At 39.5% G+C, this 72,089-nt stretch overlaps 1 pseudogene; it reads left to right on the top strand.

Annotated features, from left to right (window-relative positions):
- Positions 1–25,032: 25,032 nt before the first annotated feature.
- LOC118551523 (cytokine receptor-like factor 3 pseudogene) lies at positions 25,033–42,329 on the top strand (annotated as a pseudogene).
- The last annotated feature ends 29,760 nt before the right edge of the window (positions 42,330–72,089 follow it).

The raw sequence follows: 72,089 nt of genomic DNA, 5'->3' as shown, positions 1-72,089 counted from the left end.
TATTTGTTAATCTCTACCAAGTAGATTAGGTTTTTTTTATGTGATATACAACTTTCCTTTTAATGAACAATAGTAAAGTATTGCCCACCTGGTCTAAAGCAATATATAATCTTTATTACCATTCATTATGGTGTATGGAGAAAAAAGTGGATATTGACGTAGGAAAGACATTAAGGTTCGAAGACAATGGCCAAGAATGAATTCTTGAGACATCTTTGGTGCAAAAAGGTGGTTTTATTAAAGCACAGGGACAGGACCCATGGGCAGAAATAGCTGCACCGGGGTCACGAGGAGTGGCCCATTATATACTTTCAAGTTGGGAAGGGGTTAGGGATAGCATTAAGTCTCTAAGGAATTTTGGAAGCAAGGTTTCCAGGACCCTGAGGAGGCTAGCTATTGTTGGGAAAAGGTCACTTATGACTGTCTAATAAAACCTGAGTCATGAGACCCTTCAGATGTATATGGGTGGGTCATATGTTTGGGGGGTGATTGCCAACACGTATCTTGGGGGGTTTAGAGATAAAGGAAGTGTCTAAAGGAATGTTTATATGTTGAAGTAGACTTACAGGATCCTGGGGGTTGGGCTAAGATTGCCTTTTGCCCTGAGCAAAGCATTAACATCAAGGCAGTTGAGTCCCTAGAGGAATGTCACTGTTCTGTTTCAAGGACGGGTCAGTGGGCTGTAGGCAGTAAGGACATTTAATAATTTCTCTTCGGCCTTTGTTTCCCACGTCAGATACGACCCAAACCTTATCTTTCTGGGTCTCTTTGTAGCATTGCAAACTGCTCACTCCTTTGTTGAAGGGCTCCTCTGCTCCCTTGCTTTCAGCAACGTATTTCCTTCTGTTTCTGCTCCAGGCAGAGGCAACAACTGGAAAATATTTACAATAAACATAGCAAAAGTTTGAATTCCCTGATAAGGAATACAAACAAAGAAGTAAAATCTCACTGCAGCAAAAAATAGGAACTGAAAATTGTCAAATAAGGATGTTCAGTGGCTGGTAAATATTGGAAAAATATTTTACTTTACAATTAATCAAATAGAAATTATAATAATGTGATGGAGTTTTTCACCCATAAAATTAGCAAAGGTTTCTCTTATTTTAATTCTATACCTAATACGAGGGTACGGTGAGGCTGGTGGGGGCGGTATAAATTGGAACAGGACTTTTAGAAGGCAATTTGGCAATGTGCATCAAGAGACTTAAAATATCCAAGCCCCCAAATTCACTTCTAGGTACCTTCCATATGCATTATGCATAAATCAGGGTATGGGGGGGAGCTCTGTGTAAAGAGATGCTTATTACAGCATTATGCAAAATAACAGAAAAAGGAAATAATAGTCAATAATAAGGAAATGGATAATTAAATTACAGTACAATCACCTGATTTTAAAAATCAAGCAACCATTGAAAATTATGTTTATTAAGAGTCTTTAATAACATTGGGAAACATTTACATTATAATGTTAAGTGAAAAATAAAACAGGATACAAAGCTATGTTTAAAATAATTCTCCCGGGGCGCCTGGGTGGCTCAGTCGTTAAGTGTCTGCCTTCGGCTCGGGTCATGATCCCAGGGTCCTGGGATCGAGCCCCACATCGGGCTCCCTGCTCAGCGGGAAGCCTGCTTCTCCCTCTCCCACTCCCCCTGCTTGTGTTCCCTCTCTCGCTGTCTCTCTCTGTCAAATAAATAAATAAAATCTTTAAAAAAAAATAAAAAATAAAAAAATAAAAAAATAAAATAATTCTCCCTAGAAGACATTTGCTGCACTGTCCTAGAGGCCCAGAGACCACAGATCTGATGAAAACTCCCTGGCTCTTTCCTTAACCAGAAAAGAATGTGAGTTCAAAGGAGATTGCTGGCAAGGAGAGGGTGACTTTGGCCCGTGTGGTTGACTCACTGGGGAGCTACGCAGTGGTCTTGAAGCATCGTGCCACCTGGGCTAAGCATTCAGTCCTGATTGCAAAGCCCAGCTCCATTATTATTTTTCTGATCTTAGGTTTGTCACTTCAGCATTTTTAGCTTCAGCTTTCTCTTCCACTAAAGGGGGATATTAATAATATATCTCCCACATAAGGCAATTATTAGAAGTAAATGAAATAATTATGTAAATCACATCATAGTGCCTGGCACGGTATAAATGCTTAATAATTGCTGGCTAATTTTATGCTGTGAAGGTTTGCCTGATGAAATAAAACATATGTTCCCATGTATTCCATTAATTAATTAAGACTAAATTAATTAATACTTAATGGATTTAATACTCAGTGTGGAAACTTAACTACTTCTTAACATATTCCAATGTGCGCCATTTCTGGTCAATTATCTATAGAAATGGTCACCACCTCATGGAACTGTTGAGCAGGGAAAGAACTGAGTGAAATAATGCATTTCATGTACTTACCAGAGTCCTTGGCACACAGTAAAAAATCAATAAAATGTTAGCTTTTAAAAATTAAGAGCATAATCTTCATCTATAATTCCAGTTAAATGAAGGGTTTCTTCATCAATCAGTTGACGAATCAACTTATATTGATTGATTACTATGATCCAGAAATGGTGTCGGTGCAACATGGATTCACGCATTCACATCTACAAGAGCCGACAAAGCAGAAGTATGTGCCAACTGCTAAGGGAAGTAGCTCTCTTTGTGCCTCATGGAATTTTTTTTTCTCTAAATATATCATACTTCAGTTTTCTCCCCACTGTTGCTCCGAAAGGGGCATAATTTCTATCTAAGGGGCTAGAAAGAGAGAGTTTGGCAGAATAATGACAACAACTGATGCCGTTTAAAAAGGATAAATATGACTCGGGTAATTTGACAGTGATTTCTTTTCAAATTTGGGAGAAAAGAGTAACTAAGAACAGCAGAGTTTTCTCATTTGTATTTCATCTAAAATGCCACTGCGTGTTTCCTGAAATGTTAATGACAAAATTAGCTCCATGCCGTGTGAGAAAGAAACCATCCAAAGGCTTGAACAGGGAGGCACCACCAATGAAATAGTCCCCAGTGTGCGTTCCAGATGGAAGCAGAGACACGGCGATCTGGAAGCAAGAATAAAATGCAAAGGATTATAACTGCAAACAGTAGTGTTTGGGAAACATTATCAAGCACGTGGTAGAATGGAAATGCTTAACATGAAGACCGAGGAAGTGGGGTGGGAATAAACGCTAGCATGCTGCTACTACTAACCTATAATACCACTGTGAGCTCCAGAGTCTTACTTTGCTCCTGTGAACATGCACACGCAATGCACATAGACGCGGCTGTGGAAAGAGCTCTTTAGGAAGGGAAGGCCCTGAGTGTCAACTCATCTCCAATCATTAGGATGGAAGAACAGGAAATGGTCTCTGGTTTTAAAAATAATTAGCAACAGTTACAGTTTTCAAAGAATTTTCATAAACATTATTACATTGATACTTGTTACAGCCATGCCTGTTAGAAAGAGGAAACATGAGTATTCCGTACAGAAGCACAAGGTAGGGCAGGAAGAGAAAGAGCTGACAAATAGCTTAGCCTTTAAGGTGCCAAGTTCAGGATTCCATCTCCTAGTACCATAAAAATGAGAGATTTAGGGCCAAAAAGTAAAAAGGTGAATAACACTAACCACTGACTTAACTAAGTATGTTTAGATAACATGAAACAAGGTTGTGTTGTTAGAATATGATCTCGGCAAATTCTTTCTACCCAGTCACTGATCTCTGGCCATGTGAATCCTCCAGAAAATACCCACCTGGGGCCTGAAACCTTTGTCAGAGCCATGGAACATTTGGTCCTTCTTAGGGGATCTTGGGGTCCTCTCCACTCCCCCACAGACTTCTTGAAGCACGAGCTAACTTAGCTGTACATCATCTAGTGCTTTCTTGAATGTGCGCGGGAATAACCCTGGGGACCTTGTTAAAAGGCAGATCCTGACTCAGGAGTTCTGGAGCAGGGATCTGGGGTTCTGCATTTCTCACACACTCCTCGGTGCTCCTGCTGGTGCTCTGCAGACCACACCTTTAGGAGCAAGGATGTAGACCATCCAGGTTTACTCTCTTCACATACTCTCTCTCCCGTGGATACGCGAGTTGTTCATGGCAGCCGGTTTTCTATTTAGAGCAACAATAGAGTTAAAATTCATTTTATAGGGCATGACTATCACAAAGAATAAGAACTGTAATTTGATTTATGTCTGCAATTTTACCTTTTCTGTTCTGTATATCATGAGTTTCTTGATCCTATTTCGCCTCTATTGCTTTTGTTTACCCTAAGTGAATATTTTCTAATGTAACATTGTTAATTTCTTTAATTTTTTTTCGCTGTATTTTTTTAGTTATTTTTATAGGGATTACTCTAAGGTTTACCATATACATCTTAACTGATCCGAATCAGCTTAGGATTTATACTCAGAAGGGCACACTCACCTTTTAATCAAGTTCACCTGGAAATTAGCCTCAGCTTGGGAAGGCTAAGAAATGCTAAGATCCAAGAAGAAAGTGCTTTTTCTGTGTGCTAGGGGAGTGGGAGCCCTGTGTTCTTGGTTGTAGTAATCCGGAGTAGAGTATTATTTGCCTTGCTGAGCTGGGAGGAATTTGTGGATTCAAAGACTACGGACTGTTACCTCTCTTCCTGACTTTTCACAGATTCTTTTGAATTGATGTTTATTTGCTTTCTGCCCTTAGGACCATTTTACAGAGGCTTTTAAATAGTTGGCTTTTTATAGTTTTTCACTGGGGAGTTGACTGGGGAGCAGGACAGTAGAGCTCCCCACACTGTCATGCTGGAAGTCAATTTGCCTTTTTTATTTTCCTGTATTATTTATAGAAAGGATAATAATATAACAATAACAGTGGCTAATATTTATTGAGTACCTACTGTAGTACATTTACTAGTCCAGTTCATTTATTCACATTGTTATCATCAAAATAACGCTACAAAATATTATACTTATGTACAAACATACATGTACATATATTTGCATGTATGCGTATGTTTATATATTATTATTATCACCATGATCTAATGGTAATAGAAATGCAAATTTACTGAGATATACTTGACAAATAACAGAATGCAGATTTTTAAAGAAGAAAAACAAAATAAAAATAGGGGTGGACATACAAGGAGACAGATTTCTTCTCTATTTTGCCAGAGAAGTCCTAAGTTACTGTGTTCAGTTACTTGAAATATGGCCTTTTTCTTCCATTATTAATCTTCATGAAATCCTTATGGAAGTGACAGTTGGCAGCCAAGCATTTAGAAATCCTGAAAATGCCAGCCCAAGTTGTGCTTAACATCCCTTCTCTGCCATTAGGATTGTTTTGCCAGCTGCTTGTTGCAATCTTTTTTGACTTCTAAGTGAACTGCTAAGTTTTAGGATCAGAGAACAGTTGGGAATGATTCAAATACAGCTCAATTTTTCTCCGGGGGCCAAGCAGTGGTATTCTCATCATAGATTCATAGGTGGACTTGGCGAGCACAAATATGCAAACTATTTTTATAAAACAAGTGCTTATTTTTAAGCAGTGAGGACTTGCAAATCTCAGCTTGGAGGAAACATTTATCCTGAATATGTTATGTGATCAGATAGAGGCACTCATCTGGCTTAGTCGCTCCAAGCACTTTCCACCTGGGATCCACTAAACCCTACGGAGTTTAAAGGGTAGATGACGATTTGCAAGTATTGGCTCAGGGAGGAAGCAGGAGCAAGGAAAGCTGGGAATAGCAACCTAGTCAACCTTGGAAGGCGTGACTAGTCAGAGGCTGAAATCAGATAGGAGGGATCATTGTAGAGCTGAAGATATATTGCAGAAGAGGCATAGGGGAAAGATGGGAAGCCAAACCCTAATCAAAGTGAGGTCTCTGGCTTTAGCTAACCCAAAGGGATAAGCAGAGGAGGTGCAAGTCCTGAAGGCCAACACTAAGGGAGCCAGAGTTTGCCAAGGCTTGGAGGTAGCACTCAGGTATTGGAGGGAACGGTCTAAAATAAAAGGAGATGGGCTGTATTTCAGCCCTGGCTTGCACAGGCCCATTTATTTATTCACTGAATAATCTGTGAGCACCTACTGGGTGCTAGCACTCTTCTAAGCACAGGGAGATAACTGATGGCCAAAACAGAAAGGCCCTTTTTTCATTCTAGGTTAGGGGACAACATAAGTAAGAGGGGAAAGTATATAGATGGTACTAAGTGCTATTTTTAAAAGAAGAACAGAATAAAAGGATGCAGAATTAGAGTGGAGTTGTAATCAGAGGAATGACATGATCTGATTTGCAGTATTAAAAATCCAGTCTCATTGCTGTGTGGAGCATGGCTTATAAAGATACCAAAGGAGACCAGTTAAGAGTTTATGGCAGAGACCAGGTGAGAAGCAGTGCTGATGAGCTTTAGTGGGTAGGTGTAGTGTATGGAATGTGAGTACAGTGTGTATTGTGTAGGTGTAACTGTGAATGGGGAGCAGAAGTCCTTTGGGGTATATTTGGAGATAGAAATCACAGGACTTAGTTGTCTGATTGGATGTGGGGGTAAAGGAAAAGGAGCAAATAAGGGGAGTGCCCAGGTTTTTAACTCTTCAGTGGAGAAGATAGTGGTGTCCTTGACTGGGATAGAAATTACTGGTTCAGTTTATTTCTAGGGCAGTGGTACTTGCTTAAAGTGGTAGTATTCCATAGCTCCAATGTCACAGATGTAAGGACAATTAAATAATCTCAAGCAAGTCCTTTTATTTTTATCCTCCAGAAATCAGTTAATAATGCTGCTAGACTACCTCAGGTGGTACGCACTACATCTGAAAATGTATATTTTAGCTTGGGCTCTCCAGGAAGCAGAGCCTGAGTCAGAGTTGTCATCAGAAGACAGAGACACCAACTGCACAATTTTACTTGGGCTAGACAGCCCACAGTGCTAAGAGCTCAGCCTGTGGAGGATGCAGAGGTAACGCTGATGTGGAGGCTTCATGCCACTATCAACCTTGCCATATTAAGATAGTCATTATAACCCTGTTACATTATACTCTCCATTTCCTTTCCCCTGACTAATATAATTGCAAATGAAGCTACATTTTCATAGAAATGCTTTGGATTTCTTTTTGGTCAAATAAGGCAAGTCTCAGCAGCTTAAGTTAGTTTAACTTCCCTTCACAAGTTAGATGAGCACTTAATGAAAAAAAAAAAAAAAACAACATGGCTATTTCTTTCCAATTACTGGAACATCCTTAATGATCTGGAGATTAGCTATAGATCAGAATTATAATCGAGGGAGGAAAAAATGAGATTGCATTAGAATTCTCTCAAAATTAACCTGAGATTACTTTAAAAAAAATGCAAGCTCAGGGTAAATCACTTAGGGTAGAAAAATAAGCTTCAATTATTAGATAAGAAAGGACTAGGCAATTATGGGTAAATGACCTGAGGAGCAAATGGAACTCTAGACTAAATATGAGTCAGCAATACACAGTGTCAAGTGGAAGCATGATGCTGAGAGAGTGAACTAAAAGGAGAACTGCAGGAACCTGGAAAATTAGTAAGATTAGAGTATCCAACTCGAACCCTGGAAATTTGGAATATAGCGCTATTCCAGGAGAAGGGCAAGATGGCCTAACAAAGGATACCCAATCAGGAGACCTAGTTCTGTCCTAGCTTTCTTACTAATAAGCTATAAAAACTTGGCAATTCACTTAATTTCTTTAAGCCCTAGGTTGTTCATCTATAACATGAGTGTGATTATAATATTGAACCTATCTTCATTGCTCTAAGGAAAGCTTTTTGAAATAAGTAAAAAGGACCATAAAATATAATACACTCTTAATGGCACTTATAGGAAGCATTATTAAAGAAGAAAAATCAAAGTATGTAGGACATTAGCAAATGCAATACAACCAGAAAGGCAGAACTGGCTGTTTAATGTGTGAGACCCATTGCAAGATGAAATGCCGGGCCCTTTTTCTAAAATATACTAAGAATTTTAAGATAGCAATAGCAGAACACCAAACCAAGCATGGGGACCATCTAGGCATGAGACCAGGGATACTGCATAGGTTGCATGTCCACAAAGCTAGTCCTGAAGCAAGGGAAGAGATATGTGCTGTTCTGTATGTCCCAGTAGGGCAGAACCTATACATTATTGCTTCAACCGTTGTGTTACAGCGTAAAGTGTAATTTCTCTCCTGGTAGGTTACTGTGACTTTTAACTGCATAGTAACCTTCAGCCTCATTGGTTTTTGAAAGCCATGGCAGGATCCAGTAAGGTGTTGGGAATCCTGATTCCAGCTATCAGAGAAGAAAAATCTTAGGGCGTATATGGCAACTGCCTTAGATATTTGAAAGGCTGCCATAGGAAAAAAAGAACAAATAATGTTCATTATTCTAAAGGGTGTCACTATGATCAAATATATCAAGCTCAACATATGAATGCCTCTTATAGCAAAGAAAAATAACCAATAATGTGATCTAATCATGTCTCAGGCACTAGAAGCTTTCAAGCGAAGTGAAAAACTATTTGCCAGGGATGTTGCAGAAGGAGTTGCTGTAAGAGGTGGGGTTTGGAACACCTGACCTCTAACTTTAATATTCTATATTTCTAGCCTAGCTTGGGAAGGAACCACTAGAAAGCTGAAGAATAAGAAAGAATATTAAGGTTTGGGGAGGTGGAGAATCAAAGGAGAGGAAGTTCCTCTGTTTCCTACAGAGTGGAGGGCAGCGGGTGCAGAAACATTTCTAAATATCTAAATTAGAGATACCAATGTGAACTTACTCAAATTACTTCTCCATCTGAATTAGAAGCTTAGAATGAGATAAAACCAGATCTAAAAGGAACATCAAAAATCATCTAATGTAGATTGTTAAAATGGAGTCATGACAGAAGTAAGAACAGTGGCTGTCTCTAAGGAGAGACTGGGAAGTTGTGGGAAGAAATGTCTGGGTGCTTAGAAATACTGTATATCTTGACTTGGACGGTGTTCATACAAGAGTATGCACATAAAAAAGTCAAGATGTGCACCTATTAGTGTACTTTGTACAATTACTGTATGTTATACCTTAACTTTAAAAAATTTTTTTAAATTATTAGAATCGCTGGGATAAGGGCTCAGAATCTCCATGTTTCACAAGTTCACCAGGTGATTCTTTATGCACACTGAAGTTTGAGAACCATTTCAATTTACAGATAGCAAAATTAAGCACAGGGAAGTTCACTGATTTTCCCAAAGTCACTCTGCTGGTTAATGGAGCTCTCAAAACCAGAACTTCTAGAAATTAAACTAAATAATCCTCAAAATAAACCTTGGGAGTAGGCATCCTCACTGCCAAGTCTAGTGACTGATTCAAGACAATACAACAGGTTAAGAGCAAGTTGAGCCCAAAGAGAATTGAAAAGTGACATTCATCTAACACTTTAAAGGCCTAGAAAGCCAGCTCAAGTCAATTCAACCTCATTTTCTGGATAATTTGAAGTCATTAAAGGTTTATAAAAAGAAAAGGATAAAATAAGGAATAAAAGTGGGTGAAAAGAGTAGTTGCATTAGATTTCCAAGAGCCCAGGGCAGCAAGAAGACCAGTCCTAAATCAGGACAGGAACAGTATGAATACAGAGAAATGTGTAACTATTAGAGAAAAATTAGAGATAGAATAAGGGGTACTTAGCGATAATAGCAATGATTAGTAATATTTACTGTACATCCATTTTATCATTTGACTCTATCAATAATTCCATGAAATGAGGACTGTTATTGTCCCATATGTTGCAGATGTGGAAACTGAAGTAAAGCAAGAGGATAAATAACATGTCAAGGTCACAGAGAGTAAGTGGCGAACCTAGATTTTGAATGCAGATCTGTTTGGCTCCAACTGTTACATTAGAATAAGAAGAAAGTCAGAGGTGGCACACTCTGGGTGACAGTTAACTGGTATTATCATTAAAAGACACAGGTCATACTAAGAAAGAACAGATTTGATGGTAAATAGGATGAGTTCAAATCTATTCACTTTGACTACGTGGGTCATTAATTTCTAATATCCTCCTCCATTAGCATATGTTCCAATATTACTGAACAAAGGAGAAAGGGGCAAAGCAGTGCTTTAGTAACACTGATATTTTAAAACCAGCTTTTATAATACTTCTGCAAATACATAGGCTTATTAAAATATATCTAACTACAAAATTCTGCTAAAATGTTAATATCCCTTCCACAAAGAAGTTATAGGTATTATCATACGCTTCCATTTCTTTTTTATATTTCACACCCATGATTACCTCAGAAAGACCTGCTGAACTCTTTCCATTTGGAGCATGGACTTGAGAATGTGATGCTATTACATATAATATGCTGGTTGCAAGTCAATGTACCTGACCAGGATTAGGAAACTGCTACAGTGTTATGGGTTGAATTGCATCATCCCAAAATTCTTATGTTGAAGTCCTAACCCCCAGTGCCTCAGAACGTGGCTGTATTTGGAGATGGGGTTTTTAAAGAGGTACAGTTAAAATAAGGTCATGAGCATGGGCCCTAATCCAGTATGCCTGGTGTCCTTACAGGACACAGACAGACAAAGGTGAAGACACAGAGAGAAGGTGGGCATCTGCAAGACAAAGAGAGAGGCCCCAGAAGACACCAACCCTACCGACACCTTGATCTCGGACTTCTAACCTCCTGAGCTATAAGAAAATAAATTTCTGTTGTTTAACCCACCAAGTCTGTAGTACTCTGTCATGACAGCCCTAGCAAACTAAAACGCTGCACATTCACATTATATTCACATTACTGGATACTCATATTACCATCCAGGACCCATAATTACAGTTGGCTAACGTTGCAAGTGATTTTTTGGTGCTGCTAGGAAGTGGCTGGTTTGTACAGAATTGGCCAAATTACCCTGGGGTTTCTTACCTATTGAAATAACCAACTGCTAAACTCACTATCAGTATATTCCCACTGTTGCCATCAAAGCAGCTGCTTGTACAGAATGAGCACAGCTCTGAGTCTGGGAAGGATGCTGCCCGAGGTAGAGTTCTGCTGTTGCATGACCTCCACTCACCTGTCCTCCATATCACAGTGGCAAAAATCTGTATTCCCCCATCCTGGCTTCCTTTGATCTCCTTTTTGTAAATTATCAGGGTAGAAGAAAGCATTAGTGGCCGATGAAGCCTCATCCTAAAAAAGTAGGGTTAAGCAACATAAAATGTGGAACTGGGAAAATCAGTGGGAACCTTGGAAAGCACCTGATACCATGGGTTGGCTGAGGAAATATCAGAATGCTTCTGGATTTATCATACTATTGACAGAAAACAGAAATGTTTTCTAAAATGTCAAGGGTGATACCAAAAGGACAAAATTTAATGAATTTAGCATTAATTTGTACTATTTGTACTTCGGAGTTCTTCTCCATACATTCAGAGTCTCAGACATTAATGCCAAAAAAAAAAAAAACAGCATACGTGAATGAATAAATAATGATTTATAAGCCATATTTTGGAAAATAAAGAGTCATTTCTGTATCATAATGTTCACAAAATTATAGAGGGATGAAACAGTGAAGAAACAGCCAGGTTAATAATGTAAAATCATCAGATCAGAGCTTTCCTCTAGTTTATATCAGCACCTACAGTGAGATTTTTATTGCTGAAATCAGAAATGCTATATCACAAGTTCTCCACTGAAAAGTAACTGCTGTAAAAAGCATTTACTGTTCATTTACTTGAAGCTTAATATATGCTTTTATATATTTTTATTATGTTCCATTAAAAGTAGATTTATTATTTAATCCAAAGATAGGGAAGCATTAATATTAGAACCAAAATACAATCTCTCACAATGGCAACCTTAATTTTTTATTCAATGGTATATGACTGAGGTTTTTTTATTAAAATATAGATACAAAAATGCACAAATCACAAATGCACAGTTTGATGAGTAGCTCACAGTAAACCCACCTCCCAAGTAAAAAAATGTAATATATACACCACCCAAGAAGTCCCTCTCAACATCTAAACTTCCATGCACTTCAAAAGTAACTTTCCATGGCTAGAATTTCTAGTACAATGTTAAATAGCAGTGGTTAATAACAGAGGGCATCCTTGTCTATGCAGGAAGCTTTCCATCTTTCACCATTAAATATATTAGCTCTGGATTTTTCACAGATGCCCGGTCAAAGTCCATTTGATTAGTGACTTTTCCAGTCTCCTTTTGCAAAGGTTAAATTTCTTTCCATGCATGATCACTAAAAGCTCTGTTCCCTTAGCTTCTTTTCAGCTAGTATTTTGAAAGAGATTTCCTTGAATACTAGAAGCTTAAAAAAAAATCTCTCCCACTTTTTGCAGATTGTCTTTGCCCTGAGGCAGTACTACGTAGGCAGACCATTTACAACTCTGCCTTAGCCTTAATTTCCTGCTTGCACTGAGCCTCAGGATAAGCCAAAGATGGCAGCTTAGGGTTTGCACAGGTCTTTCCTGAGCATGCATCAAGTCGTAGGCATGTGTGTGGCTTTATAAATTGTCAAGTATACATGGGAGCATTTAAATGCCCTGATTTCTCAGAAAAAACTCTCCCCTCATGTTTGATCCCCAGATTTTAGGCTGTTTATTGTATGTGTCAACCCTAATCTATTGTCCCAGGTGGCTATAGGTTTTCCGTTTGCCTTTAATATTGTTGGGCAATGCTGCTTTTCCACCCTGAGTGAATTCTGAGTTAGGCAAAACAGAAACAAATCTTTTGTGCCAGATCCTTCAGGTGGGCCCCAGACAGCTTAGAACAAACAATCATTTGCATCACTCTCTTCTAAGTTATTTTACAGAAGCCATAAAAACATCCTCTTCAAGAATCTCAGTCAATACCAATACCTGCTTCTTCTTCCCTAATGTGATATCTAAATCCATTCATCGTACAGCAAAAAATATGACTTTAATGGGCTTTAATGGTTTTATATTCAAAAAGCCTTCTCTACTTCCTTTGCATCATATGTCCCCAGTGATGTCCCCCTAAACTATATTCTCTTTGTACTTATTTTGTGCTCATGTTCTTATTCCTTTTCTCACAATGATAGCTTGAGAATCCAGTGCATCTTATCCTTATTAAAATACAAGTATGACTTTATTTTCAACTTATCCCATCCCATTTCCACAAGGTCTTTACAGAGGAGGCAATTCTTATTTTCAAGACTAATGAATAGGGATAGTTCCTGAAAGAAAACCAAGTTTCTATCTATGCAGCTCTGTCTCCAAGCATTTTTTTTTTTCCCTGTAATTTGGAGAAATATATCCACAGAGCAAGGTGGATCCAGATTTCTCATCTTGGTCCCCAACCTCCCTTTGTGATTCTGTATGTTGGCACCTTTCCAAGGATCACACTGAGACCTTTTACCTGGTTTACGATGTGCTTATGGCTGTATTTTTTAATGAGCTTAGCCATGGGGGCCTCCCAGAGAATGAAGATCTCATTTAGTGGATAAATTGCTCCCTGCTTTAAGGACTCAAGAAAAAATTTCCCTTCTGCCAGTTTTCTTCTCACTTCACTTCACCTAATATGTTCTGCAAAAGTTTATGTGCAAATAGTATGTCCAAATCACCATAGGAGAGGGGCAGTACACAGTCTTGGAATAATAGAGAATTAATCTAATTGTTGAACTATTAAAGTGGCCATGACCACCTACGGCAAGAGGATTGGCTTTAGTAACCACTGGGACTAGAGATCAAGTGACAAATAACCTCATGAAAGAGAAAAAAATAACATCGATTTATTTCTGCTGCATCAGTACAGAAAAAAGAAATACCACAGAGTGGGATTAGTACTTAAACTGGGTAGTTGGGTCTGCCAAGATGAGCGTATGTGCCTACCTGAGAACCCTAACAAAAGACATTTTTAGGGACTGGAGCTTCCATATTTCTAGTGAATCCTGGAGTCAAAGATTAATGTCATTATAAAATTTTTATGGGGCTCCTGGGTGGCTCAGTCAGTTAAGTGTCTGACTCTTGATTTCAGCTCAGGTCATGATCTCAGGGTTGTGAGATTGAGCCCCAGGTGGGGCTCTGCACTGGGTGTGGAGCCTGCTTAAGATTCTCTCTTTCCCTCTCCCCCCGCCGCCCCTCCCCTCCCCGTTCTCTCTCTCTCTCTTAAAAAAAAAAAGTATACACTGCTCCTATCTCTTTGATTATCCCTATCCATGCAGGTGTGACCTAGTAGATTGGTTAGCTAAAACTGAAAACAGCCTCAGTTACAACTTCCACCCATTGGTTTCAATACCACTTTTAGAGCTTCCACATTGAAAAATATAAATCCCTAGATACCAAACATCAGCTCCTAAAATGTTGGAACGTCTGCATATCTCAGCACTATTTTTCCTCTTGTCAAAATAATGGAAGTCCTGTGTGTTGTGAGAGAAGTGATCTGGAGGCATGGAGGACAAAGGCAGCCTGAATTCCTGGCTGTGGAGTACATCAAATATGTAGATGCAAAGCACCAGGGTGCTGACATCCTGACCCCACAAATGGGCCACTGAACTTGCCTCTGGGAAGGGTGAATTGCCCCAAAAGGCGGGCTCACTTCTAACCTTCAGGGGAAAGCATAGAAGGCAAAGAAGAGAAACTGCTTTCCAGTTAGACTAGCAGCCTGAACTTCCTCCTCACCCCTCCCTCTTCCCTGCCTTGGTGACCCTGTAATGGATGTAGTTTATAATAGGCATAATGCCTTAGGTAATTGTCATTTTGATTAAGCTATAAACCTACCCACTTGTGAGAAGGAAATAGTCAGCCTTTCAAATCCTGTGGAGAGAACAGACCACAGGGCAGGCCAATTTAGGTTAAATAATTTAGAAATACCCAGTGAGAAGATTACCCCCCTAAATACTTAAGACCCTGAAGGGACAAGTCATTCCAGTTGTTCAGTGTTTTCTCTCTGGGAGAATTGCCATCAGGATAATTGCTGACTCATCTGTGTTCTGTTTCAAGCCCTTGAGTCTCAGAACTTAGACTCTGGGCACAATGACAGGAGTGGAAAGCAAGGTAGCCAGGATCCTTCTTCTCTGTTGTCTCTTTAGAGGTGGATCCCTTGTCTGAGATAACTCTGCGTCCTATGAAACGTGGATTTCTAATATGTGAAGTGTGTAAACATCTAGCTCTCTGAATGAGAGCTTTTAAAACATAAAATGCCGGGCAATTATTAATTGGTTAATTAAATTTTATTTAAGGAAGGTTATATTATGCCAAATGAGATACAAAGAATTTCAAGATACTATCACCACTTTCAAAAGCATGCTATCAGGTCGATGAACCAGACTGGTGAATAACTTGAAATATAGGCTAAAAAAGGTGATGTGTAGCTGACAAATAAATTGGGATTTAAGCTGATCTGTGATTAAATGTAAAAATTGGAACGAATAAATGAAGGAAGACTTCCCATAGTGGGAAGTGTTAGGGCTAAGAAGTGTCACATACCCCTCCTCCGTTCCAGGGCCCTGACACATGGAGTGTAGCCACAGATCAACAACCTAAAAGGAAACAAAAATAATATATTTGAGCAAGTATCTGTTCCCCCAAATGCAGTTTGAGGTCAAATACGCTCAGTACTGGTGCCAAGGTGGGCTTCCTGCCTCTCATTAGCGATAACCAGGTCTTCAGTTCAAACCTGGCCTCACTTCCTGTTCAGTCAAAACAGAGAGGATGGGATTCTTATGGCAACCACCACCTGAGGGCGTTTCCTGCAAGAAAAAGAAGACGCACCACCCCTGAGTACAAGAAATAAAAGAGAAAGCACTAAATCAGTTCCCAACTGTGGGCAGAGTAGCTACACCCAGTAATAAAATATCAGCTCCCCCTTTGGAGAGAGGATAGCAAAGATGTATTAGGAACAGAACTCAATAAACACTGTGAGTCAACATAGTATTCAAAAATATTTAAGTAATGGTAGGAGATTTTTCCCCCTTGTTCTTCTGCCCACTCTCACCATTAAGGTTAAATCATGAAGCTCCTTATGCCAGAGAAAGTATTTACGAGAGGTCAGCAGACAGATTGGAATCTCAAAGCTGACATCTTTGCAACTATAATTTTAAAAACCAGAAATCTTAAAAATCTGAAAATTAAACCTTAAAACCTGATAACTCAACCTCATGAAAAAGAAAAGCAGAGCATCAGTGCCATAGAAAATAAACATGGTGGGATTGGTGCCCCTGAGACCGCATGCCCTGGTCCACTTAAGATGAGATTATATGCCAACCTGAGAACAATTAATGGAAGAAACTTGGAGGGACTGGAGGCTCCATCATTTTTTCTGGCATGTTCTGGAGTCAAAGCTTAATAAGTTTTATTTGCTGCTCATATCCCTTTATTTGTACCTGTGGAGGGAATGAATTTGTGTATTGACTCAATATATGAGAGAGTGTATTTGTTTGTTTGTTTACTTATTCTTCCTATAGTCATTTATAGGGAGAACCCAGTATATAAGAAAAGTGACTTTTCAAAAAGGAAATGGAAATAGGAGCCCTTTGGCAAGGAAAAGAAAAGTCAGGGGAGACAGAATAGGGAAGGACAGAGAGGAGAATCGCTATACCCTGCTAACCACTCTAGGCTGAAACCCAGGGTAAAGAATGCTCTGGTGGTTTTAGAAACAAGCAAACAGGTCAGGGAACCCCAGGGCCCTGGAACTCACTCCTCGATCTTCCTAATGAAGACTGGGGACCTTTGCAGTTCTCTTAGACAATCTCCGTGACTAGCATGACTCTATCTAGATGGCAGAAAAGAAAGAAAGGATGAGACTACACAGAGAGAAGGTCATTGATAACGCCCCAGGGTTTCCTCAGCAGCCTGGACTGGGGATCCGGAAGTCTCTGCTTGCACCCAGTCAGTACTTGGAAGACAGTTGAGGTGGGAACCACAGGCTGGCAGTGGGGAAGCAATTATGGGAGCCCAGCATGAGCCAAGAGCCAAGTAGACCATGACACAGAGCCTGTAGCCCCAGCAAGAGCTGAGGGAAAGCAAGTTAGCTGACGGGGAAGGGGCGCAGGGCCTTGAAAGTACCAAGAGTGTAGACTGTGCAAAATTCACCAACTAGATTTCAGCAGCAGGACACTGAGTACTGCCCAGGACAGAGGCTGTCAGGTCAGAAACCAGCCAAGACTGGCGCAGAACTAATTTTGCACGTAGACTAGTCAGCCCTCCAACCATTGTGAAAGAGATGTGTAGTTTCCCCTACAGTCAGACATGACTGGGATATGTGGAATGAGAAGGGAGTAACCTCTAGTCCCACGGGTAGGCTCTGGTTCGCTTAAACAGGCCTAACACAGGGGGCCAACTGTGCACAGTGCTTCCAGGCCTTACTTGCCGTGCTATCACATTGGTAGCTTGAAATCAGCCCCAATGGGATTATTTACACCATGGAAATTGAAATGCTAAAAATCAGGACCTTTTTTCCCCAAAGGGAGCTGATTGTTAACCTTTTCCCAGCCTCCCACTGCCTAGTCCTCACACCTCCCCCTCCCTACCTCCAGGTAGAAGGAATGAGGAGTTTTGTTTCTCATAGAGTATTAGCAAGCACATGGAAGAATGGCTGCTCAGAGTAAACTTGGTAAAGAAGAAGAAACAAGCTTATTCTATGCAGGATGTAGGAGATTATCCTGGAAGTTAAGGAGGGGCTAGATTATAGAGAACTTTAAATGTCACAGCAAGGAGACTGGCCTTTATTGCTTAATTATTAAGAAAACTTGAAGTTTTGTGGAAAAGAACAGCATCATAAAATGGGTATGGAAAAATTACCTTTTAGGATGTATCAGATTAGATGAAGTAGTGGGTAAAAAGAAGAATATTTTTAGGAACTTCAATAAAACAGTCTATTAAATTGTCTAAGAGTGAGGGGACGATGATGTGGAAACTAAGCAGATAGAAAAATAGATGAAAAAAAGTACAGAGTTGTATTAATCAATCCTAAATGACTTGTTTCATGTACATATCTGCCATATATCCTTGTTTTCCTACTTAGATCACTTCCTAGGTCAGATTTCAAGTCAAACTGTTTCAAAGCCCGTACTTAAAGCAGATGATCAATCTCCATCAAAGTCACCTGAGTGCTTGTTATAATGCAGATTCCTGGGTTCCAGTCCAGACCTATTAAATCTGGTGGGGCCTAGTAGTCTGTGTTTTAACTGTTGCTCCTGGGTGATTTTCATGCACAGTAAATTTGGGATCAGTTTTCTCAATGTAGTCATTTTGTGGTCTGGTACTTTAAATGCATTCTGATATTCAACTGAGATTTATTGGAGTGGGAGGGGGCAGTGGGGTCTAACTGCATTATACATATGGTTAATGTAAGTTTTAAAATACGGGCTTTCACCTTACTCACTCATTGGCCACAGATGGCAAGCTTAAAACCATCTCTTTCAGGGAGTTCCTCAATTTTTCCTCTTTCCAGTTCATAGAACTCTTCCTTCAGGCTTTGGGTATATGAATCAGTTTTTCTTAATTGTCTGAATTATTGCCCCTCCAACCCTATGTCCACAATGTGGCAGGGAAGTGACCTTCTCTGGGCCTTAGGAGGAGGATGCTTGGGACAGCTGGCTCCAGATTTGGGTTGAGTCTAGCTCTGATACTTAACTAGTTTTGTGACCTCCTGCTAGTCAATTTCCAGCCTCACTTTCCTCAAGTATAAAATGAAAGGGAAAAAAAAATATTTAAGAGGATAAAAATGAGACTACTCTGTTTAAGAAACTCTAGCTCCCCCTTTTCTCATTTTCTTTGCATCCAGATCAAAACTTCTGTCCTGGCAGTCACCCTTATTGACAAGGCAGAGAGTCCACCCACCATCTCCCAGGGTCTTTATTTAGTACACCAAGCTCAGTCACTACCTCGAATCACACCTCTCTGTGTGCCCCTGGTACTTGAGAGAAGGCTCTTCTCACAGCCCTCAACATCTTATGCCTTACGTCCCCACATTCTCACTCCTGTTTGAGGCCACAGGCACTTTCCAGGGCAGGAATTTTGTTTTGTTTTGTTTTTCTCTGTAGCAGTCTTCTTGTTAGCATTCTCCCTTTCCCCACCAGCTCTCCCAGGTTCCTCACCCTACTGCAATGATTCGCAAGGGTTCTCATCCAAGACAGTGACCCATATCATGTTCCTCCATTTCTCTGATTAGAAGAAATTAGTGCCTCAGGTCTCTGCTTTTTGTTCTATTCATGTCTCTCAGGTGTGAACACTCATATCAGCTTCACATCATCCCCCATCTGGAGTACCCATAATACCCTTGGAAATACCTGAAAGAAATCAGTGGAGAAACATGGCACATTTTCTGGAACACTTATTTTATCTCAAGATTCAGGAAATAGGGGAATATATGAGAAAGAAGTAACACAATGTAATAAGAGAATAATTTAAATAACATTTTAATTTAAATAGACCTGATTATATGTTGATTTATACATCACTCAAGATCCAAGTAGGAAATAAATGGCGTGATCAAATGGTGAAGATGAGCAGAGTCTAATAAAGGACTAGTTACAGATGAATGGGTAAAATGAAGGGGAACCAACAAGGGGCAGTGAAGCACCCTAACAGGAGGGGTCCATTCTCACCCTTGGACCAGAGGGAGCCTGGGATAATCTGCAGCCGTAAGAAAGAACCCCCAGCTGGAGGTGGGACAGTTGGTAGCAAGGATGCACTGAAGATGTAGTCCAGCAGGCAGATAGCTATGTAAATAAGTAACCTGACCTCTCTATCCCTCTGCACTCTGACATATCATTACCCCTTGGCTGAATCCAACCATAAGCCGGAGGGCAAGGGCAGCCTAGTAGTGCCATCCGTAGAGGGTGGCTAGGGGGGCTCAGAGAAAGGAGGAGGAGATTAGCAAGTGAATCTGGAAGAGCAAACAGAATAGACAGCCCAGAGCAGAAAGCAAAAGTTATACCAATTTTGAAGCTTAAAGAATGAAACTTGAAATAAAATTTGAGCTTGAGAAAAGCCCATTTTGGCTCATCACTATGTTCAGAAAAAAAATCTAAGGTCTGCTGCTTACTGGAGACTTGACAAAGAGGTGAAGATGAAGGCTTAACATAAAACATTCTTCAGTGGTTACACAAAATGAATGTAGTAGCAACAGCTTCATACTAATCACAGAGCTGCCAGAGAATTTTAGGCCTTTCAGTGCCTCAGAGTTACATGCAAAGTGCCCAGTGGTCTGCCCCACCATGTTCCCTATGTCTATCATCATCTGTAAAGCTATGACCAGAGGAGACGGCTCCCAGATGTTCTGTAGAGTCTATTCTGGAGACTTGTTCCATCACTTCAGAAGGGGTTCTGTGTCCAATTCACTTGAGAAACCTTAACTATTGTATTTCTGGTTTGAAGATTCCTAAAGCAGATCAGAATTCTAAAGTTTCTAAGAACTTCCAGTGTGGTCAAAATACTGCTTTAGGTTTTGGAGCCAGATGACCTGGGTTTCAACCGAATCTCTAATTCACTCCCTGTGTGGTCTTAATATCACAAAGTTAGGTTTCTCCACACATGAAGCAGAGACACTTAACTGTACTTACCTCATACAGTCATGGTGAAAATTAAATAAGAAAACTTCTCAAGTGTATCTTGATACGGTAAGTACTCAAACATGGCAGCTGGTGGCAGTACTAGTAATGTTAGTATTTTTATGATTATCACTACCTGTTTAATTTAACCCAGAGATTTCCCAAAGGAACCTGAGCAAATCGAGCTCACACTCTAGTATGTGTTAAGATCATATGGGGTTAGTATACTTTGCTGGGACATGATACTTAGGAAATCCCAACCTGCATTTTCTCTCCATGGAAGGCAGTGGGTTTCCAGAGCAGAACTTTCCCCAGCCTTTATCACCTGAGAATCTTGTTAAAAGGCAGATTCTGATTCAGTCAGTTCAAATGGAGCCCAGATTTCTGCATTTCTTACAAATACCCAGGCAGTGCTTATGCTGTTGGTCCCTGGCCCCTGCTTTAAGTGTCAAAGTCTGAGATATGCTTGCTCCACTTGAGACGAGAGAAAAGGACTTTTTTTTTTTTTACTACTCTTGTTCCTACAAAACTGAACCTCTAGCTCTGGGAATTGGTGTCAGAGGACAGTGTTTGATGTATGGATTAAATCCAAGAGAGTAAGCTTCTGGAGCAATTTCATGAAGGAATAGGATTCCAGGAGGTAGGAGAGAGAGGCTCACAAAAAGGAGAGAAAGAGATGCCCCAAAGACAAACTTACATGTATCCAAAGTATCACTTTGCCTGGACCAGCTTTGAATTAAAGGAAGAACCCCCACATGCCCACACCATTCACCATGCAGAACCCAAACACCACGCTTCCCTACGTGCACTTTGATCACAATATTTTTTAAATAGTATCCGTCTTGCAAAAGTTTAAAAAGCAGTAAAAATCATGCATTCTCTGCATTATGCTGAAAATGACACTGAAGATATAATGGATGGTTTCACAGAAACTGAGCTCATTCTCTTCAAAAGACAAAGTCTATTAGCATTTTTTTTACCTCACATCATGATGGCCTTTCCACAAACAAATGGAAAGCGTTGGTCTCCATGTACATGTGGGCAGGAATATTAACCCACACTGCTGTGATTGCAGAGTTTTTAATAAGAGTTAGAAAAAGGAAGCTGATGGCGGGGTCATTTTTGTCTGCTCAACACAAGAAACAAAGGCAAGTTCACTATTTCAGAACCAAGCACTCAGGCTGTGCTCTTTAAAACCTGTGCTTTGCTCTTGTAAATCTGGAATCAGTAACATCCCCAAAGTGCTCCAGGAGCTACCTTAGTTAGCCCGTGCCTCTGCTCTAAATGTGCCAAGTTGTCTGATGTCTCTTCCTTCAGAGCCTCCTAAGGCTTTTATCGTGTCATTTCTAGAAACCAACAGAATGCCCTTCACACATGCTCTCTGCCAAACAACCTACTCTCCTAGTCTCTTCAAGACCTGGAGAGGCTGTGACACATGGTGACAAGGACTAGTCTCTAGGATTGGATAGAGCAGAGTCTGAGGGCTCCCTCCCTAGTTATATGACTTTGGGTATGTTACTCTACCTCAGTGAGCCTTAATTCCCTCATCTGTAAAGTGACAATAATAAATGTGGCCCCATCTTGGTGTTTCTCTAAGTATGACAAGTTTGCTAGTGAAATAGTATTCACTGCCTGAGGACAAAGCCATTCATTCATCAAGTCAAAAATATATTGACTGAAATGTCACTGTAACGAGGTGATATAAGAGAAAGGGGACTCTCTCAGTGGAAGCTTCCCAGTGATATTTATAAGGATTTTTATAGCTTTTACGTATAGTTCCTGACCATTGCTCCACAATCCAATCTAATTTATGTGAAGTATGTTTTGTCTTATCTAAGTGGTAGTTGTTTTTAATGATAAGAACCATACCCTTATGGCTTTTGTAATCTCTACCTATCATATCTAAATAGATTAGTTACTTGACAAATGCTTTTAAACTCCAAAATTGAGTCAGAAGAGGAGGTAAGAATAGAGGGAACAAAAGTGACTACTCTAATTCTCTTCCAAATTACCTCATTTTTGTTTATTCTCACAACATCTTGGTAGAAAAGATATAATAAAAAAAAATACATATATAAATCTTCCTCATTCCTTCCTTCCCTTCATTCATTCATTCCTTCTTCCCTCCCTCCCTATTCTCCTTCCTCTCTTTCTTTCCTTCTTTTCTCCCTCCCACTCCCCCTCTCTTCCTTTCTTTCATCTTTTTTTATCAAAGAGAACTCAGAGACTAAGAGAGCAAATGAACAGGTACATGCAAGTACGTAAAACTGCAAAGCCCATGTTCTACTTATCTCCTCATATTGCATACTGAATAAAGACCCAATTATGTAATTTCTGTGAAAGATACAATGGTACTTAAGGGGAAATAATTTCTACTCCATCTCTAAGTAAACTAAACTACCAGGCTCTTGGTGATCAGTTTCCTCTAGTAGGAAGTATCTAGGTACCCAAAGGATTTCCCTGGATGATCTTCCAGTCTATGTGCAAAGAAGATGCAGTCACCACACACACACACACACACACACACACACACACACACACACACACATTCTGCATAACAACCAAAGAATCCAGAATAGTAATCACAATAGCACAGTTCAATAGAGAAATCTTTTGAAAGGAAGTGAATAGAGAATGTGTTAATTGCCCTTGGAGTGTGACTGACCAATAACTGTACTTGACTAGGAAAGACCAGAGGGGCTCAACCTTCAGCCCTACAAGAGCCTTAACATGTATCTTCTTGACAGAATGACACAGCCAATTAGCTTTCCACTCTGTTCCATGGAATGCGGTTGTACAACCTAAAATGAAAGGAAGGAAACTAGTCTTTAATTATCTACTTTATGTAGGGTAAGATATGTCACTTACATTGTTTTAGTTAATCCTTACAACCATGCTATTAAAATAAGTCCTAGTATTTCCATTTCACACATAAAATACAGACTCAGAGATACTGTGATGTGCCCAAAGTTTAACAAATCACACAGCAAATATTCAAATCCAAATTCCTTGACCTAACAACCCTTATTTTTTTTTCACTATATCACTGAATCAAACATGAGATATGGTCTTTTATACAGAAGTGAGCCACTTTTGATTTGCCATTTTAAGCCATGTGCCCCCTGGTTTGAGAACAGGTGACCTCAAGCCATATGCCCCCACACACCTAATCCTCCCTTTAGATAACCAAAAGCTCACTAATGCTGAAGAAGTTTAGAGAATAATCTGAGCGTTGGGAGAAGTTTAGATTAGAGTTTCCCAAAAGTGAACTGTTCATGAACCATCTTCGTAATATTATACCATATCCTCATTCCAACTGTACCATTTTTTCTATATTTTTGTTTCTTTAGATTAATTTATTTTATCTAAAATTAATATGTTTCCAAAGAAAACTTTATATTACCACCACAAATGGAATATCAGCATCAACAAATTAATCTCATGGTAATTAAAATCTGGGGACTCCTTAATATCATCATGCTTGCCATCAAGAGAAGGCTTACCACACTTTAGAAAATACTGCTTCAGGCAAATCTGACTCACTTCAGGAATAAATCACAACCTTAACTCATTTGCATCTCACTTTAATGGAATTACTCAGCTGACATATTTCAGTATTATAGAATGGGCCCTTTTGAAATTCAATCCTGGTTTCCTTGGTCAAGATGAAGAGCTGTCTCCTTCTTTTTCCTTTGTCTTTCTCAGTCTCTCTCATAATGGCTTTCTTGAGGTGTAGTTCACATACCATAAAATTGACCCATTTCAAGAGTATAACTCAATGGTATATGTTGGTTTGCAGTCCTCTCGGGAGCTTCCAAGGTGTGATCTGAAACTGGCCCCCAAAAATGGAAGACAGGAAGAAACTAAAGAAAGAGGCAGGCCCCTCCAGATTGATAGGTAGCAGTTTTAATAAGCAAAGGGAACTTACATGCAAGGCTTATTTGGGGCTATAGCAAGACGAATGGATCCCTGTACCCCCTCCAAATCTTAAAAATTTGTAAAGAAGCCCTAACTAGGCTCAGTCACATATACCATGTAGGTGTTTTCAACACAACATCACCATCTCAAGGCTATGTCTTTGGAGCAGCCCCTGGAAGCAGGAAAGGCAAGCAGAACCCACATTCCAGGACAGGGGTGGGGGTGAGAGCCTCTAAGTGCCCAGATCCAGCTCATGGGTCAGTCAGCAGTCATGTCTTTTTGATGACATTTCCCAACAGTATACTCACACAGTTGCACATTCATCACCGCAATCCATTTTATAACATTTTCATCACTGTAAAAGGAAACCCCATATCCTTTATTAGCCATTCTTATTCTCCCACTACACCCCAGCCCTAAGCAACCACTAATCTACTTTCTGACTGTACGGATTTGTATGGAATCATACAATATGTGACCTTCTTAACATTTAATGTAATGTTTTCAAAACTAGCCCATGTTGTAGAATATATTGCTATTTTATTACTTTTTATTGCTGACTAATATTCCATTGCATGGAAATACCAGTTTGTTTATCCATTCATCAGTGGTGGACATTTGGGTTGTTTTTACTTTTTGGCTATCATGAATGGTGCCATCGACATGTATGTACAAATTTTTATGTGGAGGTATGTTTTCATTATTTTTGCATTATATGCCCAGGAGTAGAATTGCAGAGATGATAAAGGGCCTTAGCAGTGCCTGGGGTTATGTTTTAAATTACCTTTTTGACCTCAATTAAATCACTCATACATAATTATATTCTGCCTTAATTCACACATTGTAAAACTAGACAAACAAATGCTGCTGTATTTACTACAGAGGGGTCTCCCAAGACAGAATGATCTAATGGTGAGTGGACAGAGACTGAAGAATCTGGATTCTGCCACCAACCAGCTAAATGTCCATGAGCAAAGCACTTTACCTACTAGCCTCCATTATCTTTATTTGGAAAATCTATCTATCTCTCTATCTGTATATAGCACTACCCCTCAATTTGAAACAAGGTATTATTGTCTCTCATGGTTCTGTAGGTTGACTGGACTCCGTTGAGTGGTCCCAACTGGTGTCCCCCATAAGGTTGCACTCAGACAGCTGGGGTTGGAGTCATCAGAATATCAGACATCAAAGATGGCTTGAGAAGTGGCCACCTAGTCTCTGTTTTTATACTTTAGTTCAGGGTAATTTATTTCAGATTCATTTGTACATCAGTACTTTCACATGGTGCATCTTTATGGCCAGGACTGTTAAATAGATGAAAGATGAAAAAACAGAGATTCAAATATGATAACATGCCTGAAAAAAACATGGCTATGAGTATTTAAAAAATCCCAGGAATTTAATCCTGACCCAGTATTCTTTTCATTACAACAACATACTACTTCTCGAATTCTAAGGGATCATGGTCCATTACTGAAAAATTTGATAAAAATGCTTTCCCTTTTTGTACCAGAACTTGCTTCCCAGTGATATGCAACAACTGACCTTTACACAGCCCTCTATGATCTAGGTTAAGATTAGATTAAATCTATCTTCTACCTGAGAGCTCAAATACTTGAAAACCCAGTTATCTTCTAAAATACCATCTTCTCCCAGTTCTCAATCGTATGCATGTTTTTTTTTTTCTCTTAATGGCCTGTAACTATTAGTCAATGAATGTTTTTAAGAGGTATATTTAGTTAGGGGCGCCTGGGTGGCTCAGTCGTTAAGCATCTGCCTTCGGCTCAGGTCATGGTCCCAGGGTCCTGGGATTGAGCCCCGCATCGGGCTCCTTGCTCTGCGGGAAGCCTGCTCTCCCTCTCCCGCTCCCCCTGCTTGTGTTCCTCCTCTCGCTGTCTCTCTCTCTGTCAAATAAATAAAAAATCTTTAAAAAAAAAAAAAAAAGAGGTATATTTAGTTATTTTTTCCTGAAATCAAACATTAGGTTTTTGGATCAAAGGCATGGTATTATTATGTTACAGCAACAAATGTGCTGGTTCCCCACACCCCAGTATCTCTCTTCAAGGTGATACAATGGGAGCCAGATGTAACCCTGCATGCACACGTAATTTTTTTCTTTGGCACTATAGAGAAGAATCCCAAAATTTTGAATCTGGGAGCTCATATAAGAACTACCACTAAGCTACCACTCTCCTTCCAGAAAGACTAAGACATATCTTTGCTCCCTACTGTTTTACAATCCTTTTAATTATAAACAGATGGCCCCAGGGATTTTATACCCTTTTGAAATATAAAAACAATACTCCTGAAGATAAATCTCTATCTATGGAGATCTCTATTCAATCACTGTGTCACATCCATGTTTGTCCTTTTTACTTAGTGTTCTTTGCTTAGAAGGCCATAATTATGTAAAAAATATTTTTCTTTAAGTTCCGCATTAGTGTGCCAAGGATTCAGTCTTCAGTACACTGATTATTTCATGCTATAAAATCTGCCTAGTGTTTTTCCTGCACCAGATACTACGTAGATGCTGTTGAATCTTCAGTCTCTCCTTCAGCACAAAAGTGTCCCTTTAGCTTCAGCTTTTCAGTCTACATTTGCAGTTGACATCTCCATGAACATGTTTTTTGGGCACCTGAAACCCAATATGTTCTATAATAAACCATCTACCTTCCCTTCCTAAACCATTCATCCCCAACTTTAGACACTTATATATTGGAAATATAGAGTCAAGGAAGTAAAGAGAGACTGATAATCACCTTTGTCTTCTCCAATTTATGGTTATGTCCTTACTTCCTTTTGACAAACATCTACTGGCTACCTTCTGTGTGCCAGGCACTAAGAATCCAGCAGTGACCGGGGCACCTGGGTGGCTCAGTCGTTAAGCGTCTGCCTTCGGCTCAGGTCATGATCCCAGGGTCCTGGGATCGAGCCCCGCATCAGGCTCCCTGCTCCGCGGGAAGCCTGCTTCTCCCTCTCCCACTCCCCCTGCTTGTGTTCCCTCTCTCACTGTGTCTCTCTCTGTCAAATAAATAAAATCTTAAAAAAAAAAAAAAAAAAAAGAATCCAGCAGTGACCAAAGCTATCAAATTCCCTGCTCACAGGGAGTTTATTAAAATAGAGAAAGACAATAGGCAGAGAAGCAAATGATAACCTAGTATTACAGATGGAAATAAATGTTTTGAAGAAAAAGAGATCTGGGTATTTCTATTAACTCTATCACCATTTCTGTTAACTATGTCTATTAACTATATCGCCATTGTATTGGGAAACATCAGCTTTGGCTTCTGACACAGGCTTGGACGCCTGAAACTGAACAGCTGAGTCATACAGGAAAATGATAGACCACTTCAACCTAACAGCATTCCTTAAAAATATGGTTCTGGCCCCAAATATAAACAAGACCCAAATGCGTATGCTTTGAGGCATCCAGAGACAGATACTGCCCCTTTCCATCCCCTTCTACTGCACATCTCAAGAGGAGGGTGGCCCCCTGCACACTTGCGTGTCAAGGTGATAGGAGCCGAAGAGACAGGGAAGGGCAGTGAGAACAAAGTAGTTTGGGGCTTAGAGTTTTCATTAACCATCTGCTTCATAATGCACAGAAAGAAATTCACCATATTCAAGTCAGAGAAGCTCTCACCTCACTTAAGCGAGGTCTGATCACATGTTTCCACTACAAAACAAATTTGGCTGGGGCTATTCATAATAGCCCCATCCTGTGCTCACTCATCTTAATATGTAAACGAAGAACTTATGGAACTCTCTAAGAATCATGTAAAAACCATGCAAACAGTGAGATAGATAATAAACATGATAGACAGACAGTGGAGATTAAGCCTATGGATAACTGGCAGTACTATAGGGAAATCTAGAAAATGGGACAGAAGCAATAATCCACAGTAAAATGGAAACAGAAATTCTAGAAGCAAAGAATGAGTGTTAAAACCACAACTGAAGGTTTATTCAGTGTCAAGTAAAATTCACAAAAAGATACCAACATCTAAAGCTACTCTTAAAATAGTTAGATTTCAAGCACAAAGACAAAAAAGTGAACATTTTTAGCTCCTTATGAACATAGACCCTGAATATTAAAATTCTTCATCAGCATTCTGATCCTAAGTATGTGCTACTCATGTACAACCCCAGGGAGAACCATTTGATTTTTTTTTTTTTTTTAAAGATTTTATTTATTTGTTTGAGACAGAGAGAATGAGAGAGAGAGAGCACATGAAAGGGGGGAGGGTCAGAGGGAGAAGCAGGCTCCCTGCCGAGCAGGGAGCCCGATGCGGGACTCGATCCCGGGACTCCAGGATCATGACCTGAGCCGAAGGCAGTCGCTCAACCAACTGAGCCACCCAGGCGCCCGAACCATTTGATTTTGAAGTGATCCAGGCAGGGGTGTATATGCAGGGTATTTGGGAATGGAAGAGCAGGGAAAAGCAGGGGACAGTTAATACAATGTATTAATACAGCAGAAGAGTTTAAATATTTAGGAGGGAAATTGCTTCCAGAGGAACATGGCATGAACCAAAGTTGGGAAGGCCGAGAATCTTCAGTAATGGTCTCTTCTCCCTTCTTTTTCACACAACCAGCAACCTCTTCGAAATAGAACGAAAAGGGGTGGGGGGAGAAGATGGCTGGAGAGATAAAGGAGCATAATAAGAAAATACTAGTAAAAAGACAAAGCTGAATTTTAACAGGAGAACGTGGAGCTTTTTTCTAAATTTCTCTTCACTTCTCGATGACAGGTCTTCAGAAGCTGCTGTTCTCCATTTCTCTCCCTTTGCTTTTCACAAGCTAAATCCTAGCTAAATCCAGATGACATGGCAGAAATTGATATTATCTGTAATATTCAGATAAATACTGCTTCTAGAATAGGGAGATGCAATACTGACCACAATTAAGTCTTACCAAGGTTCGGAAAGAATATTAGTGCCTCAAGTGGACAATAGTCTCACACTTTGTCATATCTCCTCAGCAAAATAACCTTTTTTTTTTTTTCATATACTTGCATTTGTAGCTTTTTCAAATCCTTCATGCTTGGATCTATTTTCTGGATTGAGTTGGGTTTTTTTGTTTTGTTTTGTTTTGTTTTGTTTTGTCCTAGAATCTGAATATCAATAGTTTCTGACATTTCCCTTAAAACATTGATGCATCTTAGAGTCTAAGCTCCTTTGCTGCCTCTTGAATCTGATTCTGCACTGTGAGAACTGCCCATGAGATAAGGGGAAGCTTTGGTCAGAAATCCTCTCCATCCAGAGCCCAGATGTGTAATTTTTGTAAACAGTATCAATCAATAAACTTAATTGACATTAAGCAGAAGGAAAATAAAGTAAGTTGATAATTTTTAAAAATTTTTGACATGTTGACAATATGTGGTCAAGACCTGAACTTTCTTATAAAAATTATTATTTTCTTTAAGAATAATGTACCACGAGCTTTCTGCAACTGAGATTTCTGGCCTGGGGAAATTGGCAGAAGAGAATTTTTCCAGAGATGTACTCACCCATATAAAGTTGTATCTTAACTGGAATGCAGGGAGAGAACAGCGTGCAGATAGAGCATTGCAAAAGCAATTTCTTTCAGAGAGATCAAAATGTTTCTGTGAAGCTGCTACAACTTCCACTCTAAGGATACAATTGCTTAGTCTTCAATGCAGAAGCACCCACATAAACAAAGCATGTAATAGAGGAGACAGGGGAATGCAAAATAAACACATTAAGGAAGGATTGGCAGAAAAGGCAAAGTTTCCAGAACAAAATCATAAGGAATATTTCCCCTTGCATTTTCCACTAGATTTGATTTCTCAAAGATTTCAGATGTCTCCTCTCATTTGGAGAATTCAACTTTCCTATTTAGAATCAGTTTTATTGTAGTGAACTTGTTAGGAGTCTGGAAGCAACAATCACCAGTGTTTATCCACAGTGGAGACCAAGCAGGAAACCTACACTTCCACCCTCCCACCTCCTCCCACACACACAGTAATGAGGTGCCCCTCCCCCCTCCCTGCTTAGGTGGAGTCAGAAGAGGCCAGTGGAGAGACAAGACTTTCATAATCACCCAGTAGTAATGAGACTACCAGCAGTGCACTGTCAGTAGAAACCATATGGGGTATTGGAACTCCCACCCTGCCAAGCAGTAATTAAGACTCCTATCCAAATGTCAACAAAGACTAGGGAACTGGGTTTCTATAGCCACCTGACAATAACGAGGCATCACCCTCCCTTCTGCTGAAGTGGTGTCAGAGATCTTCAGCTAAAAGAAAAGGTTTAAATAGGATCTAGAGTTAGAACATAATACAAAAAGCTACAGTTTAAGAAAAAAAAAGATTCATCATACTGAGAATCAGGAGGATTTCAGACAAAATGAAGAGACAGTAGGTGCCAATATCAAGATGGCAGGGTTATTAGGATTGTAAGTGTGCTCCCTACCAGGTGGCACGTTATAATGTTATAATGTAAGAAGTCTTGGACATACAAACTTATAAACTCTGTTGTGGGTGGTCATTGAGAGCATGTGACCACCAGTTGTCCTTTGAGCTGTCTGTCCCTGGCAATCAGAGGCTCCACCCTCCCCTGTCCTTGGAATGTGCCTTCTGCTTGGGGGGAGGGGGGGCTAATTCTGTTGGCATTTCTCACTCTCAGAAGCTGCCCCAAGGGTAGCCTTCAGGTGGGGAGGTGGTGTTGAGACCATCTGGGCGTGATTAAACCCAATTAAGGCCTCTATAATAAAGCTTTAAGATTTGGCCAGTGAGTGCAGAGATCTACTTGTCTTGCGGCTGCCTAAAACGGGCTGCATAGTTCCCTTGATTTTTAAATCTGCCACCTACCTCATCTGGAGTGGCCTGCCTCTTTGTCCCTCCCTGCCCTGTGCTTTTAAGGGCCGGTTTCAGATAATATCCAGCAAACTCCCAGGAGGTTTCCAAACCAACAAATACATACAAACAAGCAAGTACAAAAGCAATCACATGACATCCTCATTCTCTGTCCTGGTAGACAATGACAAGCACCTTTTGTGAAAGTTTTATTCCCAAGTAAATGTGACAATATTTTGACAACAGGGCCAGCTAAACTCACAGAGCAGATGCCAGAGTTTTCTGTTAAGTGGGGAGACACAAGACCAAATGAGTCCTAGATTCATTTTGGAGTGCCACCCAAAAAACTACTGGGCTGCCCAGATTCCGGCAAGAGCAGAGGTACCCTGTACAGTATTTCTAACGACCCACATGTTTGGTCATTACTCATTTCACCAGTGCAAAAATTATTTCTAACATTTCATACGCTAATTAACAAATTGCCTAGTGCAGTGATTCTCACATTAAATGCTCACAGAATCCACTGGGAGTCGGGCTAAAATGCAGACTCTGATTCATTATGTCTGGGTTGAGGGCCTGAGATTCTACATTCTAACAAGCTCGTAGATAATGCCTGTTAGTGGTCTCTGAACTACACTAAATAGCAAGAGGCTAGTGCAGATTTAGATGGTGATATTGAAGTGCCAGTTTGAGCCTCCTTTGAAATGTAGACTCCTGATTAGGATCTTTAAAATGCTCAGGAACTACCTTTGGAATGTGGACTTGAATGAGATCTATCAAGTGTTAAACAGTTACTTTGGTGCAAAGTTAATTCTCTCACCCACATATGTACCACACAGCTTATACTGATGTGTTTTAAAGTAAAGTACACACAGTATAATGGCCCATTCAGATACTGTGGGCACAAACAAACTGTCCATTTGGGAGAGAGAGGGAGAGAGAAGGAGAGAGACAGAGACAGAGAGGGAGAGGATGGAGGAATGCCACTACCTGGTACAAAATTTTGTGCAAGCTGGGCCCTCCTGGCTCCACTTTCTCATAGCAACCCGAGAATTTCCAATGCAGAGCACAGTAATTATGCATCTGTCTCCTAGCTCAGTTCCTTCAGACATGTCACATATAAGCATTAAGCTGTATTTTTTTTTCCCAGTGGGGAAAAGATAGGCTCACTGGATGACATTTTATAATGAGCTTTATTTATTAATAGGTTTGCACCTAAAAGCAATGTTCCTAATTACTGCTATTGGAACCATATATGAATTGCTGTTGTTAGGATCCATCAACATTAAATACAATAGGCTCCCTTGATATCAATATGTATTGTTTACACCACTGCCATCTAATCCAATTAGAGGAGTTCTTACCCCAGCCAACTGAAAATTAATATGTATACTTGTACAATATAATCTCATAAAATATTATTGCTTTGGTTAGTAACAAAATATATTAAGATATATTTTCTGCCGTTAGGTGTACGAAGATATATCCACACATATCTATTGATAGTTATGTTGTGCACTGATACCATCCTGAACGCAGCTCAAAGTCTCTATTTTACTAATGGTCTCAGAGTAGTAATTTTCAACATAATTCAAGGCTTTGACTCTGATTCCAAATAATTCAGAAGCTTTGCATTTGGAATTTTTGGTTACTTCATTCTCATCTCTGATTTAACCAGGTCACTTATGATAGAGACAATTACTTAGATTAAATTCTGAATTAAAAAAAAAAATTAAACTCATGTTTAGAAAACTCATCTTATGTTTGCCAAGCACTTATACTAAAACCTAGGATATAAAGATTAATAAGATGAGGACATGAACCCTTGAGAATGCATTATATGGAAAGGGAGACAGATAGAAACAAATGATAGTTGATCATTGTAATGGGGTAAAGTAAGTGTTGTTGTGAGGTAGTACCAAGTGATGGGTAAAGAATAATGCAGAGTACCAAGTGATGTGTAAAGAATAACGCAGTGGAGGGGTGCTTGGGTAGCACAGTCGGTTGAGCGTCTGACTCTTAGTTGTGGCTCATATCGTGATCTCAGGGTTGTGAGATTGAGCCCCGAGTGGGCCTCCACACTCAGCGTGGAGTCTGCATAAGACTCTCTCTCCCTCTCCCTCTACCCCTCCCTACCACATTCTCTCTCTATCTAAAATAAATAAGTAAATCTTTTAAAAAAAAGAAGAAGAATGCAGGGGAAGGGATAACCAACTGTTTGCATAAATCAGGAAAATTTTCAGAGACACTTCTATTTGCTAAGCCTTGACAGAAGAGCAAGGGGATCGCAGAAAGTTGAGAGGAAGAGGAACATTCTTACAGAAAGAAAACCCATGAACAAGAGAGGCACAAAATTATAAATGGCACCATGTATTCAGAAATTGTCAAGATGTAGTGAGTGGCAGGAATTGAAGCTGGAAAGTCAAACGCTGCCATAACATAAGGAATCCAGCGTGCCAAGTTAAGGCATCTGGGCTTTATTCAGAAGGCAGCATTTATCTGAAGAAAGTTCTAAAGAAAGAAAGTGATAGGAAATGCGATTTTGAGGAAGGCAAGTCTGTGGTAATATGGAGACTTACTCAGAGGAAACATAAGTGAAGACAAGGAGATGAAGGGCAAGGCAAATGCAATGGCTTGAGCAAGACAGATGAGGCTGAATCTATCCAGTGACAATGGACACAGATTCTAGATTCCAGAGGATTATCTTGACAGATGTCTTGACAGGTGAGCGCCTGGATATGGGGTTGAGGAACAGCCACCCCTTGAACCTGTGTCATGTAAGATAGAGTTCTGATTGTTTGACTTAAAGTCTAATGCTTTCAACCTCCTCCTTTCTTTAATTCTCCTCTCTGAACAAGTTGGGTTCTTAGAAGGTGTTGGGTTGGCAAGAAAATTAACTTGACAGATGAATCATCCTGACCATGACTATTACAGCCCACTTTGCATAACTGCCATGTAAGATACTAGAATTGTCCTAGGACTCAACTTGAGTTATGTGCCTCTGTATCTTCAGAGAAAAGTTTAGAAGAGGAAATGCAGCTACTGTTAATCCTCTAGTGAATCAGGGTTAAAGGTTGTGTTTGGCTGCATGTAATACTACTGTGAATAAACCACAGGATTATTACACACACACACACACACACACAGAGTTCCGCAGTATTACACAATTCCCAGGAATCTCATACTTATTGCAGCCTTTAGAATTGGGGTCCAGTGTGCCCCACATGCAGAGGGCGCAATGTGGATGGAGCCCCCCAGGGGTCATGTGATGCATTGGTGCTGAGTCAAGCAGGTAGTCCAGGCTGATACAGCTGCTTGAGTTCCATTTTCCTGCTATGCGATCTCTGACATGACCTTGCCTCCTGATTGCAAGGTGACTGCAACTCCAGAAATCGTGTCCACATCCTTGGCAGGAATAAAGCCGAAGGAAAATAGAGAGTCTTCTCTAAAGTCTCTGAGACAACCAGCTCAGGAACATTTGCTTGATCTCATCAGTAGAACTGAGTTACATTGCCTTCTATAGCTGCAAATGAGTCTAGGAAAATTAGTATGAGGTTGCCCAGAGAAAATCAGAATTCTGTTGGTAAAGAACAAGGGAGTAAGGATATTATATAGGCAGTAAAGTCAGTGTCCATTATACCCAGTAATTGGAATTCAGACACTGTCTGAAGAGACTGAGGATGAGGAGGGGCTGAAGAACATGGTACCCCACACACAATCCAGAATGTTCTCCCTGATTTATCATCTATTATCTTACATATTTTATATATGTGTTTTATTGTCTGTCTTTCCTACTTGAGAATAAGTTTGATGTAGGCAGGAATTTTTCTCTTTCCTTATATCCTGTATTCCTCAATGCTTGGAACTGTGACTGGTACAAAGTAAATACTTAGTGTTTGTTACATGAGTAAATGAATATTCAACCCAGCCAGGGAATCAGTGGATCTCAGCTCTCCCTTGCAACATGGTGGAAAGGGCATAAGGGAGGAACTACATATGTGCTACTGAGATGTCTTTGTTTACTTTTTGGTGAAATTCTTTAGAACTTTTTTTAAAAAGAAACTTTCAAAAAACGGATCCACAAATTAGTTGCATGGTCTCACAGATACCACTAATTGGATCTGTAGTAAGAAAAAAAAAATCAGAAGGTAGAACTAAAAATAATACAACTTTTCTCAAAACCCATGCAGTTTGGAACAATTCCTTAAGGCAGAAGGGCTCCAGCAGAAAATACAGGGCTAGAAATTGCCACTAGGAGGAGCAGCTAAGAGATCCTTCTTTTCCAAAGATGCCATTATGAAGAGCAGATGTACTGCAGCCAGGAAGACATCTTAATTTGGAGATTTCTGGGGTTCTGTGCCATCCCAAGTGATTACTTTCACAGGAGGAGAATATTGTCTCTGATTTTCTACTTTGCATGAGTGAGGAGACTCTAGGAATTGATATCCATTATGTACTTGACTGAAAAGAGAAAATGTCACTGTTCCCCCTCTAACAAAAGGGTCAGTGAGGCCCGGGAGGGGAGCCCTCAGAGAGGAAAGAATTAGAAATACGGATGAGAATTCCTTGAATAGAAAGATGCAAAACAGAAACTTGACAGTTTCATAGCACAGAAAGCCCAGACTAGGAATTGTAGGAAAAGTGAACAACCAGTGTGTTAACCTACTTCCCTACAGAGTGTGAGGTCTGGCATCCTAAAGATCTACCAGGTGAAAACACTGGAAATCAAAATCTTCAGTAATTTGAATGAATGATCTATTAATTACCTCTCATGATGGATAGCAATTGCCTCAGTTTTGGTCTGAGACTTGCCTTGAATTAAACTAACCAACTGCAGAGACATGGGTTATAAGGGCAAAACAAAAATTAAAATACCTACCTTCTTATTATAGATGAGTCAACTGAAAGTGTTATGCAGTTACTCTGGGATTTCACCTGTGTTGATATTTTAGAGATTAAAAAAAAAAATGTATTAGAATAAACTCTGTGCTTGTTAAATTCCATTTAAAATGGCTTTACTGTGTAATTTTATTGATCTAATAAGAAATTATCAGATAATATTTTATAAAATCAAGATCTATCCCTTAAATGCACTTAACATGGTTTCAATAAACAAGAGACATATTTTCTGCTTCTAGGTTCTCAAAAGTTGAAAATAAAAAGTGCAGTTTTAAACATAAACAGGTAAGGACATCAACATTGTAGATATAAAAATGAGTTTATAATGCAGATATAATATTAAAGAGATGGCATTTTGCCATCTGAAGAATTCTAGGCTCAGGGAAAACCATGTTCAAGTCCCTGAGATGCCATTTCCTCACTGTGTGACCTTGGGTGATGCACTGCATATTTCTGAAATCCAGTCTCCTAATCTTTGAAATGAAGATCTGAATGTCTTTTTCTTAGTGTTAAGTGATTTAGTGCGAAAACTAGGCAAATATGCTTAGCACTCTGCCAGGCAAATAGCCGTTTCATGATCATTGTTTGTCAAATATGAAACCAAGTAAGTATTAAAAAGGTTGAGGCAAGAGAGTAAAACAAAACCATCCTGGCCAGCCTTTTCTATTTTAAAATAAGACACCTACGTATGAGATTTGATGGACCATGAAAAAACCTCCCACCTGGAATTATTTCCCCTCTTGTCACTGCTTTTCAAGTAGAGGCTAAGAAATCTCTCCTGGGTGCAATTACTGGTGAATAAGCCTGAGTCCCAACATAGCAAAAGTAACAGTGTGACCTCTTTCTAGGGATTCATTTTTTTAAAGAAGATTTGGTAGTAGATAAGGGGTTTGCTTTTTGATGTTTGACCTCTCCTATTATACTCAGCTCGATTTATTATGCAACCATGATAAGCCCCAGGATGCTATTCTTTGGGACCTGTGACAGCCTTGAATAAAGTCCAGTATGAATCATGCAAAATGGCTTCTCTGAGTTGCTGTGGATTTTGACCCTCTAAAGAGTTACGTTTCCATCTTATTAATCTATGTGAAAATATTTCAAACAATCACACATGAAAATGTTTCTCCAAAATTCCTTATTGGCTGAGTTGAATATTCATGCAGTGCAAAGAGCAAAAGGTAAACCTCATACATATTGGGAACAAGTTGTTTTCTAGTAATCAGTCAAGGAGGAAGGATTTCTGGGTTCACTGAGGATTGGCCCACTTCTAACCAGGTCTAGCATTCTAGATATGGCAACCTTGTTTCATTGGCCTCTACTACCATCTCTTATCCATGCCACCTCCTGATAAATTCAGAGCTCAGAGAATCTTGATTCCAGCCCTTGAGTGGAAGATTCTGCCATGTCACTGCCAAGTTTTGTTTATGCCCCTACCTCTAAAATGATTGACATCTGCATCATAAGATCAGGCATCAACTGAAATCAGGATAAATATAATGCTGGACATTACCTGACTCATACTAGATAAATTCAGAGATAACAACTTAATACAACCACACTCCAAACAACCCCAAAAGAAGAAAAAGGAGATGTCTTAGGATTGGTGAAATTAACACTTTGGGTTTTAGGCAGTCACAACAGTCTCTTTTATGAAGTTTCATTGGTAGGAACCAATGGAGACTATACCTCGTATATCATTTAACACTGTGGCTTTCATCTGAATAAGAGGAGTGATAGTTGGGCAAGCAGCAGACTCTGAGCATATCAATTGGCATGTGACAAAGTCACGTGAAGGAAGCAGCATTTGGTATTCCAGTTTGCAGTCATGAATAGGGCAGTGGATTGAATGTCTAGGTCATTCAACCTCAGACTGAGTCCAGGCATGCTTTGGGAACAACTCTGTGACTTTGGAATTGCCATCCATTATCACATGGCTGTGCCAAAAATTGTTGTCAAGGAAGGAGAGATAGGTCTAAGCCATCCAGCTCTGTCTCATTATCTCACTCTTTTGGGTTCAAGGGAAGGGAAATACTACAAGAATTTCAAGGGCAATTGGCCCCTTCAGGCCAGCACTAATAAAAAAGTATTAAATCTCAGTCAGTGGAGATCCCCATGTATCCATCACACTAGGTCCTATTCTTCCTTTTGGAGGGAGGAGGTGAAATCATTTGCCAAAACTAGGTTCAACATGTCTGCAAGTCTCCTAAGACTACTAGTGAAGCAAGATAATCTCCATACCTTTTTTAAGGCTATTGACATTTCCATTAAAAGGTTCTCACAGAAAAAAGCCAGAGTCCCAAAGTCCCCCAGAGATATTCAAGGGATCTTGTCCCTACAGATGCTCCCCTATTTCAACTGCAGGATCCCACAAAAACTGGGCCTGAGCTGGGATGGCTTGTATGTGGCCCATTTCCATTATCCCCTTCTATATCCACAACCAGCATTGCTGCTCAGTAGATCATGCCTATTCTCAAAGCCCTTTTCTCTGTTGAGTACTTCATCTTTTTCCCTTCCTGAGATCCCAGAACAAAACAGAGGCCTAGGTGAACAATTAACTCAGCTTATCATTGTTTGAGCTGCGGCTCTCTGGCCTACTTTGGGAGTTTCCCTGACTCTTTTTAAGAACTGTGGCTCTAAGAATTAATGCAATTTCTAAACAGAGCCTCACAAATTTTACGTAAGTGCTTTATGCACTTGTGAATCACGTATCATGTTTTGTAGGTACCAAGAGGGGTTTGATCACATGCCATCTCAGTCAAGACCCGCTTCATTCTCCCTCTGCCGAGGGTCACAGAAGGCAGAGTAGTAGAGGTGGAGGCCTTGCCCTTGATGTTTGTTGGGTGAGGTGTGCTAAGAAATCAGGTGAAGAGAAAAGATACTTACGCATGGGCAGGGGCCTGGGCACTCTGACTCCCACCAGCTCCAACAACTCACTCTTCCTCACTTCTCATATCCAACTCAATAGGACTTTTGTACCTACTCCTCAGATGGCTCTCAAGTTCACTCCCCCGCCCCTTGCCCACTGCCTTCTGGCCCTTCCAACTAAGAGACTGCCTTACCTCCTATCTGGTTGCTCCTGGCTCCGACTGATATCTTGCTCCACTGCCCAGTCAGTCCTCCTGAAGCATGCTCAAGACCTCTGACGTGTGTCGCCTTTCAGTTTTTATACAAACTCTTTAACCTGGCATATGAGGTTTTCTAAATTCTAGCCTTGCCCTCCAGCTCTATGTTCTGCTCCTATTCTAGTTCTTATCCAGAGTTACGTACTGCCCCTGTACACAGTGTGCCCTGGACACTCTCTGTTAGTCCCTATCCTAGAACTGCTGCCTTCTTTCTTCCCTTCTAATACCCAAATAAATGCTTAGATCCAGATCAAACTCTGGCTCATCTGTGAAGCATTCCCTGATCCTCTGTCCTGGGACTGCTCACTCTCTCTCCTGTGCTCTCTTAGTAAATCAGACTGCATTTCCCTCTAGTCATGATCAGTGTCCTTTATTTTATTGTTCACTAGATTGGGAACTCAGAGAATGTAAAATTGTTATCTAGTATAACTTAGGATCTGTCATTGCAGGCATAAGAGCCTGGCACGGAATACAAATACGATAAATATTGAATGATTCCACCTGCTGGTCTGGCTTTCCCATTTTACCACCTGGGTGTTTATTTACAGAGACCTTATGGTGTTATGGTTAAGAGTTCAGCCTTTGGGAGCCAAACTATCTGGATTTGAATCTTGGCTCTGTCCCCTCATATCTTTGTTATCTTGAGCAAATTACTGCATGGGGATAATAATATGGACCTCACATAGTCAACATGAGAATTAAATGAGTTGATATGAGTAAAGCATTTAGAACAGTGCCTGGTGCACAATAAACATTCAATAAAGGTTAGCAAGTTCATTTAGCTAAACTCTCTCTCACGCATGTGATCACTGAAGAAAAAGGACAGGGTGGTAAGTTGTACTGGGGTTTTTTTCAAAATGAGCCAGGGAGAGAACGGGTCTAGAGAAGAAAAAGCCGGGCAGATTCCACAGTCCAGGACGACAGTGAACCAGGATGAGGGAGTTTGAGAAAGGGGTGGGTGGGTCCAGAGTCCCAGATGGGCAAAAAGGTCAGAGTCTGTGGCAGCAGCACCATGAACAGCATACAAAATGCCTAGTCCCAGGGCATATGGGGCTTGCTGTCTGTTCCACGTTTGCTTTCCCTTCCAATAGGCAGTCCTGGAAACTCAAGCAATAACAGAGTCAGAGGAAACCAAAGGTCCCACCTGGGCCCAGGCCCATGGAGGAAAAAACATAGATCTAAATCATCTCACGCTGACATAACCAGAGTGTATGCAGCCCACACATCCCCTGGGCTAATACCCTCTACATTTTCATCTTCTACATCATGCCATGCCTTTTTCTTGTAACCTTCACAGTTATAGGTCACCACTCTAGGCAACATATGAGCTGTGAGGAATGCGATGCCAAATGACAACTCTTGGACTCTTCCTTCAGTACCTAACTCATTTTCTTCTCATAAAACATTCAAAGCACTTAAAATTATTACTTCATTCCTGAGTCATAATGTTGTTGAAGCTTATAAAAATCATTTCAGTGTTAATTCCCCTGGGTCAACTCTCTTATATTCTTCCTTAGAAGTTGTATATAATTTAACCAGAAAAAGTTTTTCTTTCTCAAAACGAACTGGAGTAATTAGAAAATAGATGAAGAGAGGAAAATGAAATAACTGCTAGGTGAATACAGGGTTTGGAGTTGGGAGTTAGAAATTAGGGCAATCACCTAGTCAGCCTGGTTCACTGACTTCTTTGTTATAAAATGACCATTTGACCTGGGCCTTTACCCCCCAGGCATTCGCACCATCAGCCACGGGCTGAGGTACCATATGCAGCCAAATAGAACTATTGGTCTTTTTTACTCTTTCTCGTTGACAACGCTGGTCAACAGTCCAGAAAGTGCAAAAGTCACGCTGAAGACAGCTCAGGCATGATGTATCAAACGAAGAATTTTGGCTTTCTTCAGAGTCCATTTCTCCCTCAAAAGAGCTACTTCCGGTGATGGATGGGACGTGAGGAAGCTGCAAGCACAGCTCCCAGCCATGCCTCCTGGTGAAGGGGACCATGGAGCTGCACCTGAGCTGCTTTTGCAGGAGGCACAGAGGCAGGATATGGATTATGACTTTTCTGGGAATAGAGTCTATAAATCTCTCATCAAGATTCTCAGAAAAGGATCATGACTTAGAAAGGATTAACTCATTGTCCCAGAGAACCAAGAGAGAACATCACAAAGGATGTCCTGATATAGCATTTTAGTGATTTAAAGAGAAGCTCCAGGATAAACGATTGGTGTCTCTTTTACAAGAGGTGGACACCACTGAATAGGAGACTATTAAGCCAATAGATGACTTCCAGAAGTCATAGAGCATGGGACTAACGCTGCAGAGGACTTAGTCCAAGGAGAAATCCCCAGTCTTGGTGGTATGTGAAAACAGAATGGGAAACTGGGACGCTTTACCAAAAAAGCCTCACGCATTCAGTTGGACAGGTTACCAGAAATGACCATACTGGTTGATGCGCCTTGTTTATCTGCTCAGTCAGATAACTCAGTTCTTAACATAGTAAAAGACTACATTTTTAACCATAGTACAATGGCATCTCAACCACCAGAACACATACAAGAACTAATAATGAACCCTAGAGGCCTCACAGTACAGTGGTGTAAGGTGGATGGTGACTTTGGAACCCAAGATTATAGGTACCAATTCCATAAATGTGCTTCCAGTCATTTTAAGGACATACATGTAACCCTGACATGGAACTCACAGCATTGCACAGAGACTCCGATGTTGATGATCAGTTCTGGTAGGGGAGATGACTGATAGGAGTGGAGTGCTTGGAGCATCCCCCAAATATGTCATTCCATATTGGTGCCTAATGAGTGGAAAGCTGGCTTTGAGAGTACTGTTTGAGCAATGGAAGACATAGAACACACCAGAATGATTCTGAATCCAGCTCCAGCACTCCAGTTTATTTCTGTGGGCAGGCATTAGCATTCATAGTTGAAATGCTCTGTAGAAGGATCAAACATTGTGCATTAGTACAAATGTTGCCATTTTTTAAATGGAAAAATATAATCAGCTGCCCAAAGTTACTTCTGGGCAAAGGGGTCAGTGGAACTCTCCCATTTGACATTGAATCTGTGACTCTAGGAACCATCAATAAATGACAAAGGCAGAAACTTCAAACTTCAAAGAACTATTAGCTTGAATAACAGAAGTGAATGTTGACTGGTTATGTGATTAATCGTGGGGTTTTCTTTACTTTGGATGCTTGTTTTTCTATCTTGGATGGAAAATGTTAGTATTTTAGATTTTTGGATGACTGGCTTTGGTTTGTGGGGTTTCAACACAGCTGTTCTGAGCCTAGTTTACTTGTCATTGGTAAAAAAGGTTGGATCCATCTCTCAGGCTATTTGGAAATAGCAAATGTTTACTGGATTCATTTTGGAATATTTTAGCAATAAGGTACTTGAATGCTGTGGACAAAATCATAATGCAGTCCATTTTATTTTTAGCATAATGTTAATTACAATATCACATCACAATAAAAATTGAATTGGCCATAGAAGTACAAGTACAGAAAGATCTATACCCTTCCACTGTACTTCTTCTTAAAGCTGGTTATTAGAACTGAAAAAAATAATATTATTTGATTAAATTTCCATCCAAGTCTAGGTAAAACTTAGAATAAAACAATAGGAATAGACCTAATGAAGCCAGAGTTCTGTAATATACCTTACTCTTATACTCCTCACATGAGTATGTTGCATATACTCTCCATATCCAGGTATTTTGTAAGGAATATTGACTTTTTTTTTTAAGATTTTATTTATTTATTTGACAGAGAGAGACACAGCGAGAGACAGAACACAAACAGGGGGAGTGGGAGAGGGAGAAGGAGGCCTCCCGCTGAGCAGGGAGCCCGATGTGGGGCTCGATCCCAGGACCCGGGGATCATGACCTGAGCCGAAGGCAGGCGCTTAACGACTGAGCCACCCAGGCACCCTAGGAATATTGACTTTTATCTGATGTTCAATCATCTTAAATCCCAAAACCATTACAAATTTTGCATTTGCATTTTCAAATTCTTTGACCAAATGTCAAAGCATTTTCCTTCACTGTTTCTTTGCCATTTGATTCAAGATAGTCTAAAGGACTTTTAGAGGGTAAAACTACTTATGGAAATAGTATGCACAGCAGTGTTAGCCATTTCCCGTGTATGTAATACGCACATGTGCATATCAGCCTCAGTGACACCTGTACCATTTGTAGGATAGGGTTTGCAGTCCAGTTTAATATCAGTTTGATAAATGGTGTTTCAGTTGACCAAACAAACATAGGGTAAACATTTGACCTATTTTTTGAAAATTTAAATTTGTACAAAACATTTGAAGGATTTATTTATTTTATAAATATGGTGGTCTTAACTTGCTATACAAGCCTACAAATTTTTCTTTGCAATGTGATTTTTTTTTTCATTTTAACCAGCTCAAAAATGTTTGAAAAGGCAAGTTTAATTTTTTTGTAGGATAATTTATTTGGGAATTCAAATTCTCTGTTAAATAATCATGACATTTTCCCCTTCCCTTTTTATATAGTAAGTAAGTAGTTATGTTAAGATGTGCTAGATGCCCCTCTGGCCTCTATCCACTGCTTACTCTCTTTTTCCACCCCATCCATCATTCTACCAGACACAGGCTGCTTTCAAGTTATGACATCCTCACCTATCCACTCTAAAGGGTATTACCATCTACATTTGTGGTGGAATATTAGAGTTATTGTCCTATGCACTAGCAGTCTGAACAACACAGGAAAATTTGTCACATAATGCTGAAGAATAGTGCTGAGCACTTTGAGAAATATAAAAATGGCATGAGTCAAGAACTGTTTCAGCCCTCATTCTGGGTTAAGAGAGAATGCTAATGTACTTGGAATAGTACTACTAATACATGATAATGTATTTAAAGGCAACTTAATGTGCTCTCTGCTATAAATGCATCAAGGATTCAAAATAAAAGTGGTCCAGTGATGACTGCACTGATCAAGAAAGGTTGCTTTGAATGAGTTGAGTGACCCTTAAGGATTGATATGATTTGGCTAAGTAGGAGGGACATAGATAATCACATGGTGGCAAGCACAGTGGAAAAGATATACAAACACAAATGAACACAGCACATTTTTGTGAAGATGAGTTTGCTTGGAGTGTGTAGTACGAGGTTTAAAGGCCAGGCAGCTCTGGGATTTTTGTTTATTTGTTTTAATTTTTGTTTTTAAAGCAGAGTGATGATATAATGAAATAGATACTTTCATAATGTTATTATGGACCAATGTGGGAACATCTGCCCAATGGATGTGGTGCTGTTTGCTGACAAAGACTTAGAGATCATTGAGTTCCAGATTGCAAACAAGTGTCTCATCAGCAGAATATAGCCCACAGACATTTTGTGTGGCCCAAATAATGATGAACAAATTTGAACCAATGTTTAAAAATTGAAAAATTTCACATGAAAATCTGGATTTCTGAATTCACCTAAAAAATCACATGAGGCACAATACATTCACATCTCTGCATGCAAATAATGTGCCATGACAGAGGACTGCCTCCTTTAGATAGTGCATGCCTGTTCCAGGTTGGGACAGTGCACAGCTAGTCTTATTATGTACCTGTAGGCTCCATCCATCTGCAACAGAGACTAGGAAATGTAGGTGGAGAAAGTGGAGAAATAGGAATAAGGCAACCATAGAAGAAAACTTGTGTTAAAGGAAACATAAATTCATTTAAAATGTAGAATAGGAGTTGATGATAGGCCAGCCATCCGAATTATCCATGTGGTAGTTGGAAATATGAAATTGCCCCTCAGGAGTGAAGCCAAAATAGAGAGATATTTGAAAGTACCTTAAAGAGAGTAAGTGAAATATGCAAATGGGTGAGAGATATAGAAAGAATAAAGCCTTAGATAAAAGTTGAATTTGACAGCTGGGAGTATATTTTGATGACTGAGATTAAAAAATTCATTGTACTTACCATCAAAACATAAATTGGGACAAACTTGGCATGAAAGAGAAATAAACTTCTCATTTGCTTAAAAAAAAAAAAAAAATTCATTGTACCTGTATCTTTTTTTTAACCCCAGCATAATGAACCTACAGTGTTATGTTAGTTTCAGATGTACAATATAATGATTCAATTCTATACATTACTCATTGCTCATCAAGATAAATATACTCTTTTTTTTTTAAAGATTTTATTTATTTATTTGAGAGAGAGAGAGAGAGAGAGAGCACATGAGAGGGGGAGGGTCAGAGGGAGAAGAAGACTCCCCGCTGAGCGGGGAGCCCGATACGGGACTCGATCCCAGGACTCTAGGATCATGACCTGAGCCGAAGGCAGTCGCTTAACCAACTGAGCCACCCAGGTGCCCCTGGATAAATGTACTCTTAATACCTTTAATGCCTCTGGTAACCATCAGTTTCTTCTCTATAGTTAAGAGTGTTTTTTGGTTTGTCCCTATTTTCTTTGTTCATTTTCTTTTTTGGTTCTTAAATTCCATATATGAGTGAAATCATATGATACTTGTCTTTCTCTGACTGACTTATTTCACTTAGCATTTACCCTCGAGATCCATCCATGTTGTTGCAGATGCAAGATTGCATTCATTTCTATAGCTAAGTAATATTCCATTGTATATGTACACTTTTTCTTTGTCCATTCATCTACCAGTGGTTACTTGGGTTGCTTCCATAATTTGGCTATTGTAAATAATGCTTCAGTAAACATAGAGATGCACATATCTTTTGAATTAGTGTTTTCATATTCTTCTGGTAAATATCCAGTAGTGAAATTACTAGATCATATGATAATTTTATTTTTAATTTTTTGAGCAGCCTCCAAACTGTTTTCCACAGTGACTGTGCCAGTTTGCATTCCCACCAACAGTATTTGAGGACTCCTTTTTCTCCACATCCTTGCCAATACTTGTTATATATCATGTTTTTTTTTATTTTAGCCATTCTGACAGTTGCGAGGCAATAGCTCATTGTGGTTTTAATTTGCATTTCCCTGATAATGAGTGGTGTTGAGCATCTTTTCATGTGTCTGTTGGCCATCTGTGTGTCTTCTTTGAAGAAATGTCTGTTCATGCCTTCTGCCCATTTTTAATTGGACTATTTGGTTTTTTGGTGTTGAGTTGTATAAGTTCTTTATATATTTTGTATACTAACCCTTTATCAGATATGTCATTTGCAAATATCTTCTCCCATTCAGTAGATTATCTTTTGGTTTTGTTGATTGTTTCCTTTGCTGTACAGAAGATTTTTCTTTTGATGTAGTCTCAGTAGTTTATTTCTGCTCTTACTTCCCCTCCCTCGGGAGACATATCTAGAAAAATGTTGCTATGGCCTACATCAGAGAAATTACTGCCTGTGCTCTATCCTAGGATATTTGTGGTTTTAGGTCTTACATTTAGGTCCTTAAACTATTTTGAGTTTTTGTGTATGGTGTAATAGCGTGGTCCAGTTTCCTTCTTTTGCATGTAGCTCTCCAGTTTTCCCAACACCATTTGTTGAGGAGACTGTCTTTTCCCCATTGAGTATTCTTGCCTCTGTTGTCAAAGATTAATTGCCCATATAATCATGGGTTTATTTCTGGACTCTCTGGTCTATTCTGTTGATCTGTGTGTTTATTTTTGTGCCAGTTCCATGCTGTTTTGATTACTATAGTTTTGTAGTATATTTTGAAATCTGGAATTCTGGTAACTCCAGTTTTGTTCTTCTTTTTCAAGATTGCTTTAGCTATTCAGGGTCTTTTGTGGTCCCATACAAATTTTAGGATTATTTGTTCTGTGAAAAATGCTGTTGGTATTTTGATAGGGATTGCATTAAATCTGTAAATTGCTTTGGGTAATATGGCCATTTTAACAATATTTATTCTCCCAGTCCATGAGCATGGAATGTCTTTCCATTTGTTTGTGTCATCTTCAGTTCTCTCATCAATGTTTTGTAGTTTTCAAGTACAGGTCTTTCACCTCCTTGGTTAAGTTTATTCCTAGGTATTTTATTATTTTTGGTGCAATTATAAAGGGGACTGTTTTCTTAATTTCTCTTTCTGTTACTTCATTATTAGTGTATAGAAATGCAATGAATTCCCCTATTGATTTTGTATCTTGTGATCTTACTGAATTCATTCATTGGTTCTAGTAGTTTTTTGGTGGAGTGTTTAGGGTTTTCTATATACAGTATCATGTCATCTGCAAATAGTGATAGTTTTACTTATTCCTTACCAATTTGGATGCCTTTTATTTCTTTTTGTTATCTGATTGCTATGGCTAGGACTTCTGGTAATATGTTGAATAAAAGTGGTGAGAGTGGATATCCTTTCCTTGTTCCTGATCTTAGGGGGAAAGCTCTCAGTTTTTCACCATTGAGTATAGTGTTAGCTGTGGGATTTTCATATAGGCCTTTATTCTCTTGAGGTATGTTCCCTCTAAACCTATTTTGTTGAGGGTTTTATCATAAATGGATGCTGTACTTTGTCATAGCTTTTTCTACATCTATTGAAATGATCATTTTTTTTGTCCTTTCTCTTATTGAATTGTGATCATATTGTGTTCATTGATTTGCAAATATTGAACCACCCCTTGTATCCCAGGAATAAATCCCACTTGATCGTGGTGAATGATTTTTCTTTTTTTAATGTATTGTTGGATTTGGTTTGCTAGTATTTTGTTGAGGACTTTTACATCTATGTTCATCAGAGATATGGGCCTGTAGTTCTCCTTTTTTGTGGTGTCTTTCTCTGGTTTTGGTATCAGGGTAATGACTGCCTCATAGAAAGAATTTGGAAGTCCTCCTTCCCCTTCTGTTTTTTGGAATAGTTTGAGAAGAATAGGTATTAACTCTTTTTTTTTTTTTTTTTTAAAGATTTTATCTATTTGACAGAGAGAGACATAGTGAGAGCAGGATCACAAGCAGGGGGAGAGGGAGAGGGAGAAACAGCGGGGCTCAATCCCAGGACCCTGGGATCATGACCTGAGCCGAAGGCAGACACTTAACGACTGAGCCACCCAGGCGCCCCGGTATTAACTCTTTTTTAACTGTTTGCTAGAATTTGCCTGTGAAGCCATCTGGTCCTAGACTTTTGTTTGTTGGGAGTTTTTTTATTATTGATTCAATATCATTACTGGTAATTGGTCTGTTCAGATTTTTGGTTTCTTCTTGATTCAGTTTTGAGAGGTTAAATGTTTCTAGGAATTTATCCGTTTCTTCTAGGTTGTCTGATTTGTTGGCATATGATTTTTCATAATATGTTCCTATACTCTTTTGTATTTCTGTCGTGTTGGTTGTTATTTCTTCTCTTTCATTTCTGATTTTGTTTATGAGTCCTCTTTCTCTATCTCTTTTTTATGAGTCTGGCTAAAGGCTTATCAATTTTGTAGATCTTTTCAAAGAACCAGCTTCTGGTTTCATTGATCTGTTCTATTGTTTTTTCAGTTTCTATATTGCATATTTCTGCTCTAATCTTTATTATGTCCTCCTTCTACTGGTTTTGGGTTTCATTTGTTTTTCTTTTTTTAGCTCCTGTAAGTGTGAGGTTAGATTGTTTATTTGAAAGTTTTCTAGCTTCTTGAAATAGGCCTGTATAAGTATAAACTTCCCTCTTAGAACAGCTATTGCTGCATCCCAAAGATTTTGGACCATTGCATTTTCATTTTCATTTGTCTCCATGTATATTTTGATTTCCTCTTTGATTTCTTGGTTGACTCATTCATTATTTAGTAGCATGTTATTTAATTTCCATGTATGTGTGCTATTTCCAGAGTTTTTTCTTGTGGTTGACTTCTAGTTTCATAGTTTTGTAGTTAGAAAAAGATACGTGGAATGACTTTGATCTTTTTTAATTTGTTGAGACTTGTTTTGTGACCTAATATGTGATCTATTCTGAAGAATGTTCCCTGCACACTTGAAAACAATGTGTGTTCCACTGTTTTAAGATGAAAAATTCTGAATATATTTGTTAGATCCATCTGGCCCAATGGGTAATTCAAAGCCACTGTTTCCTTGCTGATTTTCTGTTTAGATGATCTTTCCATGAATTTAAGTGGAGTGTTAAAGTTCCCTACTATTATTGTATTACTACCAGTTACTTCCTTTATTTGTTATTAGCTGCTTTATGTATTTGGCTGCTACCGTGTTGAGTGCATAAATATTTGCAATTGTTGTGTCTTCTTGTTGGATTGTTCCCTTTATGATTATGTAGTGTCCTTCTTTGCCTCTTGTTACAGTCTTTGTTTTAAAGTCTGTTTTGTCTGATATAAGTATTGCTACCTCAGCTTTCTTTTCAATTCTATTTGCATGATAAATGCTTTTCCATCCCTTCCCTTTCAATTTGCATGTGTCTTTAGGTCTCAAATGAGTCTCTTGCAGGCAGAATACAGATGGGTCTTTCTTTTTTATCCATTCCATCACCCTATGTATTTTGATCAATTTAGTCCATTTACATTCAAAATTATTATTCATAGGTTTGTACTTATTGCCATTTTGTTACTTGTTTTACAGTTGTTTTTGCAGTTCTTCTGTTCCTTTCTTCTCTTGCTCTCTTCTCTCGTGGTTTGCTGGCTTTTTTTAGTGATATACCTGGATTTCTTTCTCTTTATTCTTTGTATATCTATTACTGGTTTTTGATTTGTGTGTATCATTAAGTTTATATATAACATCTTATGCACATAGCAGTCTATATTAAGTTGATGGTCACTTAAGTTTGAACCCATTCTAAAAGCATTAAATATTCACTCTTCTTCCCCTATGTTTTAGGTATATGGTATCACACTTTACATCCTTTTATTTTGTGAATCCCTTGACTGATTTTTATAAATATACTTTAATGCTTTTGTGCTTCCTCCTTTTCTTACTCCTGCTTATGTCTTTCCTTTCCACTCAAAGAATCCCCTTTAACATTTCTTGTAAGGATGGTTTAGTGGAGATGAACTCCTCTAACTTTTGTTTGCCTGGGAAATTCTTTCTCTCTCCTACTATTCTGAATAATAGCCTTGCTGGGTAGAGTATTCTTGGCTGCAGGGTTTTTTCTTTCAGCATTTTGAATATATCATGCCACTCCCTTCTGGCCTGCAGAAAAACCTACTTAACTGATAGCTTAGGGGGTTTCCCTTGTCTATAACTGTATTCTTTTCTCTTGCTGCTTTTAAAATTCTCTGTTTATTACTACTTTTTGCCATTTTAATTACTATGTGTCTTGGTATAGACCTCCTTGGGTTGATTTCAGTGGAGGTCTCTGTGCCTTCTTGATCTGGATTTCTGTTTCTTCCCCAGATTTGAGATGTTTTCAGCTCTATTTCTTCAAATAAATTTTCTGCCCCGTTTTCTGTCATCTTCTTCTGGGCTCCCCATAATGTGAATGTTGCTGCACTTGATGGTGTCACTGATTTCCCTCAATTTATTTTCTTTTGTTAATATTCATTTTTTTCTCTCCTGTACAGCTTGATTGCCTTCCCTTACTTTGTCCTCCAGGTTGTTAATCCATTCTTCTGCTTTCTCTTGTCTACTGTTTATTCCATCTAGTATATTTCTAAATTCAGTTATTGTGTTCTTCATCTCTGATTGGTTCTTTTTTGTTTTCTATTTGTTGATGGTCACACTGAGGTTATCCACTCTTTTCTCAAGTCCATTGAGTATCTCTATGACCATTACTTTAAATTTTCTATTAGGCATATTACTTATCTCCATTTCTCTTAGCTCTCTTGCTGTGATTTTGTCCTGTTCTTTCATTTGGAACATATTCTTCTGTCTCATTTTGTCTAACTCTCTGTGTCTGTTTCGAAGTTTTAGGAAAGTCAGCTACATCTCCTACTCTTGAAAGTAGTGGCTTTATGAAGATGAGGTTCTGTAGTACCCTGCAGTGACAGGTACTGGTGAACAGTTCTGTTCTGGTGAACTATCTTCTGTTCACCAGAACCTGGCACGAGAGGGGTATCTCCTATGTGTTTTGCGTGCCCTCTACTGTTGTGGCTGAGCCACTTTTGCCTTCAGTCCAGTCATCTGTGATGGTCCTCTTTGCCTATTTTGGTCAGGGTTTGGTCCCTGTGTTGTTAGTGGGTCAGTCTGGGGCCACCTTGGATTTGAGGAGAGTCAGACCATGCCTTTTCCAGAGCTGCAGTAGCACTGAACTGCAGGGTACTCTCCCTGTTTTGTCCCCTGAGAATCTCTCTTTGGTGGGTACAGCCTGCAGTCAATCCCAGTGCCTGCCCCCAGCCCATCACGGAGGCTGCATTGGGACTTGTTTGTGTGTGGTTATCTTCCCCTCTCCCTGGGGCACAAGTCACTTTGAAATGGTGCTGGCCCCTACTGGGGCTGCTCACTCACTACCAGGCTTATGGCACACTTTGGATGGACTCCTGCCACGGGCATGTTGGAGGGTGTATCCACAGGAGAATGAGGGGGTGGGGCAAATGATGCCAGCAAAGTCTGTGCTGGTCTGCTGCAGGAGGGGACCTGAAGCTGCCTGAGAAAACTCCTGCTGAGACCAGCAGGGTTGGAGGAGGCAGCTCCGCAGAAGCACGCAAGGGGTGGGTGTGCTGTTAGCTAGCTAGGAGGACAGTGTTTAAATGCTATTCCCACAGGTGTCAGTTTGCGTAGGCTGAGGGTGGACAGAGGGAAATGGTGCCCACCAGCTCTTTTGCTCTTGAAGAAGTCTCCCAAAGATCCCTACCCCTCCAGCACATGCTCTGATGCTATTAAATAAATCTCCTTCCTGTATACCCTGGGTATTTTTCAAATTGTCTCTTCTGTGCTATATCTCAGCAAGGCTTTTTGTTGTGCTATCTCTTTAAGGGCAGAGACTCAGTTTCCCATCATCCACCAGTAATTCCAGAGCTGAGCCTACTGATTTTTAAAGTTCCAGGTGTGAAGCCTCACTGATATAAAAAACTCACAGAACCAGGCCTCTCTGGTTTTCAAAGCCAAATGTTATGGAGATTTGTCTTCCCATTGCGGGTCCCCTGTGCTTGGGGTGCCTGGTGTGGGGCTCTGCTTCTCTCCCCTCTTTGTACCATGAATTCCCACTCCTTCCGACAGATGGCCTGTGGGTCTGTTTGGCTCCTGACAGAGTCTCTGCCCTTCCTACCCTCTTCTATGTGGCCTCTTCTCTATAGTTAGCAGTGGAGATTCTGTTCTGCCAGTCGCCAGGTTATTCTCTGGGTTACTAAGATTGATACGGGTGTTATCTAGTTGTGTCTTTGGGACAAAGTGAGCCCAGGATCCTCCTACTCCACCATCTTCCCTGGAATTTTACCTGCATCTTTTGACTGAGACTCTGAACCAATCTCAATTTCTCAAAGCAGGCTTTAGGCATTCAAAATTCCTAATATGTGGACATGGACAATAATATCTAGGGACATGGTAGAGAGGGAATTTAGGGGACTGGGTGACAAAAGAATTGCAGAGGTAACCAAGGGAATAACTGTTGAAATAGGAGGCCACTGTTTGACACTGTGTGATTGCAGATACAGACATCTGTTTTCCTCTACCCTGCAAGATTCTTCTAGCTGGCCTAGGAATTAAATTGACATGAGACAGATTATCAGGAGGAAAAAAAAAAAAATTAATCACATGTGCAGAGAGGACCAATAATGGAATTGAGACCCAACGAAATGATGGTAGGCAGTTTTTACACTTTTTAGGCAAAAAGATAATAAATCTGTGAGGAATTGACAGGACCATGAAAACTTACGTTCAGGGGTTTAATCAGTAAGGAGTTCTAAATAGGATGTGAGCTGGGGTTAAATAACTAAAAAGTAACAAGGATTCTTTATACGGCCTTCTCTTCTCTGAATTCCTTATCTCTGGTGGTAACAATGTGTCTTTCTGTCCTGGTGCAGGGAAGCTGCCTTTCATATAGGAGAGTCACTACCTCCTTTCTGGAGACAAACGGAGGTCAGGGTGTTCTTTTTTGCACTGGCTGTTTCTTAAGTAACTTTTAATTTAAAATAATATGCCAAAGTGGCACATTTTAGGGCGGCCTGCCCTCGGCCTCTACATCCTAAACTGCCTGGAGCCTTGTTTACAATTCTTATCTCAGACATGAAAGTTCATAGCAGTGAAGTGAGCTGTTGGAAAGCGCCCTGTTCTCTTAGCGAAGTGTTTCAATCACTTCTTTACCTGTTGGTGAGGAATGGATTCTTGCCTTGGGGTTGTGGGAATGACAAATCCACAACAGTTGACACTGGACAGATGAGACTGACAGCAGTTTATCCATCACACATACTTGCGGGCTGGAAGGGAAGGACACCACACAGCCTGTAGGACGACACGCCATTGCAGTGGGAGCAGAGTCACCAGCCAGTGGCAATGGTCACCAGGCTTTGTGGTCTCAAGAAGGTGGGTGACTCCTGGGCTCCAGGGAGGATGGGCTTGGCTCATTTGAACAGTTCCGTAGATAGGTAAGGAACTGAAGCTGGTACTCAGGGATAAGCAGGAACTATGGCTGGTCCCCATCGTAAGGAGAGATGTTTTCCTAGGAAATCTTATTCCCGGGAGCAGAGTGAGAGTGAGGAGGTGAACTTGTGATTAGGCCATTTGAGGTACTCCTGCCTTCCCCAGATGCCAAGGAACACATAATATTGGGACTTAATTTGGGGCCTTATTTCACATGAAGAAACCAGAGTTTTAAACAGGAATATTAAAAAAAAAAAAAAAAAAAAAAGCTTATAGCAAGCCAGGAATAGTGCCTCAAAAGGAAAGATTATGGCAGACACAAAAGAGCTGTTTGCAAAGCTTAGTGGTGCAAGAAGGAAAAAGGCAGGTGGTGGCAGGAAGAGAAACCTGGAAGGACAGCAGATTCCTCCAGTTTGATACAGAAACAATAATGGCATGTTCTTCTCCCGCTAACTGTGTCAGCAGTAAGACATCCTTTTTATGAATTATCCTATTTAAATTATCCGCAAAACTGTGAAGTGGTCAATACTATTATTAAGGAAACAGATACTCAAAGAGAGGTTGCAAGTATGTACTGGGAGAAAGAGACTCGGGGACAGATTCTTACATTCAGTGATTTGACTGAGGAGAGCCACCTGCGGAGGAGTGGGCAGAGGAAGGTGAACCGTAATTAGTCTCAACAAAGACCTCAGAGGATCCCCGAGGAAACTCTGAGAGCAATCTCAGGGAGGGACTCAAAGCCACCAGCTGCTAATGGTCTCAACTAGGGGAATTGGTGCTGCAGTCCTGAAGGGGTGGGGGGTGGTAATCTGAATGCTGCTCCACAGAATCCACTTTGAGGGATTAAATGATTTATCCAAGGTCACACAGTTATTACTTTTTGGTGGCATGTTTGAGTCCGGGTCTATCTGATTCCAAATCTCTGTTCTTTACCTTAATATTCTGCAAGTAATTATCCTGTGATATTATGAATTGTACTAAAAAATATATACATTTGGTCTTCATCTATGCTTCCTAGATCACAGCTCCCCACACCCTTGGAGTTCTAAGAGATAAAGAGCAATGGGAGCATCTTTTGTTATGATGTTTGCCACTTGTCCTCAGTTCTTTTTTTTTTTTTTTTAATTTTATTTATTTATTTGACAGAGAGAGACACAGCGAGAGAGGGAACACAAGCAGGGGGAGTGGGAGAGGGAGAAGCAGGCTTCCCGCCGAGCAGGGAGCCCGATGTGGGGCTCGATCCCTGGACCCTGGGATCATGACCTGAGCCGAAGGCAGACACTTAACGACTGAGCCACCCAGGTGCCCTGTCCTCAGTTCTTGAAATCCCTTCAGAGCCGTAAAGGTGAAATGGGTATCTTTTTATTCATAATTAACCCCTTTCTACCACAACTGAGTTTATATTAATGATACGACTTTTGGAAAGCTCCTAAGGCTGGTTGCCAGGGGAACCAATGATGAATAGAGGGCTCGAACTTCTTTCAGTCCTAGCCCCTGATTTCTGGGGAAGAGAAAGGGACTGGGGGTTGAATCAGTCACCAGTAACCAATGATTTAATCAACCATGCTTATGTGAAGGGGGGGGTGGTTAGAGAGCTTCCAGATTGGTGAACTAGAACACTTTCATGTGCCTCAGTGCCAGGCCCCAGACTCCATAAGGACAGAAGCTCTTTTGCTCAGGACCTCACTTACGTATCTCTTCATCTGGCTGTTGATCATATCTTTTAATATGCTTTGTAACAAACCAGTAATCTAGCGAGTAAATGGGTTTCCTGAGTTCTGTGAGAAATAATCAAACCCAAGGAAGGAGTTGTGGGAACCACCAATCAGTAATTGGCAGGTCAGAAGCCCAGGTAACACCCTGTGCTTGCCATTGGCATCTGAAGTGGGGGGCAGTCTTGTGGGACTGAGCCCTTAACCTGTGGGATCTGATGTTATCCGTAGGGAGATAGTGACAGAATTAAATTGAATTGTAAGACACCCAGCTGGTGTCTGAGAATTGCTTGGTGGTGAGAAAATCCCTCACTCTCACATTGAAATTAGAGTCAGAACCCATACTTACTGTTATGCAGCAATGGGACAAGAATATTCTCCTGGAAATGCAATTGCTAAGTGAATCTTCATTAGAAGGCCAAAGCACAGGCCCCATGGAAATACATTCTGGACAGCATACACTTGGAATCATGTCATGTTTCTGGCCATTCTCTCTTCTAGATTCTGTCTATTTTATTGTTGGTCACTCCCTCTGATTAGATGCTCTCTATTAGAAGAACTTTCCCCAGTCTCTATTTAAAGGCTAATTTTGACCATTTGCTTCCTAAAACAGTTCCTTGATTATGCTCTCTTGCTTTGAACCATGGTAAAATACACACACATACACACACACACACACACAAAATGACTTTTAATGTCATTTGTATTTGTCTTGGCACTTTGTGAAACTTCGAAAGTGACCAAATGTATGTCCTTGAGTCAAATGTGTTCATTGAAACAAAAATGATGACAGAAAACAAGACCACTGGAAGGTAAACATAGAGATGATGTCACACAAAATGAAGAAAGAAAAGTCAGTCTGTGCCCTGAGATCTTTGGGCCACAAATGGAGCCAGTAGGCCATGAATGTGTGATAGGGTCAGTCCACATCTAGCAGATGGGATAATGTTCAATTTATCATTCACAGTGATAAGGAAAGAAGAAACTAAGTGTGCTGGTCAGTAATGTAATGAATATGTAGGAGTATGTGTCAGTCCGCCTACTTGTCTGAGATCAATAGTGTTATAATTAGTATTCTATATATCACCTCTCAGTAAAATAGTGAGTGTGGGGAAGGGGGGAACACCCTACTGCATTTGAATAATACACCTCTATTTGGCGTGTAAGTTTGCCCAGTCTGCTCTAAAGCGGAATCTATTCAACTCTGCTGCCTCTTGTCCTGACTTAGTGTCAACCCAGGAGAGGCAGAAATAAAATTCTATCACACCCCTAGCTGTGTAAAAATAAGAACATTTTTTTTTTCATTTGAAAGTTCAAATGCCAACTTGAAAAGCATGAAAACAATCTCACCAGCTAGAGTTTCAGGAAACTTGAACTTCTTTGAACAAAACAATCTCCTGTGGCTAATTATCTTAGCGTGTTGTACTTACAGACAACTTCACCTCTGCTGCTTCCCCGACAGCCCACTTTTGCAGATTATGTAACAAAGGGACAGGAAAGTCAGCTACATTTTCAAGATCAGGAAAACGGATCAAGGGGTTAGAGCCACAACTTTCTTATTTCCAGGAATTGAGCTTCTACTTCTAGGCTGGGTCTGTTCTGGATACTCTGGTTTGCGTTCAGAGGCTGTTGTAATGCGTCCTCTGTATGTAACGTCTCTTACAACACAGTCACAATCATTTTTGTGTGTTTATCCGGTCTCTCTATAAATTTACTATCACAGCAGGTTAATTTACATGAGTCTCTTAATTCTAGTTATTGAGTTCATTCATTCCTAGTGTTTAGTGTGCTGATAAAATCCACCTTCTAAAACTGCAGAACTGAAGGCCAGATGCTGGTCCATGATGGACTGTCCAAGGCAAATGCTCCTTGGAAAGTCTCTCGTTGGCTAATCACCTGGTGTAGCACATGACATTGTCCAAAGCTACTGGTCACTAAGACATTAAATCACAAGACATGTTGTGTTGCTGTATGGCAACACTGTATTAGATGAGATTTCCTTAACCAATCTGAAAACCAGTAAAGGCCCAGAAGTTACAGTTCTAATCTATTTACAATTATTAAACTGATTATCAGCTGATTCAGTTCATATTAATTGAAATCATGATTTGACTTAGAGTTCATTATACATTAATGCCAGCCTTTTTGTAACAAGCTGGTAATAAATCTGTAATGGAATTTATTTCAGTGGTAGGCATTCTTCAGTGTAACTGACACCCCCCTCAAACACCCAGAAACCTCACATGATTCTTGAACTCTAAAAGTGATCCTCACACTTTACCCTGCACTTTATAAGTGTATATGCTTTCTCTACTTCCCAATGCAAAAGAAGAAAAAGGAAAAAAAACGAAAAGAAAAAAACAAGCAAAAAGACAAATCATTATTTGTCATCGATGGAATTATTTAATTTCAAATTACAATGTCTTTTCCTTTCTGCTTCTTTTTGTGCTCCCACTTTCGGGTAAGAATGCTCCCCTCCCCATGGGTCAGAAGCAAGTTGATCATGTTCTCAGAGAATTGACATCTTACAGAAAAATTCTTAAGATTTATCCTTGAGTTGCTGAAGAATTGCTCTGGAGTGTTCTGTGAAATCCTGACCTAGTTAGTGGGAGGACTTGGGCTAGGCATTGTACATTTGCTTGTACCGCTGCTTGATCTTGGTTAAGTGATAGGTCCTGAATCACTCTGCTAACATTCCTAAAGTAGCAGTATCAAATGCTGGCTTAAAGCACGCTCAACTCTGAGGTATGCCTGCCTCTTGCTAGCTGAGGGTACATCTTACCTTCTTGGAAGTGTATCTGTTGTTTTAGAACGGATCCAGGAAAGCCTTCCATATTTCCTTGGCTAAGGTTAGGATGTGTATCTAAGACCCAGAGCAGAGTTCTCTTGCTAGAGGTGAACACAGTAGCAGGTGTCTCCCATTTGGGGAGAGCTGTGTGCCCCCCCCTTCTGTATCCCCTGCTGGGAGGAAAGAGGGGGAAGAGGGGAGCTGGAGTTCCTGCATAGGTTGAAAACACAAGTAAACGCCCACTGAGAGGATGAAAGCCACGGCTTTGCAAGGAGTAGCAAAGGGCTCAGAACTTTGGAATCCCTGCTGGTACAATTGAATGATGCCAGTCTTATACAGGTCCTTCCACAGTGACCTCAAGAAGCAGATCATGGTTTATATAAATTTCAGTGGCTTCTTTCTTCATTCAAAATAGTGGTCAGAAATTTCCAGTAGTTTCTGTGATAAATCCACAGTCATTAACCAGATCACAGTTATGCAAACTGTCAGCAGGATGGGGGCTGTTAAGAATATATATATATATCTTTAGCATTTGTGTTATTCAAGCTTGACTTCAAAAACCCTAGGCCCAGGTCCAGCTCCACCACCAGCAGAAGAAGCTGCAGGCAGCTGAGGGCAGGAGGGGCACCTCTGGCCATCGTGGTGCATCCTGCTGCCTCCTGGCCCTGACCATCCACCCCTCACAACCACTTACTCTTCTTTTCTCTTACCTTAGTCAATCTACAAGATAAGCACAGCAGGAAGAAATTTCCCCGTGTGACAGCAGAGAAAGCAGAAGCTCAGAGAGGTTAATGTTCTCCCAGTTGTGTGAGGAGTTGGTTACCTTCTCCTTCCATCACCCGGTGTCTCTCCACACTCCATATTAATTTCCCTTTTCTTTTCCTCTCCTGCTTGAAACATGTTCCGCAGGGTGCCGAGTAACCCATTTCCCCGGGAACTGATGTGCATGATTATTCAATAACAGTAACAATAACAGTACTAACTTCTTAAGCCTTACCTAAAGTTAAAATCTATGCAAAAACATTAGCAAATTTTGTTTTTTTTTTTTCCTATTGTGGATTGACTTTGGTATTCCCCATCATTGTTTACAAAATGCAGATTTTAAAGAATAAATTGAAATGTTTTAACTCCTTTGTATTTCAGCTTAAATCTATTTCATATAAAAAGGCAATTGATCTGTATCTTCTTTAGAAAATGTCCATAGATAGAAAGAGGTAACATGCAGCAGTGTCCCACTTTAATAAATTATCCAGATTAGCAATTCAAAAATATTTTTCATATCTTATCTGCCTTAAATAATATTCTAAATCATTTCTATGAGTCTTTGAGAGACTTAAAAATGAGTAATAATTTTAATTTACTTTTTTTAGTTGTCGAGTATATTGTTCACCTTAACTGCTGAGAAAACAAAAGAACAATAGATGAATATCTCCATCTAGAGCCTGCTAAGGAAAAATGTAATTTCTCCAAAGAAGTCATCCTGTATTCTGATGCTGGGCTGCAGTGCAGCTCATCAGTATGTCAGGAGAGAACATCAAGGACGTGACTAACCTCAGTTTGAGATGGATACTGTGTGACCGGGTTTATATCCCCCAGGATGCTGGTTTAGTTTCTATTCATGTGTCCTAAGATTGCTGGGCACAAAGTAATTCAATGCTTTATAGCTCAAATGAACCAAATGGAGCTCTAGCTTCTCTCTGTGCCTGATACCATCCCTGCATAAGCAGCAAATAAATAACTTGGAGTCTGTGTGGTAAGTCCCATCATAAAAATCAGCAAAGGGTGCACTGGGAAGAAGAAAAAGTGACACTGAAGCCAGACTTGGCAGTTCAAGGAGAGTCTCCTGAATAAATTGATAAATGAATTAAATCATAAAAAGGCATTTTTAATTATAATTTTATTTTGTCTTTGTGTATATTTTGAAGGGATTTTTTTTTTAAGATTTTATTTATTTATTTGTCAGAGAGAGAGCACAAGCAGGGGGAGTGGCAGGCTCCCCGCTGAGCAAGGAGCCCGACGCAGGACTTGATCCCAGCACCCTGGGATCATGACCTGAGCTGAAGGCAGATGCTTACCTGACTGAGCCACCCAGGCATCCCTGTCTTTGTGTATATTTTTCAATTTTAGTTATAAATAAGCACATACCCCTCATTCCATCTCCTCTTGCATTCTATTCCATCAAATATTCATTTTCTATAACTTTTTTTTTAATCTTTTCTGTTTCTGTTAGTGCCTTCCCCTTGGCTTGTCACTCATTCTCAGTTCTTTTACTTATGTGATGTGTCAGCCTTTTGACGTTATTTACTACTTTCTCCTCCCAGAAACTCTCTCTTCCTTCGGAAGTCTCGGAACTAAACTTTGGCGAATGCTGTTAGTGCTCCATCGGTAGCTCTTCAGCCCTAACATTTCTGTGCGTGACAGCCTAGACCCATACCCACCATCAGTAGCGCTCTTTTGTGGAACTCAGGGTTCTCTCTGAGCTCTTGATGTACGTGCGATAGGTCAGCGATGCCAGGGAATTAAGAACTCCCAAGAACTTCCCCTAGCCAATGACTAACAGCAATTAGTGAACAAATACTTCAGCTCCTTCACCCTTCAGCCAAGACAATTCTAGGAGACGTGTCTATACTGACTCTCAGTGCAAACAGAGTTCCACAGTGAAGCGAAGCTTCAGTTGCTCACGGCAGTATCTTGCAACCTTTACTGGCTTCTCTTCTCCGCCTCACCTCCTTACTCATCTACTGGGACTTCCTAGGATCATTCATCATATAAATTCCTTGCACTCAAACCTTGTCTTGGGGTCTGCTTCTTATGGAATCCAAATGAAGACAGAATTTTAATTCTATAGTTACTTCCCTGAATTTTTATTTTCAGTAGCGGTTTCTACTTTAAATATTGGGGATTCTCAAGGTCCCAGCCTCTGATAGAGCTCATCCACATTCCTGTTTTCATTTACTATCTATAGGTTTATGATACTCAAATCAATTCCTGTAGCTCTGGTATAACTTTCAACATCCAATTTGACCAGGATGTTTCTGGCCCATACAAAACTGTGAACTCTTGGAAGACTGGCCTATCTCTTTTTCTTTCTTAATTTCCAAGCACTAAAATAGTACCTGACATGCAGTAGATGTTGACTAAATGATATTTGAATTGGTTAGAAGATGAAAGTACAAGACACATGTAAATGTATTGCATACAGGCAAGTACTAGAATTATTCTGTGCCAACATAGCAACAAAAGAAAGCCTATTTGTTCAGTTCACACAAAAATATATTCAAATCGGTGAAGAAGAAAAAGAAGAAGGAAAAAAAAATCTGTCTTTTGGGAGCATGATAGCCTAAATAGCCCACTGACTGATTGAACTTTTCATGTTCCAACTGAATCTGTTGGCAAATTCAATAATTTGAGTATTCACTGCTGAAAATCAGTATTTAATATCTGTAGCTTTTGTTCTCCTTTTAGTTAATCAGCTATTCAAAAACCATCTTGCTCAACTGAGGCCAATTTGTCCAGTTTTCAGGAGATCTGTAAACCACCAGGAACTATATTTCTTATGTTTAAAATAAATGGGAGCACCAGCAAGACCTCTCCTTTCCATTTAGAAAATGGAAGGCTGCCAGATAAAGTACCCAGATCAACTGCTGACATTTAAATAGCTATTTGCTTAATGCCAATAAAGTATTTCATATATGAGAACCAAGGTTGTGAGCAATAAATTAGGCACATTTTTGCTATGAATCCTTTAAAGAATCATCCTCTAGAATAGCAGAATGTTACTATTAATTGCAATGTAAGCCAACTGCCATATTCTATAAATGAAGGAGCTGAAATCCATAGACATGAGGTAGCTTTTTCTAGACCCAGCACAAGTGGTGAGCTGAAACTAAGACCTCACCTTCATGATTTATATACAGGCTCTCCCCTACCCCATTTATATATTGCCTCAAAACTGTAATGTTAAAGACATTATAATGGCTTTACACTCCATTTTATGTGGCAAAATTTACAAGGCAAAACTTGTTAGAAGTTCAGACCAGGAAGAGAATTTAGAGATTATTAAGTACAACTCCTTTTCCTGATAAATATGCCCACTCTATAATATCTAAAAAAGTGGGTCTCAAAGATACAGTTTCTAGTCTGACATGCCAAGAGTTTGGGATCATCACTTCTGTTTTTACAACAACAATGAAAAAGCTGAATGAACTGAAAATCAACAACTCTTCTTAGATCCATTGGAGAACTTAGGTCACGGGGCAAACAACTACCTTGAAAACTGGAGAAACAAGTGGACACATAATCACAGCTTACCTGCAGCAGAAGCTTCTGCTGGAGTCTACTAGGAACACTCAAAGGATAATTGAATAATTCTGGAAGGCAGCTATGCTCACCACTACACCACCAACGCAGACAGAATAATTGCTGGAGATGCAACAACATTTGAGAGATAAAAACTCCTGGGGGCCCAGCCTTAAGGAAGTTCCCATACTTTCTTGAGTTTTACCTCAAAGAACTCTACCAGGTTTTCACTGTAAAGATCAAAGAAAAATCCCTTCATGTTTCTGGCAGAGAAAGGGGGAAAATAACAATTTTTTTAAGTAGGCTCCATGCCCAGCATGGAGCCCACTGCAGGGCTTGAACTCACGACTGCGAGATCAAGACCTGAGTCGAGATCAAGAGTCAGACACTTAACTGACTGAACCACCCAGGCACCCCAGGAAAGTAACGATTTTTAAATAAGCTCAGAGTGCTTCATTCTTCTTAACAACTGCCTATCCTCAAGGGGAACTATTTTACCAGAGCCTAACTGAACTGGCGGAAGGGGACTACTGAACTCCAGCCCCTTCTAGCCTTCCTGTCTCACCTAAACAGAGGTGGTTAACTGTGAAACACTTGTAAAAGTCATAGCCCAGGGACATGGGCTCCCTAAAACATTGAGATTTAATCATAGGATTATAAAATACTGCCCCTCCCCCACAACTTTCCACTATACCAGGTCTCCTACATAACAGAATATTATATATGAAAGGACAGCAAGGCTCAGAATTTAGTTAAGAAGGAGTCTCTAGGGAAATAGGACAATAAAGAAAATTCTCAATCCTCTGATCTACACTTTCACCCTGAATAAAATTCCAGGGTAAAAGATGGAGGAAAGAAGAGGTCTCTTTTAGAGGTCTTAAGATCTTAAAATATCTAATGCAGTATTTTGCACATACAAGCAACTGAGTAGAAGACTGTTGGAGTTAGCACACAAGACTGGGAAACTTCAACAAAAACAGCATTTCTCCCAGTATTTCATAAGCCCAATTAATTGGTTTAACTGATTTATTTTCAAATGAGTAGTATAGCAATATATTAATATCTCTTAAGCCACATACAGATTAAGAAACCACTTTCCAAAGCAGAACATTACAGATATGTTGCTTAAATATTAAATATTTAAGACATGCAGATTTTTAGACTAAATTTTTGTTTCCCTTAAGAGTTTGGTGTCATATATATTTTCAAGGTCAGTAGGAAAAAAAGAGACTGAAAACAAACAACAACAACAACAACAAAAATCAACCTCTGATCCTGCAAAGACTATCTCAGCCAGAACAGAGATCTTTCATAGACTTTGGATGCCAGTTCACTTTTTAACACATGAATGCCCTTCACACACACACACAAAAATCAAACAAGACAAAAGTGCACAAAGTAAAAGTGAGATGCCTCCCTCATTCTCCAATGCCACTCCCCCAGAGGAAAACATACATAAACCTGTTTGCTTGTAACCTTTCCTTGTTGTTCTCCTGTAGGAATTACTCATCCCTAGCACACAAAACGCAACCCGGGAGGTAACCCTGACATTTCTCCCCCATCCTCACTCAGAAGCAAGATTTACCTGGCAGTTCCTCATCTTCTTTTGGCCTTAATCTCACAGGTAAGCCAAGGGTCAGCCGTGGCCAGCCATTCAACATTGAACAAATCACTATTATAGATATTATAAAGCAATCACCCTGCTGAGGAAAATTCTATCAGTCATTGTACAAATATCCATCAAGTGCCCTCGATATTCAGTGAATAAAACTAGACTTTATATGTGAAAAGAAAAAAGAAACAGAGGATCAACTGACTCAAGAAAGGTCTCTGTTTCTGACTGATTCACCTCCCAGACACTGACTATGTCTGTCTCTTTGGAAGCTCTTCAACTCCCACCCATGCTAACCTCCATAAACCTTATTCCTTGCCGTCCATGATAGCTAATTCCTGTCAAATGCCTCTGCTTGCCCAAACAACTCTTATAAAGCAATTTGAATGTTCAAACTACATGATTGTAGCTCTTTTTGAAATGGTTTGTTGAAAGGGTGCATCATGGCTAGAAAGTTGTCAGTTGAAATAGTCTTCTGAATCTGTTCTCAGAGACCATGACCCCTACAAGCAGTCTTCTGTGTCTCCGGAATAGGTCAAACTCACACAGGCACTTGCCCAGTGCCAGGATTTCTACTTGGGAAATGCAAGGGGTTGGCAGAAATGAAGTGTGGCTTCTCTACAGCTGGCCACAAGGGACAAACTGTCACAATCACAACAAATGGCCCATGGGGTATTTTCTTTGACAGTTGATTTTATTCTTTTACTCCAACATGTATCTGAACGAGCTTGGTTCCCCCACTCAGATCTTTTAGCCAACTCCAGCCTTGACAGATATATAATACAGTTTTAGGAATGGCTGTAAATGAGCCCTGTGCTTTTCCTTCATGGACATCTAAACAGGATGATGTGACATATTTTTTGAGCTACTTCAACATTTCCTTACACAGTGATTAAATACTACTACCTATTTGAAAACCACTTCAGTGCCCATAATAGCTGCTCTAGAAATCAGCGTTGTTCATCTCACACGATGGCTGACCATGTTGTGGCATCACTGAGGCAAACATCTGTTGAACGGAGGAAAAAATCAACAACGTTTTCTGGAATTAGGCACTCTTTTGCATCTTTTTACTTTCCTCTGCCCCAATTTAAAACTGAAATGACTAGAAGTCAGAGAAAGCAGACACTTGTGACCAGATGCTACTCGCCACATTCTAAGAGTCCATCTGCTCCATTGAATACCCTGGTTGACTACTTCATACAAATGCTCCAGGATAGCTTTTAAATGGATCTGAGTTTTCTCCAACTTGTTAAGTCAGCTTTTATAGATAGCCATCCTTATGAATATATCAGCAATTGATATGTCATAGGCATTTCTCTCACCTTCCAGGACATCTGTACATTTGACACCAGCCAGGCAGAATGGTTCTTCAGCAAGCTTTGCAGCCCAAGGAAAGGTGGGCACTATCAACAGAATGAGAGGTGTCAATAAATAAATAAATAAATAAATAAAACCTTTATTAGTTTACCCAATTTTAGAGAGTGGATTTAAGGATTCATGCTGCCTTATCCTGTCCCTAAGAGATCTGTTTACCCATCTCTTTCTACAGTTATTACCCTTAAACCTCGCATACCATTTTCCAGTTCTGCTAGCATACTAATATCGTGGTGTCTGGTGCGCAGGGTGCTAGTAGGTGAGAAAAGACTGGGGCTTCCAGGGCCGTGAGGATTCCAATTGGTATTGAAACCTGTCTTGGTTGAGGGCTCTCCAAACAACACCAATGCCCAGCAATTTCAGGCCTGTCTGAGGCTTTCTTCTTCCTCTCAGGCACATAAGAAAAATATTGGAGAAACCTTCACTATTTAATAATAAGTTCCAGTGTTTCTACCACAATTGTATTATAGGATCTTTTTTATATGTAAAGTTACTTTAGAAAATTGAGAGGAGTGTCTTCTTTGAGGAGCTCTCAATTTTTCCTTCATCTGTTTCTTGGAGCCTCTGGCTCTATCTAATTAGATCATTGGTACCACCACAGAGCCTTATCTCTGACAGGTCACCCTCTGTCCTTTATTCATTGACAGACTAACCTTTACTTGAGAAAGAGGAAACTTTGAATACCAGCATTAACATCAAGTTCCATAATTAAGTTGATAAAATCTTCTCTTTAGACCTTGAGCTCACTTCCACTTGGTTTATATAAATACAGCCCTGACATGTTAGTTTTCATTTTCCCCTTGCCCTTAGACTTTGACAAGATGTTACCATGTTTTGAATAGCTGGTCAAAGCTTGCCCCTCTTACATGTAAGCTAGGGCAAAGACAACTCTTTGAAAAAGCTTGATGTCTTAGGTACAAGCAAAAGAGAACATTTATTCTTCTTCCCACTCACTAAGCTTACTTTATGGACTCATTCTTCCCAGTCATAGTTGGGAGTATTAGCTAGGTCTCTAGGCTTTTCTTCCTTCTTTCTTTCTTTCTTTCTTTTCTTTTCTTTTCTTTTCTTTCTTTCTCTCTCTCTCTTTTTTTTTTTTTTTTGGTGAACCATATATGTACAAAATTAGATTAATTGTAATTTCTAGTTCATGACCTATTATTGCTTCATGCATGTGTCTTTTTATTGTTTTATATTGCATGCATTTATTTAAATTATTAAGATAATAAGCCTCCACAATGCAGCCAACACCAAAATTAGAACATCACCAATAATGTACTTCTTCCCCCAACCCATCCCTCTGTCTTGCTTCCCACCCCCAGAAATCAGTGTGACCCTGAATTTTATGCCTCTTATTCCTTTGCCTTCTTTTTATAGTTCATCACTCAATGTACTCACAAATATTGAAATATATTATTTCATTTTAGTTTCTTTAACCTTATAAGAAAAGGTAGTATACTATATATGTCATCTTCTGGGACTTACTTATCAGGCACTCATTTACAATGTGGAGCCAAGCTGGAAAATCATATAGATCTTTGAGTTATGTAGACTACCATTTGGAGGCAACTTTGTGAAGGTAGATGAGTGAGCAGAGAGCTGTTCTGTGGAGAAAAAAAGAGGCAGAAGAAAATTAGAGGCAAGATACCCTGTGATAAGAAGGAGGGCAAAGATGAAGGCTTGAGGACTGTCCATTTTATGGAAGGACTAGCTGTATTTCTTGCAATACAAGTCTTTGAGTTGTGGCATTCTCCTATCCTGAAAATACAGTGATGTTTCTCTGCCCCTTTATTTTTGCTGTCTTGAATGGTTGTTGTTCTATATAACTGAACTGTGCCTGCTTGTGTGTTGGCTCTTCATACCAGCATTCACAAAAGGCTTATATCAACCAAACATAATGCTTCCATTTTCCCAAGCCCTGTATCAACTAATAATAATAATGTCATCTGTGGCACCTAACCCTTAAGCCTCTACCCTCATTTTTTCTCTTGAAAGTATGCCCTTTCTTTTAGAACGGGAGTCAGGAAACTTTGTCTGTAAAGGGCCAGACAGTAAAATTTTAATTAAGGCTTTGTGGGCCATTCTGTCTGTTTCAACTCCATTCTGCTGTTGTAGTGTGAAAGCATCCATAGGTAATGTGCAAACAAGTGGGACTGGTTGTGTTCCAATAAAACTTTATTTATGGACACTTAAGTTTAATTTAATGTGTTATGAAACATTATTCTTCATTTATTTCCAACCACTTAAAGATAAAAAATTAAAATTAAAAATAAAACATATTTTAGCTCACTGTTCTTACAAAAGCAAGCGACGGGTGTGATTTGGATCATAGGTCATAGTTCGCCAACCCCTATAATAGAACATGTGTGATTATTATGGTCAGTTTTTATTTCCTTTTAATTTTAACTTTATAGGTCATCCTTTTGTATCCTTCTTAATATTTTGGAATAACTTTCAGATATATTTGGAAGGTAATATAACACTGGGCATAAGAGTATTGCTCAGAGGCAGCCTGCCTGAGTTCAGAAGCTGATACTGCCATTAATTATCTGTATGATCTAGGGCAAGTTAGTTAACTTTTTTTAAGACTTATTTATTTATTTATTTGAGAGAGAGAGAGCAAGTGAAGGAGGGGCAGAGGAAGAGGGAGAGAATCTCAAGCAGACTCCCCACTGAGCGGGCAGCCCGACGCGGGGCTAATCCCCAGACCCTGAGATCATGACCTGAGCTGAAATCAAGAGTTGGCCACCTAACCAACTGAGCCAACTAGGCATGCCCTAGAGCAAGTTAGTTAACTTCTTTATGTATCTTCAATTCCTTCATCAATAAAATGGGGATAATAACAGTACCATGTTACAGGATCATTGTGGAATTTAAATGAAATAATCTTTGTAGAGGTCTTGGCATATTGGCCAAGCACCAATAATTATAAATTGCTAGTACTGATGTTAAACATTCTACATTGCTTTACCTACCACCTTTTTCTCTAGTATTCTTATTTCTTCACTAATTCTAATCCATCCTTCCCAGAAACATGTTCCATAGTATATCAATAGGTAGCAAGTTATAGAAAATGCTTCATCACGAAATCAGATTGGGAAATTCTGGACTAAATAATGTTAAATCACACCCCTTGTCTGTGCTTTTGGTTTTGGGGAAATATGTCAGAATTTCTTAGAGTTACCTAAATGATGTTTACTTTAATTCAACAAGAGGGGAATATGATATCCAAGTGATCCCAAGCTTATTTCAACATGGTACCCTGAACTTGAGTATCTCAGAACATGCTTTGGAAAATGCTCTCTCGGTGGTTAATGGGCAACATTCATCATTTTAGTAGTGGTGTACTATTCCTACTGGTGTACCTCTCCTTAACATTTGACATAGTTTCTTGCTCCCTATTTCCTGAAGCTCTCTTCTCTTTTCCTGGGCTCTGTTAGGGCACACCCTCCTGGCCCTGTAGATATTGATCAGTTTTGCATCTGTTTGTAAATTTATTTTCCAGCATGCCTTATCTGGCATCTATATGTAGTTTGAATTCTCCTTTGAGTAAGGTTGTAATATTAGCAAATCAAAATAGCAGGATGCCCAGTTATATTTGAATTTCAAATAAATAATTCTTTTTTAACATAAGTACAGTCCCATGCAATATTTGGGACATACTTATCTTGAAAAATTATAAGTTTTTTGTCTGCAATTCAAATTTAACTAAGCATCTGGCAATCCTACCTTTGACCCAGTGTGACATCTTACCAGTGCCCTCATTTCCCTCACTAATCAATAAGGTAGTATGTGATATGTGTTCATTTCATAGAGGTATAAGAGTCTTGATTTTACTTTTTAAAAAAATCATCCCATAACAGAATACAGGTAGTTCATTTGGGAAGTAAGAAAATAGGGAAGTGAGACAGGAAAGGGAAGTCAGTTAATAAGTGTACATTATAAAGTTAGTTAATACTGTGAGTAACTGGAGTTTTTGCTCCCTGGATGACTCCTAATCAGTATGGTACACATTCCTCAGAGTTATCTCAGCCATGGGTAAGAGAGGTGTAGTATTTATCCACCAACTCCTATACTTAACACTCTGTCCCAGAACTTTCTCCTGATTGTAAACCATGTATCTGTGACTGATGGCTGCTTTAAGAGAATGGTTCATTCCCAGCATGTCCAGCTTATCATGGGTATGGCCAGTAGGCACTGATGTTGTAAAGACAAAAAGCATAGACAGCCTACCAACAACTTCAGCTGCATTGGCCAAATGTACACATTCTTCAAGATAATCACAAATGCCTCCTTCTCTATGACACCTTGGTAGTTCCCAAGGTTGTTAATAGTCCTCGACTTTGCAACCTCTTTATCCTTCATAATGACTTCTCTAATAGAAGGTTTGACTTATTTTTCTCAACATGTGTATCCTCTGAATACATTATATACTTCTGGAGGGTAGATAATAAATCTTATTGGAATTTCTGGCCCCAATTCCTGGTAGATGATCTAGAAACCTATTGAATGAATGAGTGAGTAAATGAGTGAATAAATGAATGGGTGAGTGAATGAATATATAGCAATTTGAGTGAGGAGGACAGTTGGAGAAGGTTTCAGCAAAGAGTTACGTCTAAGCAGGGTCTTGAAGGATAATAAAGAGTCTACCAAGATAGAGAAGTCACTTCAAGTAAGGAAATCATTATAAGCAAATGAATGAAGATGATTTATATTCAGGAAAATGTTGTTTGCTCTTTTCAATAGCAACCATTTAACTTTCCCATATATGTTGGGTGCTTTTCCACTCTTACACCTAAAGCATTTTAAAAGTCCAACCACAAAGGTCTTTAAAAAGAATGACAAAGCTATGCTGTGATCATCTTTACCACAGCTTCTCCCAGAGTAAATATAACCCCAAAGCATCAGTAAATGTTCCATCTGAAGCTATTCAGCATTGACCAAAGAGGTCATAATTGCATTGTATCTCCTATGCAATTAAAAATTTCACACCATCTTCAAGTTTGGTGTATATACAAACTAGATAATTAAAGTCATTCTTTTTTGAGTCCTTTACCGGGAAATCCTCAAAAAATTCTTCCTTTTATTCTGATATATTATCAGAGTTCCCAACATATAAAATATCTTGTTTTGTAAACCTGATAATGAAAGCTTGAGTGCCTGCCTCTGTCACTCATTCCTGGGACTCACCAGTTTTTATTTTAAAAGCTGGAAGATGAGAAATTTAAAAAGCTGTACAAGTTGGCCAAATAAGAAGTATGGGAACCTGTAATTGAATAAGCATGACTAAGGTGACTAATAATGTAACTGGAAACAAATACTTGGGCATAAATCAAGAAATGTTAATGGGGGGATTTAAGATTTATGAAACATCTCTTATTATGTAGAATAAAGGAAAGCCAATGCCTGCTCTATGAGGCAATGGGGAATGTGGAAGACATTCTGGGCTTTACCAAGAAGCATACCAGTTCCTTTGATAATCAGAATTGACCAGTGGGACATGACAGGAAACCAAGACTGTGTGGCTGAATCTTAGGGACAAAAACATAATTTAAAAAAATGGTCTTTGATGGGTTAATCACCAATTTAATAAATTTAATATAAGAATGAAGGCAAACCCAGTCTTGACTGGAAGGAGCATTCATGTCTAATGGAGAGCAATTGTGTGTTTGTGTATGAGCATTCATATGTTTGCTGATTGTGATCAAGTTCTGCTGAGGAACCATGTTATGAATCTGGTAGATTCATTTATTTTGTAAATGGTCTTCAGCCAGTCCAGATGGTCCAGCCCACATCTCCAAGAGATAGCAATTACAAGTGTTCATGGTGAAATTATTTTAAGGCCTTGGCAAGATCCTTTTTATTGAGTTCAAAGAGATATAAAATACCCAATCTGTTTTCTCCCCTATTCTCTGTCAACTTCAATTTGCTTATCTATAAGATGGAAATTCCAATAGATTATAATACCTTAAATGACTATTATAAATCAATCCTTCTATGAAAATTACTTATAGCAATGTAATAAGGAACTAGGGGGAGAAATTGGGAATTCCCTATTATAGAGCACCTGCACTACTCATGAAGTGGTGTAGTGTTATTTGAAGGTGGACTTAGATTAGTTGTAAACTCCAGGGCAACCACCAAAATAGTTTTTAAAAGAAGTATGATTGATATGCTAAGAGAGAAGATAAAATAGAATCATGTAAAATGCTCAATTAAAAACAGAGAAGACAGCCAAAGTGGTAGAAACAAAGAAAAAAATGAAACATTTAAGAAACAGTTATAAGCATGCTAAATATTAATGCAACTGCATCAATAATCATTTCAAATATGAACAATCTAAGTACACCAAATAAAAGACAGGAATTGCCAAGAGTAGATAAAAAAATGATCCGGTCACTTCAGGTAGATAAACCTTCTTATTCCAAATGAGTGAATTGAAATGGAATATCAACTTTAATAGATTTGTATTTTCATTTTAAAAATACAATTTAAGTAGAGACATTATTTTCACAAACTTGAAGTGTATTTATTTTATTCATAACATGTGGAACTAAAAGGAGTGGAATCATTTAAGGCATACAAAATAGAATGTGCCAAGACTGGGGGTTAAGGGTGAGCTTGGCTTGTTGGAAAATGCAACAGTTCAGAGGATTAAGTTTTTGGGTTGGTGTGGTGAGAGGGAGAGCTGAAGAAC

Source organism: Halichoerus grypus, chromosome 10 (genome assembly GCF_964656455.1).
Source record: "Halichoerus grypus chromosome 10, mHalGry1.hap1.1, whole genome shotgun sequence".
Taxonomy (NCBI): Eukaryota; Metazoa; Chordata; class Mammalia; order Carnivora; family Phocidae; genus Halichoerus; species Halichoerus grypus.
Note: the sequence above shows the minus strand (reverse complement) of the source record. Positions and strands in the feature narration are given on the sequence as shown.